The 72,089-nt window shown below is 37.2% G+C and overlaps 1 pseudogene; it reads left to right on the forward strand.

Annotated features, from left to right (window-relative positions):
- The first annotated feature begins 25,668 nt into the window (after nucleotides 1-25,668).
- On the forward strand, nucleotides 25,669-27,328 carry LOC103229458 (eukaryotic translation initiation factor 3 subunit L pseudogene; annotated as a pseudogene).
- Nucleotides 27,329-72,089: the final 44,761 nt, after the last annotated feature.

The following is a 72,089-nucleotide window of genomic DNA, read 5'->3' on the forward strand; positions in this document are numbered from 1 at the left end:
TGACAAAAGGGGCTGCACAGAATTGTACAACTAATTCCTGGCAGGATTAGCCTAAACCAAACCAAATCTTTTATTGATACAGTGCCTTGAACGTAGCCAAGATCCTTCTTTATAAAGAACTCCTGAGGATTCTAGGTTTTAAATTAGAAAATATCTAATTAGAAAAGGCAGGGACTGAATCCCACCACTTTGGGAGGCTGAGGTAGGTGAATCATCCAAGGTCAGGAGTTCTAGACCAGCGTGGCCAACATGGTGAAATCCTGTCTCTACTAAAAATTACAAAAATTAGCTGGATGTGGTGGCATGTGCCTGTAGTCCCAGCTACTCAGGAGGCTGAGGCAGGAGAATCACTTGAACCTGGGAGGCGGAGCTTGCAGTGAGCCAAGATGGTGCCACTGCATTCCAACCTGGATGACAGAGAGTGAGACTTTGTCTCAAAAAAAAAAAAACAAAAAAAATTAGAGCCTTAGTATTGAGGGGGACCCAACAGATGGTCAATTTTATGTGACATATTTGAAACATGTATGACTGTAGGGTTATTTGCATAACCTCTGGCTTATTTATGTTTTCAACATTTAAATTTATTCTATTTTTAAAATGTATTTGTACATACATACATAAATTACAATTTAACATAAATGCATAACTATTATATCAAACCCACTCTCTGTTTCTCGCCTCTTCCTTCCTTTCCTTTTCTTCCCATCCATTCAAATTACCTCTCACCCTCAGCCTTTCAATAAAAATAATTACTTTTCCTTATTCCCATGCTTATGTAACAAAATCATCAATGTCCACATAGACATTGTACACATGTACATATCCCTAAATAGCATTTTTATGTTGTTACCAAAAGTGGATCATGATATAAACACATTTTAATAATCTTGTTTTTAGCTAATGGAACTCTAATATTTTACATGGGAGTGGTCCCTTTGATTATAAATTGAAGGAGGTCTTGGATATATTAATCTTAATCATTTTCTAGTCTCTTACTAGTTGCCTATACACTCTTCCATAAACTCACCCAACTGTTTTGCACAAACTCATTTCAGTTAGGATAGAGATGAAGAGGCCATCGAATACTGTAGGTACAGAAATTAATAGTTGAAAAATTAAAGGCAGAGCTCAAGTTTTCCATGGAGACTGAGATGCACTATCAAAGGGAAATGATGAAGTGTGTTGGGAGTGGGATTTGTCAAGATTGGTATTTCAGTTTGTATATGTATTCCACAGCAAAGATTATTGCTGGAAGGCCTTAATGCTAATCAACTCCAGTACACTCATACTTAGTGAGCAGAAAAACAATTTGAAAAACTTGTCAAGAAAAATCACGGCCTTGGAGTCTCATTCAATACGATTGGATGTGACTGAGGAATCCGTATTCTTTTTTTCTTTTTTTTTTTTTCGAGATCTCGCTCTGTTACCCAGGCTGGAGTGCAGTGGCGCGATCTCTGCTCACTGCAAGCTCCGCCTTCCGGATTCCCGCCATTCTCCTGCCTCAGCCTCCCGAGTAGCTGGGACTACAGGCGCCGCCACCTCGCCCGGTTAATTTATCTATTTTTAGTAGAGACGGGATTTCACCCTGTTAGCCAGGATGGTCTCCATCTCCTGACATCGTGATCTGCCTTCTTCGGCCTCCCAAAGTGCTGGGGGAATCTGCATTCTTAAGAAGCACTCCAGGTGAGGCTGTATATGGGTGATCCTTAACTGCAGTTTGAAAAGCTTCTCTTTCAACAGACAAAGAAAGAGAGGTCCGGGGAACTGTTGACTTGCTCAAGGTCAAATAATCATATTCAGTGATAGAAATGGTACTAGAAACTAATTCTTCCTAGAAATTGAGTACTAGGGATTCCGAACATGCCTCAGGGTGTCTTATTTTCGTAATCTCTGATAAATCCTCTGGTAAATGTTCCAACTGGCTTCCTTTCTCCAAGGATTCATTTGCAAAAACCATTTTAACAAATGAGAGACAGTACTTTTAAAGTTATTATAGAATGGGGTTTTGGCGATAGAGACCGAATCTTATTAAATAGGCGATCTCAAAATAATGATACTTTTCAGATAATCAAAGAAAAGAGATTTCAGTAAATGACTTGCCTGTCCATCCAGAATATTCGGTCAAAAGAACGTTAAATAATCTTATTCCACTTGCTGCTTGGTTATTTTCACTTAGAATTTCAGGAAAAGAACTCTGTTGATATCTGTGAAACAAAATTCGAATCTTCTGATTCGAATGTGGCTTCGTGCAGGTAGAATAAAAAATCATTTGGAGAAATGGAATATGGGTTAGCATTATTAAACTTCTGGAGTTATGTTATGTATTCATGGCTCATTATAAACTATTTTTTATATCCCCTTGTGCTTAGGAGATGAATAGTATCACCCATATAAGTTAACAAAGTTTTATGTTTAACATAAAATGGTTTAAGACCTCATGGGGAATCTGGTTTACAATTAAAATATCTTGGGCAGTCAGTCCCTCATTAAAAACACAAAGTAAAACTTAACTCACACCATTAAAATACATCCATTCATTACTACAAACACGCACCATCTGGGGTTGTTTTGTGCCTCCCAATTTCTTATTAGCAGGGGAGAAATAGGGGTTGACTTCCTCCAGAAATTAGTATGTCTTTTATAATGCAAATGCTCATTGCTGATTGCAAGCACTCCTTAATTACTAATGGGAGCCTCTGACCAAGTGCTAATGCTGGAACATGTCCTTCACCAGTGCTTTAAAAATGACTCAAATTGCAAATTCCTACTGAGGTTTACTTTTCTTCTTTAATGATGTTGCGTTTTATGACTAGAAAAGAGAAAGTTTAATTATTAAAAGTTAAAAAGCAATATCCATCTTCCTTAACTTATAGTAATGGTAAAAAGAATTCCTCCTTACTGTGTGCCAACGTTTATGTGCTGGGTACTATATCGGCGTGATCTGTCTCATTCTCTAGTGTGGCAGAGTTGCAGATGTGGACATGATGCTTCTCAGAGGGACCATTAAATTGTAAAGATATTATGAGACTGCTCTTTTGGGGTCATGGATATTGGATATATAAAGGATTAATGCACAGTGACCCCAGCTGCATTGAAATACCTTGGTAATTTAAAGCAAGAATTATAGTCTACCATCTCTGCTACTTGAAGTGTGGTCTGTGAACCAGCAGCATCTGCATTATCTGGGTACTTGTTAGAAATATAGAATCTCAGATGACATCCCTTGCATGTTTATAGCAGCACAATTTGCAATTGCAAAAATAAGGAACCAGCCCAAATGCCCATCAATCAACTAGTGAATAAACAAAAAGAAAATGTGATATATATACACACCATGGAATACACACATACACACACACACACACACTCACACCGTGGAATACTACTCAGACATAAAAAGGAACAAAATAATGGCATTTGCAGCAACCTGGATGGAATTGGATACCATTATTCTAAGTGAAGTAACTCAGGAAGGGAAAACCAAACATTGTATGTTCTCACTCCAAAGTGGGAGCTAAGCAATGAGGATGCAAAGGCATAAGAATGATACAATGAACTTTGGGGACTCAGGTGAAAAGGTTGGACTGGGGTGAGGGATAAAGGACTACACATTAGGTACGGTATACACTGCTAGGGTGATGGGTGCACCAATCTCAGAAATCATCACTAAGAACTTATTCATGTAACCAAATACCACCTCTCCCCCAAAACCTATTGAAAAAAAAAAAAAAAGAATCTCTGGTGCCGTCCAAGAACTGTTGAATCTGAATCTGCATTTTAAATAGATCCCCAAGGCTGGGCGCGGTGGCTCAAGCCTGTAATCCCAGCACTTTGGGAGGCCGAGACGGGCGGATCACGAGGTCAGGAGATCGAGACCATCCTGGCTAATACGGTGAAACCCCGTTTCTACTAAAAAATACAAAAAAACTAGCCGGGCGAGGTGTCAGGCGCCTGTAGTCCCAGCTACTCGGGAGGCTGAGGCAGGAGAATGGCGTAAACCCGGGGGGCGGAGCTTACGGGTCCGGCCACTGCACTCCAGCCTGGGTGACAGAGAGAGACTCCGTCTCAAAAAAAAAAAAAAAAAAAATAGATCCCCAGGTGATATGTGTGCATTTAAACGTTTGAGAAGCATTGGATTAGATGATTTTTAATTTACATTTCACTAGTAGTCCTGTGGTTCATTCAAAGAGGGGAATTCTAAGTCTCCCTATAGAGTATATATCTCTTGAGAATAACAGCCCAGCTCCCACAGCATTTAGACCTATGATTTTTTTTTTCCATAGTTGCTTAACACATTCTTTTTTTTTTTTTTTTTTTTTTTGAGATGCAGTCTTGCTCTCTCATCCAGGTTGGAGTGCAATGGTGTGATCTTGGCTCACTGTGACCTCCGCCTCCTGGGTTCAAGTGATTCCCCTGCCTCAGCCTCCCTAGTAGCTGAGATTACAGGTGCATACCACCACACCTGGCTAATTTTTGTATTTTTAGGAGAGACGGGGTTTCACCATGTTGGCCAAGCTGGTCTTGAACTCCTGACCTCGGGTAATCCACTTGCCTTGGCCTCCAAAAGTGTTAGGATTACATGCATGAGCCACCGTGCCCAACACAACACATTCTTTTTAAAAGTGATTTTATTTTAAAAATAGTTTTAAATATTTATTTTTTTCTTAACTGACAAAAAATTGTATATATTTATTGTGTACAACATGTAGTTTTGAAATACGTATACATTGTGCAATGGCTAAATTGAGTTACTTAGCATATGCATTACATCACATACTTATCATTTTTTATAGTGAAAATACTAAAAATCTACTCTTAGCAATTGTCAATACAATATTTTGCTATATATTGTAGTCATTACTTTTTATAATAGATTTATTGAATTTATTTCTCCTGTCTAACTGAAATTTTGTATCCTTATACCAACATCTCCTAACCCCTCCCCCTGTAACCACCATTCTACTATATGCTTCTGTGAGTTCCACTGTTTTGGATTTCATATATAAATGAGATCTCGCAGTATCTGTCTTTCTGTGCATGGCTTATTTCGCTTAGCATAATATCTTGCAGGGTCATCTATGTTGCAAATGCTGGGATTTTCTTCTTTTTGAAGGATGAAGAGTGTTCTATTGTGTGTGTATGTGTATGTAGAATATCACATTTTCTTCGTTCATTAGTTGATGGGCAGACACTTAGGTTTATTTCAAATCCTGGCTATTGTGAATAATGCTGCAATAAACATGGGAGTACAGATAACTCTTTGACACACTGATTTCATGTCCTTTGGATATCTACTCATTCGTGGGATTGCTGGGTCATATGGTAGTTCTATTTTTAATTTTTTGAGAAACCTTAATACTGTTTTCTATCATAGCTGTACTCATTTACGTTCCCACAATTAATGTATAAGGATATTTTTCTTTATATCCTTACCAACTCTTGTTATTTTTTAAAAAATGTTTTTCATAGTAGTCATTCTAACAGGTGTGAGATGATATTTCATGGTGGTTTTAATTTGCATTTCTCTGATGGTTAGTGATTTTGAGCATTTTTGCATATACCTATTGGCAATTTGTATGTTGTCTTTTGAGAAATGTCTATTTAAATTCTTTGCATATTTTTAATTGAGTTATTTATTTTCTATTGAGTTGTTTGAGTTCCTTATATATTTTGGATATTAACCCTCTATCACAGCAGTCCCCAACCATTTTGGCAGCAGGGACTGATTTCATGGAAGACAATTATTCTGTGAACCAAGGGGTGGGATGGTTTGGGATGATTCAACTGCATTACATTTATTGTGCACTTTATTTCTATGATCATAACATTGTAACATATAATGAAATAATTTTTACAACTCACAGTAGTGTAGAATCAGTGAGAGCCCTGAACTTGTTTTTCTGCAACTACATGGTCCCATCTGGGGGTGATGAGAGACAGTGACAGATCATCAAGTATTAGATTCTCATAAGGAGCATGCAACCTAGATCCCTTGCATGTGCAGTTAACAGTAGGGTTCATGCTCCTGTGAGAATCTAATGTGGCAGCTGATCTGAGAGGTGGTAGAGCTCGGGTTGTAATGTCAGTGATGGGAAGTGGCTGTAAATACAAATGTAGCTTCCCTGGCTCACCTGGGCTGCTCACTTCCTGCTGTGCAGCCTGGTTCCTAACAGGCCACAGTACCCTTGCCCTGTCAGATGTATAGTGCTAGTATTTGAATGTCTCTTCCAAAACTCATGTTGAAACGTATTTACCATTGTAACAATATTAAAAGGTGGGACCTATAAAAGATGATTAGGCCATGAGAGCTCCACCCTTATGGGTGAAATTGGTATCATTATAAAAAGACAACCGTGGCTCTCTCTTGGTCCCTTTTGCCTGTGTGGCCCTTCTGTCGTCTGCTATGCAATGATGGAATAAGAAGGCCCTGGGCAGATGTCAGTCCCTTGATCTTGGACTCCCTAGACTCCAGAATTGTGAGCTAATAAATTTCTGCTCATTATAAATTACTCAGTCTTAGGTATTCTGTTATAGAGGCAAAAACAGACTAAAACATATGGTTTGCAAATATTTTCTCCCATTGTGTAGGCTCTTACTCTGTTGATTGTTTCCTTAGCTGTGCAGAAGCCTTTTTAGTCTGATTTAATATCACTTGTCTATTTTTGCTTTTGTTGCCTGTGCTTTTGGGTTCATATACAAAAAATAATTGCCCAGACCAATGTCATGGAGTTTTCCCCTGTGTTTTCTTATGGTAAGTTTATAGTTACAGGTCTTACATTTAAGTCTTTAATTCATTTTGAGTTGATTTTTATTTGTAGTGTGAGATAATGTTGTAATTTCGTTAGTTTGCATATGGATATCCAGTTGTCCCAACACCATTTACTGAAGGGACTTTCTTTTCCCCATTGGGTATTCCTGGCAACTTTGTCAAAAATGAATTGACTATAAATGTGTGGATTTGTTTCTAGGCTCTCTATTATATAACATTGATCTATGAGTTTATTCTTTATGCCAGTACCATGCTATTTTAATTACTATAGCTTTGTAGTATATTTTAAAATCAGGCAGCATAATGTCTCTGGGTTTGTTCTTTTTGCTCATGGTTGCTTTAGCACTTATGTTTTTTTGTGGTTCTATGTAAATTTTAGAATTGTTTTCTCTATTTCTGTAAAAAATGTCATTGGAATTTTGATAGGGATTGCACTGAATATATACATTGCTTTGGGCAATACATACATTTTAACCATATAAATTCTTATGATCCATGAACACAAGATATCTTTCCGTTTATTTGTCAATTTCTTAAAAAATCAATATTTAATAGTTTTCAGTGTGCAGGTCTTTTGCTTCCATGGTTAAATATACTACTAAGTATCTTATTGTTTTGTAACTATTAAAAATTCTTTGTTTTTTCTTTTTTTTTCCAGATAGTTTATTGTTAGTGTATAGAGATTCTACTAATTTTTTTCTTCTTTTCTATTTATTTATTTATTTATTTTTAGATGGGGTCCGCTTTGTTGCCCAGGCTGGAGTGCAATGGCATGATCTCGGCTCACTGTAACCTCTGCCTCCCAGATTCAAGTGATTCTCCTGCCTCAGCCTCGCAAGTAGCTGAGATTACAGGTGCTTGCCACCATGCCTGGCTAATTTTGTATTTTTAGTAGAGATGGGGTTTCACCATATTGGCCAGACTGGTCTTGAGCTCCTGACCTCAAGCAATCTGCCCATCTCAGCTTCCCAAATTTCTGGGATTACAGGGATGAGCTACTGTGCCTGGCCAAGATTCTATAAATTTTTGTATGTTAATTTTATATCCCTCAACTTTACCAAATTCATTTATTCAAACAGTGTTTTAATGGAGTCTTTAGGGTTTTCCATATAAAACATTACATTGTCCAAAAGCAGGAACAACTTAACTTTTTCCTTTCCAATTTATATGCCTTTTATTTCTTTCTCTTGTGTAAGTGTTCTGGCTAGGACTTCCAGGACTATGTGAATAGAAGTGGTGAGATTGGACATTCCTATTTTGTTCCTAATATTAGACAAAAAACTTTCCAATTTTCACCTTTGAGTATGATGTTCACTGCTGGTTTGTCATATATGGCCTTTATTGTGTTGAGGTATATTCTTTCCATACTTAGTTTGTTGAGAATTTTTTAAAAATAATTTTTGTATTTTTAATTTTTGTGGATACATAGTAGGTGTATGTATATATAGGGTACCTCAGATGTTTTGATTCAGGCATGCAATGCATAATAGTCATATCATAGAAAATGGGGTATCCATTCCATCAAGCATTTATCCCTTGTGTTACAAACCATCCAATTATACTTTATTCATTCTTTTAAAATGTACCTTTAAATTCTTTTAACAATAGTTACCCTATTGTGCTATCAAATAGTATTATTGATTCTTTCAAACTATTTTTTGTACCCATTAACCATCCCCACCTTCTGCCCAATTCTGTCTACCTTTGCCAGCCTCTGGTAACCATCTTCTACTCTCAATCTCCATGTGTTCAATTGTTTTGATTTTTACATCCCAGAAATAAATGAGAACATGCAATGTTTATCTTTCTGTGCTTGGCTTATTTCACTTAACATAATGGCCTCCAATTCCATCCATGCTGGAACAAATGACATGATCTTATTATTTCTTTTTATGATTGAATAGTACTCTGTTGAGAATATGTACCACATTTTCTTTGTCCGTTCATTTGTTTGTAGACATTTAGGTTGCTTCTAAATTTTGGCCATTGTGAACAGTGCTGCAACAAATATGAGAGTGAAGATATCTCTTTGATATACTGATTTCCCTTCTTTTGGGTATACACCCAGCAGTGGAAATGCTAGATGATATGGTAGCTCTATTTTGAAGTTTTCGAGAAACCTCCAAACTGTTCTCTATAATAAGTGTACTGATTTACATTCCCACCTACATTTTGCAAGGGTTCCCTTTTGTTGAGATAAGTTTTTTTTTTTTATCATAAAAGAATGTTGAATTTTGTCAAATGCTTTTTATTCATCTATTGAGATGAAAATATGATTTTTGTCTTCATTCTGTTAATGTGGTTTATCACATTTATAGATTTGCATATTTTGAACCATCCTTGAATTCCTAGGATGAATTTCACTTGATAATACTGAATAACCCTTTTAATATGATGTTGAATTCGGTTTGCTAATATTTTCTTGAGTGTTTTTGCATCTATGTTCATCAGGGATATTGGTCTGATATTTTCTTATCCTGTAATGTTCTTGTCTGACTTTGGTTTTAAGGTAATGCTGCCTAGTAAAATGAGTTTGGAAGTATTTTTTTCTTCAAATTTTTTGGAAGAATTCAAAAAGGATTGGCATTAGTTCTTCTTTAAATGTTTGGTAGAATTCAGCAGAGAAGACATCAGGTACTGGGCTTTTCTTTGATGGAAGACTTTCTATTAGTGATTCAATGCCCTTACTCAAAATTTCTATTTCTTCTTGATTTAGTCTAAGTAGGTTTTGTGTCATTTCTTGTAGGTTATCCAGTTTGTTGGTATATTCTATAATGCTTTGTATTATACTTCTGTGGTGTCAGTTTTAATGTCTCCTGTTCCATTTTTTCTTTTTAAAATTTGAGCCTTCTCTCTTTTTTCTTGGTCTAGCTAAAGGTTTGTTGATATTGTTTATCTTCAAACAATCGCAGTTTCATTGATTTTTTTTTATATTTTAAAATCTTTATTTCACTTATTCTTGCTTCCATTTAATGTTTTTATTCTGATATCTTTGAGCTTAGTTTGTTCTTGTTTCTTGAGTTGTAACATTAGATAGTTTATTTACAATCTTCTTTTTGATATAGACATTATGGCTATAGACTTCTCTGTTAGAACTGCCTTTGTTATATCTCATACATTATAATATGTTGTGTTTCCATTTTCGCTTGTCTCAAAACATTTTTAATTATCTTTTTAAATTTCTTCATTGACCTACTGATTGTTTGGGAGTATGTTGTTTAATTTCCATGTATTTGTGAATTTTTTGAAATTCCTCCTGTTACTGATTTTTGGTTTCATATTATGTGATTAAAAAGATACTTAATATGATTTTAATCTTACTAAATTTGTTAATAGTAGTTTTGCGGCCTAACATACATTCTATTCTGGAAAATGTTCTGTGTACACTTGAGATGAATGTGTATTCTTCTGCTGTTATATAGAAGGTTTTATATGTACCTGATAGGTTCATTTGGTCTAAAGTGTAGTTTAATTTCAATGTTTGCGTATTGATTTTCTGACTAGATGATTTGTTGCTCAAAGTGGGATATTTAAGTACTCTATTATTGTTGTATTATAGTCTGTCTCTCCAGATCCATTAATGTTTGCTTTATATATTTAGATGCTCCAGTGTTGAATGTATACTTATAATTGCTATATCTTCTTGCTGAATTGAGTACTTTATGATTATGGAATGGCCTTTTTTGTCTTTACAGTTTTTGAGTTAAAGTCTATTCTATCTAATATAAGTATAGTTTCCCCAGGTCTTTTTGTTTCCATTTCCATGAAATGTCCTTTTTCATACCTTCACTTTCAGTCTATGTGTATCTTTACAGGTGAAGTGAATCTCTTTGTAGGCAGCATATAGTTAGATCATATTTCTTTTTATCCATCCAGCCATCCTATGCCTTTTGATTGGTGCATTTAATTCATTTACATCAAAGATTATTATTGGTAGGTAAAGAATTACTACTGCCATTTAAACTGTTTCCTTGTTGTTTTGTAGAACCTTAGATTTTTCTTGTTGCTGTCTCCTTTGTGATTTTGCGATTTTTTTCTAGTGATGGTCCTTTAATTCTTTACATTTTATCTGTTGTGTATTTACTATAGGTTTTTGCTTTGTGGTTACCCTGAGGGTTACAAAAAACATAGCTATAACAGGCTATTTTAAGCTGATAACAACTTAACTTTGATTGCATAAAAAACTCTTCACTTTTACTCCACTCCCCTTTCCAGGCATTTAAAATTTTTGATGTCACAATGTACATTTTTTTCCTATTGTGTATCCCTTAACAAAGTATTCTAGCTATTATTTTTAATAATTTTATCTTTTAATATTCATATTAAAGATATAAGTGATTTACACATGACCATTATAGTATTAGAGTGTTCTGAATTTGAGTTTGTACTTACTTTTACCAGTGAGTTTTATACTTTCATATAGTTTTGTTTAACTAATTAATATCATTTTCATTCAGCTTAGAGAACTCCCTTTAGCATTTCTTGTAAGACAGGCCTGGTGGTAAAGAACTCCCTCAGCTTTTGTGTATCTGGGAAAGTCTTTATTTTCCTTCATTTCTGAAGGACAGCTTCTCTGGGTAAAGTATTCTTGGTTGATAGCTTTTTTCCTTCAACATTTTGAATATAGAATCCCACTGTCTTCTTGTCTGTAAGGCCTCTGCTGAGGAATTCTCTGCTAGCCTTGCTAGAACTACTTTTAAGTCATTTGCTTCTTTTCTCTTGCTGCTTTCAGGGTCCTCTCTTTGTCCTTGATTTTTAACCATCTGGTAATGTGCTGATATAGTCTCATTTGAGTTGAATTTGATTAGAGGCTTTGACCTTCCTTTATATGTATATTTAAATATTACTCCAAATTTGGTATATTTTCTGGTAGTATTTCTTTAAGTAAGCTTTATGCCAATGTGTCTCTCTCTTTTTCACAGACTTCTATAACTTAAACACTTATAGCTCAAATGTCTGCTGTTTTAATGCTGTCCCACCAGTCACTGTAAGCTTTCTTGTTTTCATTCTTCTTTTCTCAGTTGATTGTATATTTTCAAGTAATGTGTCTTCAAGTTCACAAATACATCATTCTGCTTGATCAATTCTACTGTCAAGCCTATTACATTTTAAAATTTATTCATTGTATATTTTAGCTCCAAAGCTTCTTTTTGATTTTCTAAAATAATTTCAATTTCTCCTTTGAATTTCTCATTTTGGTCATTTATTGTTTTCTTGTTATCACTTAATTGTTTGTATTTTCTTGAAGTTTGTTAATATTCCTTAAAACAATTATTTTGAATTATTCATCACTCATTTTATATATGTCCATTGTTTTAGGGTGAGCTAATGGGAGATTACTGTGATCTTTTCGTGGCGTTACGTTTCATTCGTTTTTCATATTTCTTGTTGCCTTATGTTGACATCTTCACATTTGAAAAAGTAAGGACTTATTTCAATTTTTTGCAGACTTGCTTAGTCTGGAAAAGCCCTTCACCAGTCACCTCATTCAGAAATTCTAGGGAGGCTGTCTTTCATGGTCCAAGAGTGGGCTTCTTTGGTATCTGGGTCTTCAGGGATATGTATGAACCTGGATCCGCCGGGGTCAACCTGTTGATTGGATCTGCATGATAAGCCTGGAACCCGGTTCCACTGGGATGATCCTGGAGCTTGAATCCATGGAAACTAGACTGACATGAGGTCAGGCCTAGTGCCTGGGACCATTGGGACAGGCCTACAGCCTGAGTTCACCCGGGCTACTCAGGACACTGGGTTTGCAGGGGTGGTCTTGTAGGCTCAGTCCATGGAGCCAAGCCTTGCACCAAAGTCTGCTGGAGTGGACTTGGATCCTGGGTCTTCCTGAGCAGGCCTAGACTCAGGGTCATTTGGCTTCTGAGACCAAAGGAACCATCCTGGATCCTGGAGCTGGCCTGTTACTGTTGCTAGTGTAGAGACTGGATTCTCAGAAGCTGGTTGGGAACCTAGGATCATAGGTGCTTGCTTGATGCCTGGAACCACTGGGGCTGGGCCTTGAGCCTGTGTTTACTGGTGCCAGACTAGAAACTGGATGTGCAGATGCTGAAATAGGGGCTAGGTATGCAACAGTGGGCCTGAATCTTGAGATCTCTGAGAGCAGCCTGGAACCTGGGTACATAGGTCAGTCCTGGGTCTGTGCAGACTGGTTCAGCACTGGGGTCTACTAACACAGGCCTGGGTTCTGAATCTGCTAAAGCTTAGGTCCACATGGGCTGGCCTGGCACTAGGAAGACTTGGAGCCTGCTTACGTGGGGACAGACCTGACACTGGGGCTTGCCCAGAGCCTGGGACTGTAGGATCCTGTTTGGCATTCAAGTGGGCATGGAGGCTTAATCCACAGTTGCTGGCCTGGAGCTTGGGGCCTCAGGTCCCTGGAGTCAGTATCTGAAGAGACTGGGACCACAGGTGCTGGCCTGATGACTAGGGTTGTGGGGGTTTGCCTCGTGCTGGGGCAGGTCTGAAGCCTGTGGCCATAGTGTGTAAACTAGTGTTGGAGGTGATTTGAAGCCTGAGGCTGCTGTCAGTCTGGTGTTGGGGCAGGCCTGATGGCTCAATTTAGGTACTTGCCACCTGGAGTATAAGGGTATGGGGGCCTTCACAGTGTTTGGTTTTACTGGAGAAGGCCTCTTTTGAGATCCAAAACAAAGTTTAGTGTTTCTTTTTCTTTTTTTTTTCCTCCTAAGTGGAGAGTATCTTTCCATGCTGTGCTGTTTGAGGTTCAAGGAGGGGTGACACAAGTGATGTAAAACTATTCTTGCTACCATCTTCAATGTGTCTTTTCTTATCTGTGCTATACCTAGGTGCTGTAATCTCTTATTTGGCTTCCTTAGCTTTTGTGAAATTATTTTTGTACATCATAGCTGTTCAAATTGATGTTTCTGTGGGGAGATGAGGGCTGGAGAGTCCTATTCTGCCATCTGGCTGACATCCCCTTAATACATTCTTACATAAATTAATTAATGACTGTCTTCCTTATGAAAATGTAGTGAATACAAAAGTTTGAATACTAAAGAAATCAACAATGGATGCCATTTAATTAAGCCTCTAGGTACAGTGCCATTTCATTTTTTCTTTTCTCTATTTTCCAGCTTTTTCAAGGCATGACAAATAATTTTTGTTTAGTATGTAAGACTAAGCATTAAGCATTTCAGGCTAAGGGTCCCAGTCAAGACAAGCCTTTTCTGCTATGCATATATCTACCTCTCCCCAGCTGAAGTTACAATTCCGCCTTTCTCATTGTCTTGTCTACATTATCGATTATAAAGCCCCTCTCATTTGTGTCACCCTCATAACCCTACCTTTTGACTAATTTCTAACAACATGAGTAAATAATTCAGATTTCTTGGAGAATTCCTCACCCCTATATTTACTGCAGAAGGAATCAACTAATAAAATTGGCAAAGATAGAATTGATTGAGTCTCCCAGTTGAACACGTATTACCTTCAGAGTATAATTGGGACTTTTAATGAAAACAAACAAAATATTTCTTAAAACCATAAAAAATAGAGTGCCCCAACATCTGGTCCGCAGGAATAGGTCTGGGAATTTCTTCTGTCTGGACTTGACTGACCATTGCACCCCGAAAGCATCCCAAAGTGCACTGCAGAAAGACAGCACAAGCAAGGAGGTAGTGGGAGTGAGGTATCCTGCAAAAAGCCCGTGCATGCATTTCTGTGCACTGGAGTGGATGACTAATTGCAGGACTGTTCAGAGGTAGCAATCAGCCTCTAGAAAAATACCGCTCTGTCTGAGGTTCAAAACTCTTGCAGTTTGAATTTACAGCCAGGAATGTGGTTATAGAAGTGTTTTCGTCCAGTTTCTATTGCTATAACCCAATACTGAAGATGAATAATTTATACAAAGAAGAGATTTATTATGCTCATGGTTCTGGAGACTGGGAAGTCCAAGATAGAGTGGCCACATTTAGTCAGCTTCTAGTGAGGGCCTCATGCTCATGCACAGTATGGTGGAGTAGTAGAAGGGTAAATTGATACATACACAAAGAGACCTAACATAAGAAGCAGGCCCACTTTAAAACAACTTACTTTCACAGTAACGAATCTAGTTCTGTACAAGGAAGAACTCAGTCCCTTGAGAAAGACATGAACCTCTCTTGATGACCTAATCATCTCTTAAAGGAACCACCTCCCGATATAATCACATTTGGGACCAAGCCTCAACATGAGCTTTTGTGGAGATAAACTGTATTACAACCATAACAGAAAGGGAAGAAGTAAATGGAGAATGCAGGAGAGGGGAGGAATATGATGACTAAAGCTGGTCTGATATATTTTAACTGTATTTTATTATCATAAAGTTAGGATTCTTGAAATTGATATGATAATTTATGCATAGTAGATAGAAATTCTTGTTTGGTGTTAATTAGTGCTATTTTTAATAGGCCTAAAAAGCAAAATGCATAAAAGTAGAAGGGACAGTGGAGATATGTATTTTTACTGCTCATTTATGGTGTGTGACTAGAGGGAAGAGGTTGGGAAGAATGAGAGTAACATTTTACATCATTTTTAGGTAGTTTCATTTCTTGCATTATATGCCTTGGAAAATCACCTTTTCCCAATTCAAGTCTTTCCTCCCTAATTTTTTCCTCCCTACTTTATTCTTAAACTCATAGAGAATATAAAGAAAAGTTAGAAATGAACCCTTTATTAATTCACATGAAAAAAATTCTGGTTCTTGTTTTCTCTCTCTCTTTTCATTTTAAAGATCATCAAAAATCAGATCATGGCAGCTCATATTCCAAAAGCTGGGCTGACAGTACATTGAACTTATAAGACCTCTAAGCTTGCCTCAGTAATTCTCTAAATAATATCCTGGTTGGCAGATTAGAGTAGTGGCTAAGAGGGTGGATTTTGCAGGTTAGCAGCATAGTTTCATATCTCATCTCTGTACTTTCTTAGGAGTGAACTTCAGAAAAGCAGTAAACCTCTCCATGCCTGTTTCCCCACTAATAAAATAGAAATATTGGTAGCACTTCCCTTCTTGTGTTCTTAAAGATGATTAAATAAAAGCACTTAGCACAATGCCTGGCACACAGCAAAAAAACATTAGCCATTATTATAATGTTAACCATGTCAATTACCATTTGGACACATTCACAGGACCAAGGATATTAGAGCAAGGAGGTTCTTATAAATCAACTCATCTATCAGCTGTTGTTTGTGGGAACTCCATGGAAGTGTACAATGTTATATACATAAAGGATGCTGAATACAGGAGGGTAAAGAACTGAATCCATGTGAAAGAAGATTAACGACATCTAAATCTTATCTAGTTTCCTATCTTTGATGGGAGACTCAAGGTGATTCAGTGACTATTTTTGTTTGGCTCCAATCATGTAGGTTCAGGCTTACTACCTGGCAACATTTAATCTTTGTCTATTTTCTATCCAGAGCCCAGAATGAACCAGCTCTGAAACATGGTTTTCCAGAGTGAGCCTATTCAAGCTCTAGTGGAGGAAGTAGAATGATCTTTCCATATTGTGTTGTTAGCCACACCAAATGTGATTACTAATTGTGTAACAGATGACCATAGGTTATACTCTTTCGTGGCTTTTTTTTTTTTTTTTTTTTACATCTGAGCTTTGGATACATGGGAAGGTGATGTTTACCTTATTTGTTAACCACCAATGGCTATGAGTTTCAGCAGATGTAGAGGGAGTTATAGTTACAGAGCTGTAAATTATCCATGGAAATGACCCTCCACCTAGTTCTCAGTTGTTAGAATTTATTAAAATTACTCTGGGATAAGTGATAAATCTATTGGCAAGCATCATAGAGAAGCGGTAAATTTTCAGAATCTGATTTAAATAGTCTGCAAATATTGTGTGCATACTTTGTGTTAGAGATTTATAATTTACCTTTTCTTTCAAACATTACAAGTATTTAAAAGATGATATTCCTCAGAAATGAAGCAAGAGATGCAACTGGAATTGGAACTTAGTTGTGTTAGTTATCACATCCTCTATTTTTTCTGATTAATTTTTTGCTGCCACAGCACATGGATATGGGAACTTGGCTTTAGTTAGCTGAAGGAAGCTTCTTTCAATAAGTGATAACATTATATTTGTCAGCATTGCTAGTAAGTGTTCACCCTATCGGTTGATTGAACAGAAAGAATGAGAGTGGGGGCTCCAAAGTTAGTTTTTGGCTCAGTAATGTTGCCTCGAGACAACATCAAATGACATGTGAGTTTCTAAGAGAGTTTTGCTGGCAATAAGGGAAAATAATTTCCTGGAATTCATTTAACATGTATCTAGTGAGTTCCTACTGTGTGCTGTACATTGTTCTAAGCAAAGGCAATAGAATGTAAAATTTATAACGATTCCTGACTTTAGAATGCTTTTTATGCATTTTTTTTACATCGTCAAATACTTTTTCTTATAGACTACTATTTGAAAACCATTTAAACTCATTACTGCTTTTTTATGCTTTTAGTGCCTGCTATAAGGAAATTTTTATTAGGCAACTTTAAATCTAGCTTGTTTACCACTTACTAATTATTGAATCAGGAACTACCAGACAGCAAGAGCTTTAGGCATTAAAGCAAGAGTAAACAGAATTTTATCTCATTAGATTGTTAGGGGAAATAGATCTTTTCTTCCTCTTCTTTAAAAAAAAAATACCATTATAAAATGAGTATCTCAAATCTTATCTGCGGTGATTTCCAGAGGCCGTTTGCTTTTGCAGTTTAATGTGTTGCAGCAGCCATTTTGCTAACTTTTCTTCATGTCACTGTTCTCCAGTTTAATCTTCAGAGGAGTTTTCTTTGTATAAGCTAAAATACTGTCTCATTAAAATTATCTTAACATGGTCAAGTACGCAGGGTGGAGAGACTTAGGTTTTAGTCCCAGAATCACAATTTAACAGAAAAGTAACATGAAACAAGCTGTTTAAGCATTCTGGGGTGTGTTTCCTCAATTTTTAGTTTTTTCCTCAATTTTAGTTTTTTTAAAATTAAAAAGAGAATAATTAATAAAAGTTGTTTTTCAGATGCTCCAAAACTAGTATGTTAACACTAGTTTAACTACTTTTATTTACACTTTCTTTGGAAATATATATTTTCTCTTCCAAACTAGATGATCAGGTCTTTTATGTCATAAATATTGTCACCCACCTTTTAAAATCTCTTATTGCATTAGTATGCTATAATACATGTTTGGTGAAATTTTGAGTGACTTAAGACAGGGATGAGTGGAAATAATGTAAGGAATTAATTCACTCATTTTAGCTGTTTGCATCCATGAGGCATTTTTCTATCTAAAAGAGGAAGGAGGAGTTTTGATTGAGGGCAAGGCTAGGAAGAAAATGCATATAAAGAATAAAATGGAGGCCGAGCATAGTGGCTCATGCCTGTAATCCCAGCACTTTGGGAGGCCAAGACGGGCAGAGCACCTGCGCTTAAAACCAGCCTGGGCAACATGGTGAAACCACGTCTCTACCAAAAAATACAAAAATTAGCCAGGCATAGTGGCACATGCCTGTAATCCCAGCTTCTTGGGAGGCTGAGATTTGACAATTGCTTGAACCTGGGATGTGGAGGTTGCAGCAAGCCGAGATCGTGCCACTGCACTCCACGCTGGGCAACAGAGAGAGACTCTGTCCGCCCCCCCCCTCAAAAAAAAAGCAATGGGAAACAGCTATCACTTGGTACCTTGACTGATTTCCAGCTTCTATGGAGAGAAAGAGCGGGAGGTTGGTCTTTAGGAGTATACTAGTTCGTTCTTGTACCCAATATATTACACCCAATATTATAATTATACCTAATATTTTAATTCTTATACCCAATATTATAATTCTTATACCTAATATTACAATTATTTAATTATAAAGAAATACCCAGTATTTGTTTCTAGAAATGCAAGAATGTACTAATACACTCTTCAAGAGTGTATTAGTTCACTCTGGGTAACTCATAAAGAAAAGAGGTTTATTTGATACAGTTCTACAGGCTGTAAAGGAGCATGATGCCGGCATCTGCTCAGCTTCTAGGGAGGTCTCAGGAAGCTTACAATCATGGCGGAAGGTGAACGGGGAGCAGGCACATCTTACATGGGAGGAGCAGCAGCAAGATGGGAGGTGGTGCCATACATGTTTAAAGTATAAGATTTTATGAGATCTTACTCAGCGATCATGAGGACGGTACCAAGAGGGATGTTGCTAAACCATTTATGAGAACCACCCCCATGATCCAAACACCTCCCACCAGGCCCCGCCTCCAACACTGGTGATTACAATTAACATGAGATTTGTGCAGGGACACAGATCCAAGCCATATCAAGGAGTAAGTGGAATTGTGTTGGGGATCATATGAAAAAGCAAGGCATATTTAGAAAGATGATGTTGTCCTCACCTTTGTAAGGAGCTCAACAGTACTCAGAAAATCTAACAATTCAAAACTTTGGAATATCTTGAGATAACACCCCAATAATGAACATTGGTTCTTTCATAATAGGTTGTAGAAGTAGTGAAGAGTCTGAGAGTAGCTTCTAGGGGCAATGTACAAGGACAAGTGTGAGAGTGTGGGGTATTTTGGGGGCACAATAACACCTTTTTGGTCATATCTTGAAGGCATTATATTAAAAAAGCTAATTTTTAGTATTCAAATATTGGTGGTATTCTGCTTTCAAAACAGGAAGCCACAAAATCAAGTGAAACTGAACTTCTGCTCAGGGAACATGGAGCAGACATACTTCTTCCTATTCCTCTTGTTAAGTACAAAAAAACAAAATCTAGAAAAAGCATTAGAGAACTCTTTAAAATGGAGAGAAGACAACGACTAGAGGCCTGAAGACCCAAGGAACAACATGGTATTGATTTGCTTGGGTTTTTGTTATGCTCATATGTTCAAAACTTGGAGCTAAAGAAGCTAGCAATCTAAACATGCCAAAAAGTACAGGATACAATAACAACAACAGCAAAATCCTGCTCTCTTTACCCACGGGATCAGAAAAATAGAAACCTAGGAAGGCAGAAAACTTACGTATTTCATTCCAGCCAAACACCACAGAAAAATCTGCACCCCCATTTCCATCACCAGCAGCAAAACCCATGTGCTGAGTTTACACCTCAACATTTCACCAAGCAGATATAAGAAACCTCCAAACCCACCACTAGTGTGGTACTAAAAGGGCAAGTAGAGAGCTGAGACTTAAAAAAAAATTGTAGGTACGTAGTAGTTGTATATATTAATGGGGCACATGAGATATTTTAATGTAGGCATACAATGCATAACAATCATGTCAGGGTAAATGGGATATCAATCAACCCCAGCATTTATTCTTTGTGTTACAAATAATACAATTATAGTCTTTTAGTAATTTTAAGATGTACAATAAATTATTATTGATTATAGTCACCCTGTTGTGCGATCAAATTCTAGATCTTATTCATTCTATCTAGTGATATTTTTGTACCATTAACCATTCTCTCTACCCCTGCCCCACTACCCTTCCCACCTCTGGTAACCATGATTCTACTCCATGAATTCAGTTGTTTAAATTTTTAGCTCCCATGAATAAGTGAGAACATGCACAGTGTGTCTTTCCATGACTGGTTTATTTCAGTTAACATGATGACTTCCAGTTTCATCTATGTTGTTGCAAATGATAAGATCTCACTCTTTTCTATTGGCTGAAGAATACTCCATTGTGTATATGTACCACATTTTCTTTATCCATTAGTCTGTTGAGGGAAACTTAGGTTACTTCAAAATCTTGGCTATTGTGAATAATGCTACAACAAACAAGGAAGTGCAGATATATCTTTGATAGGCTAGTCTCCTTTTTCGGGTGTATATTCCTAGCAATGGGATTGCTGGATCATTTGGTAGCTCTATTTTTATTTTTTTGGGGGAACCTCCAAACTTCTCTCCATAGTAGTTGAACTAATTTCCATTCACACCACCAGTGTATGGTGGTTCCCTTTTCTCCATATCCTCATTAGTATTTGCTCTTGCCTGTCTGTTTGATAAAAGGTATCTTAACTGGGGTGAGTTGATATGTCATGGCAGTTTCAATTTGTATTTCTCTGATGATCAATGGTGTTGGGCACCTTTTCATATCCCTGTTTGCCATTTCTGTTGCTCTGAGAAATGTTTATTCATATATTTTGACCATTTTAAAATTATATTATCAGATTGTTTCATATAGGGTTGTTTAAGCTACTTATGTATTCTGGTTATTAATCCCTTGCCAGATGGGTAGTTTGCAAATATTTTCTCCCATTCTGTGAGTTATCTCTTCACTTTGTTGATTGCTTTCTTTGCTGTACAGAAGCTTTTTAACTTGATGTGATCTCATTTGTCCATCTTTGCTTTGGTTGCCTGGGCTTGTGGGGTATTACTCAAGAAATCTGTACCAATTCCTATGTCCTGAAGATTTCCCTCAGTGTTTTCATGTAGTAGTTTCATAGTTTGAGGACTTATATTTAAGTTTTTAATTCATTGTGATTTGATATTTGTATACAGTGAGAGGTAGACATCTAGTTTCATTCTTCTGCATATGGATTTCCAATGTTCTCAGCACCATTTATTAAAGGGACTGTTCTTTTCTGATGTATGTTCTTGCCACCTTTGTTGAAAATGAATTTACTGTTTGATATGGTTAGGCTTTATCTCCACCTGAATCTCATCTTGAATTGTAATCCCCATAATCTCCATGGCTCAAGGGAGAGACCAGGTAGAGGTAATTGAATCATGGGAGCAGTTTCCCCCCAACTGTTCTCATGATAGTGAGTGAATTCTCGTGAGATCTGATAGTTTTATAAGGGGCTCTTCGTTTTTTGCTCAGCACTTCTCCTTCCTGCTACCTTGCAAAGATCGTGCCTTGCTTCCCCTTCACCTTCCACCATGATTGTAAGTTTCCTGAGGCTTCCCAGCCATGCAGAACTATGAGTCAAGTAAACCTCTTTCATTTATAAATTACCCAGTCTTGGGCAGTTCTTTATAGCAGTATGAAAGTGAACTAACTAATACCCTGTAGATGTATACATTTGCTTTTGGTTTCTCTATTCTGTTCCATTAGTCTATGTGTCTGTTTTTGTGCCAATACCATGCTGTTCTGGTAACTACAACTTTGGAGTATGTTGAACTCAGGTAATGTGATTCTTCCAGTTTTGATCTTTTTGCTCAGGATAGCTTTGGCTATTCTGGGTCTTTGTGGTTCCATATAAAATTTAGGATTTATTTTTTGTTTCTGTCATGAATGTCATTGTTATTTTGATAGGAATTTCATTGAATCTATACATTGCTTTGCATAGTATGGATATTTTAACAATATCAATCCATTCAATGCATAAAAATGAAGTATCTTTCCATTTTTTTGTGTCCCTTTCAACTTCTTTCATCAGTGTTTAATGGTTTTTATTATAGAGATCTTTCACTTCTTTTGTTAATTCCCAGGTATTTTATTTTATTTTATTTTATTTTATTTTATTTTATTTTATTTTATTGTGTTTGTAGCTATTGTAAATGGGGTTATTTCCTGATTTGTTTTTCAGATTGTTCACTTTTGGCATATAGAAATGTTAGTGGTGGCCAGGTGTGGTGGCTCATGCCTGTAATTCAAGCACTTTGGGAGGATGAGGCAGGTGGATACCTGAGGTCAGGTGTTTGAGACCAGCATGGCTAACATGACAAAACCCCGTCTCTGTTAAAAATACAAAATTTAGCTGGGCATGTTGGCTCATGACTGTAATCTCAGCTACTTGGGAGGCTGAGGCAGGAGAATTGCTTGAACCCAGGTGGCAGAGGTTGCAGTGAGGCAAGATTGTGCCACTGCACTCCAGGCTGGGCAACAAAGTGAGATTCCATCCTGCCCCCAAAAATCTTACTGACTTTTCTGTTGATGTTGTATCTTGCAGCTTTACTGGACTTGTTTGTCAGTTCTAATAGTTTTTTTAGGTGGAATCTTTAGGTTTTTCCAAATATAAGACCATGTGATCTGTGAATAAGGATAATTTGAATTCTTCCTTTCCAATCTGGATGTCCTTTGTTTCTTTCTCTTGTCTGATTGCTCTAGGTAGGAATTCCAGTACTATGTTGAATAACAGACGTGAAAGTGGGCATCCTTGGGGTCTTACATATCATAGAGGAAAGCCTTTTAGTTTTTTTCTCTTCAGGATGATACTAGCTGTGGGTCTGTCATATATGGCTTCCATCGTGTTGTGGTATGTTCCTTAGGTACCCAGATTTTTTAGGATTTTTAAAAATTATGAAGTTATGTTGAATTTTATCAAATGGTTTTTCACATCAATTGAAGTGATAATATGGCTTTTGCTTTTCATTCTTTTAATATAATGTAACCTATTTATTGAATTGTACATGTCAAACTATTCTTGTACCTTGGGATAAATCCCACTTGGTCATGATGAATAATCTTTTTAATGTATTCTTGAATTCAGTTTGCTAGTGTTTTGCTGAGGGTTTTTGCCTCAAAGTTCATCATGGGTATTGGTCTGTACTTTTCTTATTTTGATGCGTCTCTGTCTGGTTTTGGTATCAGGCTTCGTAGAATGAATTTGGAAGTCTTCCCTCCTCCTCTATTTTTCAGAATAGTTTGAGTAGGATTAGTATTAGTTCTTTTTTAAATGTTTGGTAGAATTCATCAGTGCAGCTATCAACTCCTGGGCTTTTTCTTGCTGGGAGACGTTTTATTATGGCTTTGATACTGTTACTTGTTATTGGTTTATTCACATTTTAGATTTCCTCATGGTTCAATTTGCTAGGTTTATGTATCTAGGAATTTATCCATTTTTTCTAAGTTTTCCAGTGTATTGGCATATAATTGTTCATGGGTCTCTAATGATCCTTTGAATTTTTGCAGTATCAGTTGTAATATCTACCTTTTAGCCTCTGATTTTATTTATTTGGGTCTTCTCTCTTTGTTTCTTAGCCTGGTCCATTTGGTCTATGGTGCAGATTAAGTCCTGTTTTTTTGTTGATTTTCTGTCTGGATAATCTATCTAATGCTGAAAGTGGGGTGTTAGTCTCCAGCTATTATCATAATTAAAAATATGTCTTTTTTTAGCTCTCATAATATTTGCTTTATATACCTGGCTTCTCTAGTGTTGGGTGAATATGTATTTGCAATTGTTGTATCTTCTTGCTGAATTGATCCAGTTATCATTATATAATGACCTTCTTTGTCTCTTACAGTTTTTGTCCTATGATATATTTTGTCTGTTATAAGTATAGCTACTCTTGTCTTTTTTGGCTTCTGTTGGCATGGAATGTATTTTTCTATCCCTTTATTTTCGGTCTATATGTGTCTTTACATGTAAAGTGTGTTTTTTGTAGGCAACAGATCATCGGGTCTTATTTTTTTTATCCATTCAGCCACTCCTCTATTTTTAAAATCCATTCAGCCACTCTATTTTTTAAATTTATACAGCCTTTCAAATGGAGAATTTAGTCCATTTACCTTCAATGTTATTTTTGATAAGTAAGGACTTAATCCTGTTATTTTGTTATTTGTTTTTTGGTGGTTTTGTGGTGTTATCTTCCTTCTTTATTTCCTTCCTGTCTTCCTGTTAGTAAACATGATTTTCTGTGGCAGTATATTTTAATTTCTTGCTTTTTATTTTTTGTGTATTCATTGATTTTTTTATTTGAAGTTTTCATAATACTTGTAAATACGATCTTATAACCCATTATTTTAAAGTGCTAATGACAACTTAACACTAATTTTATAAACAAACAAACAAGCAAAGAGAGAACTAATAAAACTCTATACTTGTCATTTTTTACATAAATAGAAAAAGTCCTAAAATTTCTATGGAAAAAAAGAGCCAGAATATACAATACAATCCCGAGCAAAATGAACAAAGCTGGATGCATCACACTGCAGACTTCAAAATATATTATAAGGCTATAGTAAACAAAACAGCATGGTATTGTTATAGTAATAGACACATAGACCAATGGGACAAAATAGAGAAACTAGAAATAAAGCCACATATTTACAACCAATTTGTTTTTAACAAATGCCCCAAGAAAATACACTGGGGAAAGAACATCATCTTCAATAAACAGTGCTGGGAAAATTGTATAGCCATATGCACGAGAATGAAACTGAATCCTTTCTCTCATCATATACAAAAATCAACAAAGATGGATCGAAGGTTTAAACATAAGTCCTGAAACTATACAACTACTAGAAGAAACACAGTGAAAAATACTTTAGAACTTTGGTCTAGACAAAGATCTTAAAAGCACAGACAACTAAAAGAAAAATGGACAAATGGGACTATATTAAACTATAAAACTTCTGCAAAGCAAAGGAAACAATTGAGTGAAAAGACAACCTGCTGAATGAGAGAAAATATTTGAAAACTATTTATCTGACAAGAGACTAATATGCAGAATATATAAGGAACTCAAGCAACTCAATAATAATAATAAAAACAGCCAGGCTGGGCGTGGTGTCTCATGCCTGTAATCCCAGCACTTTGGGAGGCCAAGGTGGGTGGATCATGAGGTCAGGAGTTCAAGACCAGTCTGGCCAAGGTAGTGAAACCCCGTCTCTACTAAAAACTACAAAAATTAGCTGGGCACACTGGCAGGTGCTAATAATCCCAGCTATTTGAATAGCTGGGATTCTCCAGGCAGGAGAATCGCTTGAACCTGGGCGGCAGAGGTTGCAGTGAGCTGAGATTGTGCCACTGCACTACAGCCTGGGTGACAGAGTGAGACTCCATCTCAAACAATAACAACAACAACAACAAATAATAATAATAATAACAATTTCATTAAAAAGTGGGCAAAGGACATGAATAGACTATTCTCAAAAGTAGACATTGAAATGGCCAACAGATATATAAAAAATGCTCAATATGACTTTCTGGCAGTGTTTGTGAGCCTGGCAGCCATGTCTTATCTCACCGATGATTAGGAGTCTGAGGAGGCTTATGACTCCTATACTTATCTGGGCGACTATGGAGATCCAAAAGCAGGACCTTGCTTATGAACATCAGTATGAATAGCAAACCTATCAGGTGATGCCTGAAGTGATCAAAAACTCCATCCAGTATTTTCACAAAACTGTCTCGGGTTTGACTGACCAGAAAGCGTGTGAGCTACAGGCCAGTTGTGTCTCCAGTGATGTCATTGACCAGAAGGTATATAGGATCCAGGACATCTATGATAACAGCTGGACCAAGCTGACTGGAAGATTCTTCAAAAATACACCTTGGCCAGAGGCTGCAGCCATTGCTCCATAGTTTGGCAACAATGCTATCTTCCTGGTTTTATACAAAATATTATATACTACAGGTACATATACACCAAAGTCAGTGGGGGACCTTCCTTGGAACAGAGATTTGAATCCTATTACAACAATTCCAGTCTCTTCAACTGTATTCTTAATGTTGATGGTCCTCCTCCCCTTGAACTACCCAACCAGGGGTCTAGGATATCATTGATGAGTTCATCTACCAGTTTCAGTGATTCAGTCAGTACTGCTGTAAGTCTACCAAGAAGTCAGAGGAGGAGATTGACTTCCTTTGTTCCAATCCCAAAATCTGGAATGTTCACAGTGTCCTCAATGTCCTTCATTCCCTGGTAGACAAATCCAACTCAACTGACAGTTGGAGGTATACACAAGTGGAGGTGACCCTGAGAGTATGGCTGGGGGGATGCTTGGTTACTTCAGCCTTGTGGGGCTTCTCCGCCTGCACTCCCTGTTAGGAGATTACTACCAGGCCATCAAGGTGCTAGAGAACATCGAGCTGAACCAGAAGATCATGTATTCCTGTGTGTTAGAGTGCCAGGTCACCACATACTATTATGTTGGGTTTGCATATTTGATGATGCATTGCTACCAGGATGCCATCCAGGTCTTTGCCAATATCTTCCTCTACATCCAGAGGACCAAGAGCATGTTCCAGAGGACCACAAATAAGTATGAGATGATTAACAAGCAGAATGATCAGATGCATGCACTACTGGCCATTGCCCTTACGATGTACCCCATGCATATCGATGAGGGCATTCACCTCCAGCTGCAGGAGAAATATGGGGACAAGTTGCTGTGCATGCAGAAAGGTGACCCACAAGTGTATGAAGAACTTTTCAGTTACTCCTGCCCCAAGTTCCTGTCCCCTGTAGTGCCCAACTATGATAATGTGCACCCCAACTACCACAAAGAGCCCTTCCTGCAGCAGCTGAAGGTGTTTTCCAACGAAGTACAGCAGCAGGCCCAGATTTCAACCATCTACAACTTCCTCAAGCTCTACACCACCATGCCTGTGGCCAAGCTTTCTGGCTTCCTGGACCTTACAGAGCAGGAGTTCCGGATCCAACTTTTGGTCTTCAAACACAAGATGCAGAACCTGGTGTGGACCAGCAGCATCTCAGCCCTGGATGGTGAATTTTAGTCGGCCTCAGCGATTGACTTCTACATCATTAAGGACATGATCCACATCACAGACACCAAGGTTGCCAAGCACTATGGGGATATCTTCATCCATCATATCCACAAATTTGAGGAGTTTAATGGAATCCTGAAGTAGATGGGAAAGAGACCCTGACGACATTCACACATGTTATTCAGGAACCTGTTTTGAGATATATATATATATATATAAAATTTTTTTTGAGATAGAGTCTCGCTTTGTCACCCAGGCTGGAGTGCAGTGGTGCGATCTTGGCTCACTGCAAGCTCCGCCTCCCAGGTTCACGCCATTCTCTTGCCTCAGCCTCCCGGGTAGCTGGGACTACAGGTGCCCACCATCATGCTCGGCTAATTTTTTTCTTTTTTCTTTTTTTTTTTGGTATTTTTAGTAGAGGGGGGGTTTCACTGTATTAGCCAAGATGGTCCCCATCTCCTGACCTCGTGGTCCGCCCACCTCGGCCTCCCAAAGTTCTGGGATTACAGGTGTGAGCCACCACACTCGACCTGTTTTGATATATTATAGGCAGGAAGTGTTTTTGCTACTGTGAGAGCTTTACCTAGATCAGCCATCAGCCTGTCGACTAAGTTGACAAATTAAGGACCGAAGTGTTTCAAGCGGATCTTAGTAAAAGATCTTTGGAGCCAGAAAAAAAAAAAAAAAGGTCAACATCACTAATCATCAGGGAAATGCAAATCAAAACCACGAGGTATCATCTTACCTTAGTTAGAATGGGTATTACTAAAAAGACAAAAATTAACAAATGCTGGCATAATGTGGAGCAAAGGGATTCTTATACACTATCGTTGGGAAAGTAAATTAGTACAATCGCTATGGAAAACAGTATGGAGATTTCCTTAAAAACTAAAAATAAAAGTACCATACCATCCAATAATACCACGGTTGGGGATCCATCTAAAGGTAAAGAAATTAGTATATAGAAGGCATACCTGTACTTACATTATTATTACAGCACTATTCACAATAGCAAAGATCTGTAATCAACCTAAGTGTACATCAGTAGATTAAAAGATAAAGAGAATGTGGTATACATCCACAATGAAATACTATTCAGCCATTAAAAAGAATAAAATGATGTCCTTTGCAGCAGCAACTGATGGAACTGGAGGTCATAATATTAAGTAAAATTACCCAGGCCCAGGGAGACAAATAGCACATGTTCTCACTCATATGTGGAAGCTAAAAAAGTTGATGTCATTAAAGATAGAGAATGTAATGATAGATATTAGAGGCTGGGAAGGGTGGTTGGTGGAAGGGGGATGAAGAGGGGTAGTTGATGGGTACAAATATACAATGAGATGAAAGGTATAAGTTCTCCCATTTGGTAGCAGAGGAGAGTGACTATAGTTAGCAAGAATGTATTGTATACTTCAAAGTAGCTAGAAGAGAGGACTTGAATTGTTTCCAACACATAGAAGTGATAGATACTACAAAGTGATGACCACCTCAACTACTCTGATTTGATCATTACACATTCTATGCCTGTAACAAAATATCACATATATCTCATAATTATGTAAAATATTATGCATCAATAAAAAAGAAATTAAAAGAAAAGGGAAACAAATAGAATAAAAAACTTAAAAATTGAATTAAAAATGAATGTATTAGTTTCCTAGGGCTGTCGTAAAAAGTACCACAAACTTGGTAGCTTAAAACAACAGAAATTCATTACTTCATAGTTCTGGAGGCCAGAAGTCCAACATCAAGATGTTTATAGGGACATGCTCCCTCTGAAACCTGTAGGGTAGAAGACTTCCTTGCCTCCTTCAGTTTCTGCTAGTGGCCTGTAATTCTTGGAGTGCCTTGGCTTGAAGCTGCATTAGTCCAGTCTCTGCCTCTGTCATCACGTCTGCCTTCCCTCATGTGTCTGTATCTCTTCTCTTCTTCTCATAAGGACACTAGTCTTATTGAATTAGGGGCACACATTACTCCAGTGTGATTTCTTCTTCACTAATTACATCTGTAATTATCCTATTTCCAAATAAAATACCATTCTGTGGTACTTCAATGGATCTTTTTGGGGGACACAATTCAACTGATAACATCGAGAGAGTGGAAGATGTAGATTTAAGAGAGCTGGGTTATTTTCCATTAAAAAGCACAAAAGCTAAATCAATAAGCAAAATTAAGTGACATATGATAGTCAATTCTTAGTACTTTACTTTGTATTTTCAACTTATTTTCTAAAATTCAGAAAATATTTTTATGTGTTTTTATTTCATTAGCTGCCATAGTAATGATATAGTTCCCCCGTCTCTATATATTTTAATTGAATTTATATAGATTTGTAATAATAAATATTGCCAGTAATGAGAAAGATTATGAGAAGTTTCCTTCGCAATATTTTTATGATTATCTCACCATAGGATAAGAAGAAATAACAGTTCAAATGCAAAAATGTAACTGAAATGATATAGAGTGTGCTTTTTGTCCACAATGGAATCAATCTAGAAATTAATAATACGAATATAATAGGAAAATTTCTTAACACTTGGAAATGAAATACCATATGCATAAATAGTTCATCAGTCAAAGATGAAGTATCATGTGAATTTTTTACAAAAGCATTACATGATAAGGAAAATACAGTATATCAAAATTGGTAGAATGCAGTGAAAGCAGTGCTGAGAGGAAAATACAAAGCACTAGGTACATATATTAGAAAAGAGGAAAAGCCTCAAATTAATAATTTAAGATTCTACCTCAAGAACATAGGAAAAAAGAACAAAATAAACCCAAAGCAAGCAGAAGGAAGGAAATAAAGAGCAGAAATCAGTTAAATTGAAAACAGTAACACAACAGAGACCATCAATGAATCAAAGACCTGGGTTTTCAAAAAGATCAATAAAATTGACAAACATGTAGCAAGATTGACAAAGACGAAAAAAGTAAATTACCAATATAAGAATAAACTCACTACAGATCCTGCAGACAAGAAATAGGTTATTAGGAAATACTGCCAACAACTCCACACATATTTGATGACCCAGTTTAAATGGACCAATTCTTCAAAAATCACAAACTACTCAGATTTATGTCTTAATTGTAGGATTTTTTTTTTTAAAAAAGAGAACAAATGGAAGAAAAAAATCTCCACAATCTAATACAAATCATTCAATATAAAATAGATAATTTGAAAGCACTATAGCTATTAAGAAAATTGAATTTGTATTTTAAAAGCTTCTCAGAAAAAGGCACAGGTGGTTTTGCTGTAGAATTCTACAAATGTTTAAAAATAACTAAGACAATTCTACACAATCTGTTCCAGAAAATAAAGGAGGAAACACTTCTTAATTCGTTTTGTGAAACTCACCAAAATCAGAAAAAAAAATATAAAAAACGAGAATGAAATCCACAGAACAACATGCCTCATAAATATAGATGCAAACATTAAAAAAAATAGCAAACATAATTCAGCAACATATAAGAATTACACATCATTACCATTTTGGTTTTATTTCAGAGGTTTAAGCCTGGTTCAACATGTGAAAATCAATAAATGTAATCCACCATATGAACAAGTTAAAGAAGAAAAACCATGTTATTGTATCAATTGATGTAGAAAAAAGCATTTGACAAAATTCAATGCACATTTATAATAAAATCACTGTGGAAAAGAAATAAATGGGAACTTCTTCAACTTGATATAAAAAAATTCTACAGCTAACATTATATAAAATGTGTATAAAAAAAGAAATGCTAATGTTTTATCTCAGATTGAAAGCAATGCAAGGATATATGCTCTCACCACTCTTTTTAAACATAGTTCTGGAAATTTTGGCAGGTTCAAGAAGGCAAAAAAAAAAAAAAAAAAAAAAAAAAGCCATACATATTGGACATCAAGAAACAAAACAATATTGTGTTTATTTACAAATGACATTATTGTCTACATAGAATGTCCCTAGGAATCTACAGAAAAACTCCCAGAAGTATAAGTGGATTCAGCAAAGTCAAATAATACAAGCTGAACATAAAAAAGCAATTACATGTCTACATTACTAGCAATGAATCTGTGAGACCCCAAAATAAAAATGCAAATTCTAATCACTCAAACAAAATACTTAGGTGCAATTCTAAAAAAGACACGTACAGGACTTTTGTGTTAAACTACAAAATGCTGATTTAATAATGAAGATCTAAATAAATGCAAAGATGAACCATGTTAAATGAGAGGAAGACTCAACATAGTAAAGATGTCAATTATCCCCAATTGCTATACAGGTTTGACACAATTTTCTTATAAAAATTCAGACAATAGTTTTTGTAGATATAGACAAGATTGATCTGAAAAATTTTATGAAAGCACAAACACATTAGAATTGCTAAAACAATTTTGAAAGAGAAAAGTGGGAGGACTGAGCCTATCCAACTTCAAAATTTATTAGATAACCAGAGTAATCAAGATTGTGTGGTACTGGTGAAGAGATAAACACACACATGCCTTAGTGGAATAGTATAGAAAGGCCAGAAACAGACCACACAAATATGCCTAACTGATTGTTTTAAAGATATTAAACAATTCAATAGAGAAATAATAGCTTTTATAACAGAAAGTTCCAGAGCAATTGAATATCCACAGGTAACAGCAACAGCAACAGCAACAAAATCCCTTGACATCAACCTCACATCTTACACAAAAAATTAACTCAAAATTTATCACAAACTGAGTTGTAAAATGTAGAATTGCAAGTTTTAGGGAAAAAACAGAAAAAAAAAAAACTTTGGGAACTAGGGCTAAAGAATTATTATACTTAACAGCAAAAGGTGATCCATAAAGAAAAAAGTTATAAAGCGATCAATTGAATTTCATCAAAATTAATAATGGTTTCTCTGCAAAAGGCATTTTTAATTTTAATCCTGTTAACAGAGGATTAAAAAATAAATCACAGACTGGGTGAAAATATTTTCAAACCACTTATCTTGCAAAGGACTAGTATATAGAATAAATAAAGAACACAAAAAACCCCAACAGTTTAAAACAAAAACAAACCAAAACTCATCCAATCAGAAAAATCCAATTATGTTTTATAGTAAAAGACATAAACAGAGAACTTATCCAAGATGATATACAAATGATATATTAACACATCAAAAGATATTTAATTAACATCATTAGCCATTAAGGAATTCCAAATTAAAACCACAATGAACTGTCACTACATATGTATCAGATATTGACAACACCAAATATTGACAAAGATTTGGAGAAACTAGGTCACTTATATGTTGCTGGTGGAAGTATAAGATAGTACAGCCACTTTGAAAACAGTTTAGTGGTTTCTTTAAAAAGTAAACATGCAACTATCATACAACCCAGTGATTATAATCCTGAGCATTTATTTCAGAGAAATGAAAACTTTTACTCACATAAAAACCTACACATGAATGCTTATAGCAGCAGTATTTGTAATAGCCGAGAACTGGAAACAACCTAGATGTCCTACAATGAGTGAACGTTTAAACAAACTGTGGCATCTATGCCATGGCATGCTATACAGCCATAGTAAGGGGGAAAAAAATGGATACATTCAGCCAGCTGGATGAATCTCCAGAGAGTTATGCTAAAAAAAATCCCAAAAGATTATATACTATATGATTCCATTTATATGACATTCTTGAAATGTCAAAATTATAATTACAGACAGCAGATTATTAGTTTCCTAGAATTAATGAGGAGATGGGGCAGAAGGAAGTGGTTGTGGCTAAAGGGAATCATTGTAATGATCTCAATACAAAGAATAGATAAGGGTTTGAGGTGATGGGTATTCCAATTACCATAATTTGATCATTACACATTGTATACATGTATTAAAATATGATGTGTATCCCCAAAATATGTGCAACTGTTATATGTCAATAAAATTTTGGGGGAAAAAGGTGCAATAGGAGAGATCCTGTGACATGGAAATGTTTTGTCTCTTGACTATCAGTGCCAATATTTTGGTTGTGATTTGTGCTATAGTTTTGTAAGATGTTACCTTTAGGGGAATCTGATAAAGACTACATGGGATTTCTATGTATTATTTCTTACAAATGCATGTGAACCTATATTTATCTCAAAATACAGTAGTCTCCCCTTATCTGCGGTTTTGCTTTCCATTTTTAGTTACTCATGGTCAACTGTGGTCCAAAAATATTACATCATTACTTTTGTGCTTTGGGGGCCATTATTAAGTAAAATAAGGGTTACTTAAATTCCAGCACTGCGATACTGTGACAGTCAGTAGTCTGATAACCAAGACAGATACTTAGTGACTAAGACAATCTGGGTGAGACAACATGGGGCAGCTTAAGATTTCGTCAGGCTACTCAGCACACAATTTAAAATTTAAAACTTGCTTATTTCCAAAATTTTCCATTTACTTTGCAATGCTTATGTCTTTCAGTCACTCCATCTCATCACGTCGACATTTTACTCACATCGTCACAAGAAGAAAAAGGGTAAGTACAGAACAATAAGGTATTTTGAACGGGGGAGATGCAGAATGGAAGAGAGACAGAGAGAATGATGACATATTCATCTAATTTTACTACAATAAATTACTATAATTGTTTATTTTATTATTAGTTATTGCTGTTAATCTCTTGCTGTGCCTAATTTATTAACCAAACTTCATCATAGATATATACATATGGGAAAACGGTGTATATAGGGCTTGGTACTACCAATGTTTTCAGGCATCCTCTGTGGGTCTTGGAATGCATCCTGAATGGATAAGGAGGGACTATAGTAAAAAGCTTAAAAACAAACAAAAAGCAAGTAGAGCTTAATTTTATAGGACCAAGGTGGAAGTCTGGATCATTTGACACAGGACTAATAGGACATCTGGATTCTATAGTCAGATTTGTTTCTTCCTCACTGAATGACTTTATTCAAATAATTTCATATCATTCATTTGCTTAATAAATGTTTCATGTGTTCCCCCTATGGGCTAGGTTCTAGGCAAAGTCTTGGGAATCATTCATTCCCCTGGCTACAGTTCCTTCTTTTTTTTTTTTTTTTTTTTTTTTTTTTTAGACAGAGTCTCGCTACGTTGCCCAGGCTGGAGTGTGCTGGCATGATCTTGGCTCACCGCAACCTTTGCCTCCCGGGTTCAAGCAATTCTTCTGTCTCAGCCTCCCAAGTCACTGGGACTACAGGCACCCACCATCATGTCTGCTAATTTTTGTATTTTTAGTAGAGATGGGGTTTCACCATATTGGTCAGGCTGGTCTCAAACTCCTGACTTCAAGTTCCTTCATTCTTAAACGAGGTGTTAGACTCTAAGGTCTCTTCTAACTTTGTAAGTCAAAAATTCAAAGGTTTTCAAGATGATCTAGTAGCCAGCAATCACGATTAAGCATTGAGCTTGGTTTGTATTTGATTTACAACTTGCTCTATAAACCCTTTGATTCAGAGATTGCCTCTATAGCTCTTCATTTACCCAATGCTACCAAAATAGCTTTTAACATAATAGACACTCACTTAAGTTTTTTTTGATGTTTTATATAATTACTTTATCACAAGGTCAATAATTCAGAACCAGCACTTCCTAAAGCAATTATCCATTCTCAGATGCACACCAAACTTAAATGCCAGTCTAAAAAAATCTTTTTCTACGCTACATAGTCCACCAAGTGTTTTAAGGCAATTACATAATGTTTAAAAGTTCCATATTAAAAACTACTATAATTCAGCTTAAATGCATTTTAAAATTGTAACATTTATAACTAATCTTATACAATTATATGACAAATATGATAAGCATCCATATTATAGAAGATAGGACTTTGTAGAGACCATCGGGCTGTAGATAATGGCTTATTGGTCTGAAAATCAAATCTGTAATGCTTAAAGAGGCCAGGAAATGCTTAAAGAGCTCTAATTTTCTCAGAAAATTTTTCTCTGATTTTCAAAGTAGAAAGTTCTTCATAGTCCTAGGTAGTTTTAATGGATATTTTTGATGACCCTCAGATACCTGGTAAAGTTGTAAAACTAGTGTCTGTTTAGGAGTTACAGACACTTTGGCTTAGTTTTGCCTAGTTTATATCTGCCCTTGTCTTCGAATTATGGATTTGTTATTTAATATAGTGGTCTTGAGCAATTAAATACAGATGCCACATGGTCTATGAGTTTAGGTTGTGGGCTTATACTCAAAAAAGTACCCCCTGCAATGCTCCTTATGCAGTGTCAACAGACTCATTCTCTATAATGCTATACAGCTTATTTACTTGTTTTTAGAGTTCATTGGCAGTCAGAGACAGAAATCACTAGAAGACATTACTCTGATAGCAGCAAGAGTGTCCAGAAAATTTCCTAGCAGTATGGGAAAAAAAGCACAAAAACTTGCAGGTGCTACCTCAGTCTCACGCAAATCTTACTTTTTGATGGAAATGTTTAATGAATAGCTCCTTCTGTCAAATGACAGAACCCCAGTCTCCACCCCCATTCTTCTCTACTTTTCCCTGGGATGCCCTGGAGATATGAGTGAGGGTGGGGTGGACTAGTCATATTTGAAATCAGCTAACTGAACCTCTTCAGATTCTCTGCTCCAAGTGCTTCCCCTGAGACTCTATTCTTAGCCAATGTCTGCTATTACTTTATTGGCCCCATTGACACTGCCTGCTATCACCCTCTGGCCTACTAACTACTCTCTGTTCACAGCTTGCAGGCCATATTATACCCCACAGTATTCCACAGTTATGACATTCTATAGGTCAAGAGATAGTCTATAGGTCAAATCCATTGTAATGAGAATTCCCAGGGCTGAGAAAAAGAGTTACAAAATTTGATTCTCTTTGTTGATTGCAGGCAGCCTTCACTTCGAATATCACAGGTCCAAATTATTTTTCAAGCAAAATATCTATTAACCTCATGAAAATAGGAGAACCAATAATGTAACTGGAGAGTGTTGAAGTAGATCATTTAATTCTACTTGCTATAATGTATAAGCCAGAGGTCTGAACTAGCCAGAACCACTAAACATATAACGGAGAAAGCATAAGATCTCAAAAATTATAAAAGCCTTAGACTCTTTAATGAAGAAGGAAATGGTCTGCCCACCTCAAATTTCCTTTCAGGTATTACGGTAATAACTGCATTAATGTTGTAAATATCATGATAAAAAAGCAATAAATAGCTAAACCATATTTGTCATTTAGTTTTGTAAATTCACAGCAGTATATAATCTTTTCAGGAATAAATTTCAATTAAAATAGTTAAAACACAAATGATTTGATTCTAAAGTGTAAGCCTCAAGTAACTTGGAAATTCACGTGGAAGTTCTTCATTCTTTGTTACTAATGCATAAATAAGATCTCATTGAAATCAGTGCTGTTAAAAGACCTATAAATGCTCAAAATTATATTAATTTTTATAATATTCTTTGATAGCCTAAATATCTGGTGCTCAGTGCTAGGTTTGGTACATACATTATCTCAAATACAACAATTCTGTAGTGTGATGAGTCAACTGAGGTTCACAATGGTGGAGTGATTTACCAAAGGTCATACTGGAGGGATAAAATTTGAACCCTATTTTTTTATGGGTTCAAAACCTTATTCTTTTTCATTTTCACCACACTGTAATACTAGATTCCTCTTGCCTAGCCAAGCTGATGAAATTTGAAGTTTATGAAAGATTATTAGAATGATTACAACAAACTGTATTCCTTCATCATTTCCTACCAGTGGGAGGAGGAAGTATGACAAACAGGTGAGAAAAATATGGGGATATATTTTCTCAATAAAGCCTTGGAGATACTCGGATACTTCTGTAGAACTTTGTTTCCTGCCTCAAAGTGTAGTTTCTTTTTGCTACAAAATTTGTCTTTAAAAAGAGTCATTGTAGGCTGGGTGTGGTGGCTCATGCCTATAATCCCAGCACTTTGGGAGGCCAAGGCGGGCGGATCACAAAGTGAGGAGTTCAAGACCAGTCTGACCAATATGGTGAAACCCCGTCTCTACTAAAAATACAACAATTAGCCCGGCATGTGGCACGCATCTGTAGTCCCAGCTACTCAGGAGGCTGAGGCAGGAGAATTGCTTGAACCCTGGTGGTGGAGGTTGCAGTGAGCCAAGGTCACGCCACTGCACTCTAGCTTGGGCGACAGAGCGAGACTCCATCTCAAAAAAAAAAAAAAGAAAAAAAAGAAAGAGTCATTGTAGTATGCCATTGCCAGACTATGTACTAGCTAGACCATGAACAAAGTGAACAGCTTAAAATATAATGAGTGATATTGCCCTTCTTTTTTCTTTGTCTTAAGAAAAATGAAAGAGCCAAAAAGGTTTGATAGTCTATTCATCCTTCTTACACTGTTCATAAAAGAACACACAGTGGGACTCAACACTCTGCAGTATATTCAGAAGAGAATGATTTGGTTGATGGAATGATCTAAAACCCTACCAAGCATCAAAGAACTAGAAATCTCCAGCAGAGGGAGTGATGTCCTTTCCATCACCTTCCAATAGTGAGAAATTCTTATGCTAAAAAGCCTTAGCCTTCCTCTCTGTGATCTGAGAGGCCAGAAATAGAATGGAAGTTAGAAGGTAGACCTCTTCTCTCCACAAGAATGAGTTTCTTTACAATTTAGCCATATAAAATGTATATCATTGTCTCATAAGGCGGTAGATTCCTTACCACTGAGGAACTCAGGTGTTTTTACTCATGTACTAGGTGAGTATTATTAACACTTGGGCAATAGTAGACCATTGGTTTCAGTGTAGATTTTTATTGAGTTTTCTGCTCCCTCTTCTTATCTCCCTTCTCCTCAGAATAAAATCTTACCTGGAATGCTAATCCTCTATATAAATCAGGTAAATGTGATATTTCTGAAGCTGGATTAGGGCTGAAGCATCAATGAGGAACCACAGAGGTCCATGAAACACAGCTTGAAAACCACTAAAAATTCCTGTAATCCCAGCACTTTGGGAGGCCGAAGTGGGCAGATGGCTTGAGTCCAAAAGTTCAAGACCATGGCAACCTGTCTCTACAAAAAATATAAAAATTAGCCAGGCATGGTGGTATGTGCCTATAGTCCCAGCTACTTGGGAGGCTGAGGTAGGAGGATCACTTAAGGCCAGGAGGTGGGGACTGCAGTGAGCCACTGCACTGCAGCGTGGGAAACAGAGAAAGACATTGTCTAAAAACAAACAAACAAAGAAACAAACAAAAAGCACTAAAAATTAAGCTTTGGATGAGAACTAGATATTTATGAGCCACCTTACTCTTCTGAGAATCTGTGTGAATGGAAACTTTAGATGTAGTGATGTTGACTTTCTAAACCTCAAACCTGAATTTGAACAAGGCAAACAATCTTAAATGTTCAGTCTGTTTCTTCTCTCTCTTTTCTCTTTGTCTTAATGGAGCTGAAGGAGGCCAACAAGAAGATAATAATGAAGATTTTATTTAACATCACCTGTCTCCCTATTTTCACCCGCATCCCCATTTTACCAAAAGAAACAAGTGCGACAAACAGGTGAAAAACAAGGAGACTTGCTTGACTATTGCAATGCTAGAGTCTGACTGCCAGGCTTCTTCAGAACTTTATTCCATGCTCCAAAGTGTTTGCTATTGCTACAAATGCTATCTTGAGAAACAATCATTTTGTATTGCCTTTATAATGGAATTTTGAAAGGTTTTCAACTGTCTTTTGAAAACTGAAGCTGGGTAAGGATTTTTGTTTGGGGTGGAAGAAACTAAGTCTTTTAAAACTTCTTTTACCTAAATAAAAGTTTCATGACTACTACATTTCATTTAAACATCCTCCCAAAGGTCTTTATTTACTTCCAAATGTCATCTCTAAATTACATATCTTCAAGGATTCTCATCAATTGTGTTCCCTGAAGCTCCATGGTGCCTGTTAAGTTGAATTATAATTTTAAAAAATTACAGGTTGGAATTGAACTTTTTTATTTTTAGCATGGGTCAACACAGAGTTCTTTCTGAAACCACCAGAGTAGGTAGAATTGAAACTTTGGCACCTACCACAACTTAAGTTGCTTTGTTAAGTCAGGTCTGGTTCCAGAGTATGATCTGCTTCCTCCTTTTCTCAAAAGTAAGGCCAGTCTACAAGTTAAGTTTTTCAGAGCCTGGATGGCCAAGGATCAGCTCCTGGATCCTCCCTCTATGAGTCCTTAAGAGTTTCTAGGTCCATTTGGCCATACTGTATGTTATTTTACTAAGAGAAACTTTACTCTGTTTCTTGACAAGTAATGAGCCATTGACCTGTATTTATTGTTGCTATTGATCTGTATTTATTGTTTAGCAAATATTTGTTGAATGCATTGATATCATACTGGCATTAGGGCATATCCCCTGACCTAATGGAGATACATTTCAAAAATATATGTTTTATTAAAATTAGAGATATATATATGTGTATATATGTGTGTGTGTGTTTGTATTAGGTTGATAATGATAATGATGATGTTTACGTGTACCTTAGACTTCCCTTTCAGTCAACCAAAAAAAAAAAAAAAAAAAAAGGACTCTTTCACTAATGAGATAGAAACTGGAAATGAGATTTCCAGGCCCAATACTGTAGAAAGAGAATTTTATCTTCCCTATATAGCAGGTGTGATAAATTGTATTCATCCAAATTTATGATGATCTAGCTGATTATCATCTAGTGGAGATTGTTCCCATAACTTGGGCACTAATGTGATAATAACTGTTACCATTTATAGAATGTTCATATTTTATTATCTGTATACATTATCTAATTTAATTACAGCAATTATAGTAAATGATTTTATTATCCCTATTTTACAGATGAATAAATAGAAATCCAAGGGTCATAGGATTTGCCCCAAATCACAAAACCACCAGTGTCAAGAGTTAGTTCTGCTTGGTTCCAGAACAAAAGTTCTTTCTGTGGTATTGCCTGGCTCCCACTGCCCTTCTCATGCCTTTGGAATCAATCATGACCTCATAACTGAGCAGGTGTGAATATTGTTCGACTAGTGACTATACTGCTGGAGGGAAATTTTTTATTTTAATTTTTAAATTTTTGTGGATTGAGGGGAAAAATTTATGAGGCATTATACTACTACTCTATTGAATCAGGAATCAACCCAGGTTCAGAGTCTCCCAGAGTACAGTTCTGTGTTGCCTCATGACCTGCAGAATAATCTGTGCTTAATGTTTACTAATGGTGATGAAAAAGCCTCCAATCACTCTATTCCTATAGTGTTATTGTGAGAAGTTTCTTGACATGCTTTGCTAGAGTTTGTTGAGAACCAAGGGAGATCCCGGACTGTAGGAAATAACATTTCCCTCCAATCAAAAGACAGAAATACTTCTAGATCATTTATAGAAGATGTCTGGTAAATTCCAAGCAGCACATCTTACCTCAAGGGCTGAGATTTAACCTGTTGGAGGGAATATCCCAAAGTAAACTTGTCAGCACCTGCTAGTTAAACCCTACATTTTGAAATGGTGGAAAACATCCATACTGACATAAGAATTTTGTCTCTGACCTGTAGAATTTATAAACTTAATTTAGTACAATTAATGCAAATCATCCCTCATGGATAGGCCTTAGTTCATGAATTATTTGGTTTGTAATGAGCTTTCTTCAAATGATGAGAGACTGCTTTGTGTTGAGCTTGTATCTTTGCCATCAATACAGCAAATTGCCTACAATTCATTAGGGCCCCATGCAACTTCCAAGTCAACAGGGAATAGAACAGAGGAAACACAGGACTGAAGTGGAAAAATATATTGAGGAGTAGGGTTTTCAAGGTTCTGGTTTTGCAAGTTAACCTTTCACAAGGATTGAAGCCAACTAAAATTATGTATAACAAAATCCAATTCTCCTCTCCCTCTATCCTCGAATTAGAGATATAATTAAAATTTCATCAGAAAAACAAAAACAAAAACAAAAGCAAAAAACTCCACTTGAGATTTTAGGATACTGTTGCTGTTATTTTTATCTCCTAACTTTAACTGAGTTTTCCCTTTGGATGATATTTATCCCTTGATATTCTTCTTAGTACTCTGAAAAACCACAGAGATGCCCACCCAGTCTAAAAGACAACAGCTCTACTTGAACAATCCAGGCAATGAAGAAAAAAAACAACAAATAATGACAAAAACATCTACCTTGGTCTAGTTTTGAATTTTGCATCAGCCTGGATATTTGTTGTTAGGTGTTTGTTCACATTTAATAGACACCGTTTGTATCCCATAGATAGATTTGCTAGGTTTGGACTCAGCATACAGATTCATTTATTTGTTTTTTCATAAACTCAATCTATGAGGTAGCTATGATGATTATTAGCCCCCTTATACAGATGAAGAAGCTGTAATTTAGTAGTAAGTGATTTCCTTAAAGTGTTGTATTAGTCCTTTCTCACACTGCTACAAAAAAACTGCCTGAGACTGGGTAATTTATTTTAAAAAAAGAGGTTTAATTGACTCACAGTTCTGCATGCCTGGGGAGACCTCAGGAAACTTACAATCATGACAGAAGGGGAAGCAGGCACATCTTACATGGCAGCAAGTGAGAGAGCATGTGAAGGAAGTGAAGGGGGAAGAACCCCTTATAAAACCATCAGATCTCATGAAAACTCTCTCACTACCATGAGAACAGCATGGGGAAAAAGACCACCATGATCCAATCACCTCCCTCTCTGGACACCTGGGGCTTACAGGTCCCTACCTCAACATGTGAGTATTACAATTTGAGATGAGATTTGGGTAGTGACACAGAACCAAACCATATCAAGCATCTTCCCCCAAAGTTTTACAGCTGGGATTTTTAATCCACTGTTTAAATTACCTAGAATTGGTTACATTTGAAAGAAGATATAGTGGCAGTATAGTCAGAAAAGGGACAATTGAAGTGTAGTCTACCACCATCGACTTGACTAGCTGTTACTGAGTGGAGGATAACTTTGTTCAAAATTAGTTAACTCTTTCAGGACATATATCCTGAGAGAGATATATATAGAGAGATATAGATATATCCTGAAAGATATAAATCCTGCATATGTGTGTGTATATATATATGTGCAAACTTCTCATGAAAAATTTTAAGCTTTGATTTTCAAGCTTAAAATTTCAAGTATTTGACCTCTGAAGATTTTTCCAGAATTAACTTTTTCCAGAATTAACTTTTTGAAAATATTCCCATACGTATTCCCACTTCAGCTTAATTGCAATGGAATTCTTATTATTATGCCATTTTTGTCACCCCTTGTGCCTTTGTTCATGGTGCCCTTATGTAAATTCTTCATATCCTTAAGTTCTAAAGTGCCACTTTCTCTGTGAATCCTTCCTTGATACTCAGTCAAAATTAAATACTCTCTCATTTAGGTGCTTTCATCGAGTTATGTATATTATTATGTCACCTCCCTGTATTTGAGTTAGTTATTATGAACTCCTTGAACGCCAGTCCTTTTTCTCATCCAACTATAGGCTTCCAAACATTCTTACTAGTTTTAAATAAGAAAGAAAAACAGGGACAAAATGTGAAATAATTGAATAGAAAGAGAGATTTTTTTTTTTCTTTTTAACTTAGGCATCAAAGGAAGAAAAAACTTCATGGAAGAGAACAAATGTAGCACACTTTTCTCTATTTTCATCATTCTTAAAAATAAAGATTTCTTCTTTTCCATTTACCTTTTGAAAATACATGTTGAGAAATTTTTTGCTTGGTGAATGAGATCTAATTATGTGCTACTAATTTATTGGAAGAGGCAAGAGTTTACTGGGTCTCCTGATATTGACTAGCATTTTGGTCTCTTGTGCAATCACACTCAGGACCCCAGTGTGAACACCACTGTGCTCCTAGATAATTGGATCTGTGTTCAGAGTTTGATATAGCTGCCCAGAGAGGATTGGCTTAAACTCAGAGGCAAAGTTTAAAATAGTAAAAGTGGAAGGAGTAAAGTAAGAGAACAGGTTTTTTTTTTTTTTTTTTTGAGTTGTTAATTGAATCATTTAAAATGCCATTTCGAAACAGGGAAGGTAGTGTGTATTAATTGCAAGCATTAAAAAGAGCAATAAATGTTACAGCACATCTTTTAGCCATGAGTATTGAGAGCTGTTAACAGAATTTCACAAGTGGAAGATCCACCCAAATGTATTTGATGAACATTTGCATTCTTGCCTTGTGCCTGGCACTGTCTTGAGTCTGAAGAAATCTTTCTTACGAAAGGTTGGGATCTGTTGTGGGAGGACAGATCATGCAGAAATTGGAGGGGTTGACATGGATGTCTGGAAGCACCGAGGAGGGAACAAATAACTCTCTCCAAAGAAATCTGATAAGGCTTCACCTCGGAGGTGACATCTGCCTCGCCAAGAAAAAAAAAGTGAAGCAGAGCATGTTATGCAGAGGGTACAGGTTATGCTCAGCTCTGGAGGTGTTAAAAGGTGGGGTGTGTTCAGGAATAGTGAATAATCCAGTGTAGTAAGATGCAGTGTTGACGGCGGCCGTGTTTCCTGAAGTGAGGCTGGAAATGTAAGGTAGGGAGGGATGATGAAGTGCCTTCTATCCTCTGACAAGAGGTTTGAACATTATCCCAGGTAATAGAGCCTTTAAAAGGGAATTTAGTGCATGAGGGGAGGGTAGTACAACCATATACCATCATACCTTATAAGGACTTTTTATTATTTCAGTCCCTTAGGCCTAAATTTACAAGCATGAAAACAACGATCTAAATTAAAAGGAAGTGTCAATGCTTTAAGGCCAGAGGAACCATCAACCAAATAACTAGCAGCATTGTTTAGGGTGAAATAAATCAGGTCCTGTCCCTGAGTGGGTTTGCCATTCTCTTCCAGTTTTTCCCGTGAGTACAGATTGTAAGCTTTCTGGAGAATTATCTCTGCAATTAAAATGCTAGAGTCAGTGCTAAATTATTTAAACCTCAATAATTGCTTGATGACTAGTAATTGTGGACTTTGGGAACTTTTGCAGAGTTAAATGCAAGGACTCTGAAAGGTCATTAAAATTCCCTAATGTTTTTCCCCATGCATGCAAGACTTTTGGGTCTTTACAACCTCAAGTCTTAAGCAGGAAAGGAGCAATGAGTACTTTTTGGAGGCTGACTAGGATGATCAAATCTCTCTAAGATGTTATAATGAAAACTGTGTGAAGCTCTTTCTTACTCTGGAAAGGGGCCACATCTCTTAACCACAATGGACTGACGAATGCGCAGCTCAATTAGCAACTCCGCCTCCAGCGGGGGATCAGCAACTTTTCAAAATATCTTTGTTCAATGTCATTTTTTCCCCAGCCCTTTGACTAAACAGATAAATATTAAAATTCATTTTCCTCTCTCTCTGTGTCTTTCTTCAAGGGTCTTTTCTTTTTTGTGTTATCTCCCTCTCATAATATGGACTGTTTATCTTGAGATTCTACTTGGAAGAACAGAAGGATTCTGGCAGGGTTAGAAGTCGTCTCTTCTGACTTCTCTATTTCAACTTCACTTAAAATGTCAAAGGTGTAAGTGCAGATTTGAGGAATAGAATTAAGTGTTTGAAACATGGGTTTTATCAGGCTTTTCTCTTTGGTTCTCCTTCTGGTCTCTAAGGAGGTAAGAAAGTGTGAATTTTGAGATTTTTTCAACCCAATCATGTATCTAATTGATACAGAAATAAAATTAGGTTAAAAAACCAGGCAAACAAACTGATCACAAAATTCTATCTATATCTCTTGAATGTAAAATGTTTAATAAACCAAAAGGATTAAACTCATTAAATGGAAAAATGAATGGAGGAAGCATTCATAAAAGGGCATTATACAAACTGCGGGGATAGACCAGAGAAGTAACTAATCCCAAAACGTTTCTTTCTTTCTTTTCTTTTCTTTTTTTTTTTTTTTTTAAACTCTGATAAGGGATATAAACAAGGAGAAAAATTCGAGCTTTTTCTATGTATCAAACTATTCCTTTAAAGAAGCCAGAAGAACATTTCTTCCTTCTCTACAGGCTGAGTTGAAGTGGGGAAGAGGCAATAGCTTGTCTCTGGGAGTGGGCTCTTCATTTTTCTACAACATGGGTAGGGTGAGGGGGGTTGTACTATTAGTGTTATTTTTGTTTCCTCTAGTTCCTACTTTTTGCACCTGGTGAATAGGGCTTAAGTTGTACTCCAATGCTATTATTTGAACACTAAATATTATTTTTGTAGTAATTACATCTTTTAGTGCATTCATAAATGGTCTAAAATGATTACTATGGAACTCATTTTACTGCCAAGATTAAATTTATAAGCAATATGCTAAGCAACTCAATTCAACAAATATTTATTGAGTACCTCCTCTTTATTAGTGCTGGAGTTAGATCAATGAGCAAGGAAATGGTCCTACCTGCAAAGAGGTCACAATCTGGTAAGATCACGGAAGAATTGTCAAAAAGAGCCAAACTAAATGCAATGAACTCTGTAAGTATGTGGTGGAATGTAGATCCTAGAAACCATTTTTAGTTTTCTTTTGAGGCTAATAATGAATGCTTTTTGGTTCAAACTTAATTATCAGATGGTATGTGGTAGCTACAAGCTAATTTTATTTTATTACTATTGTTTGGGACAGTCTCTCACTCCTATCACCCAGGCTGGAGTGCAATAGTGTGATCGTGACTCACTGCAGCCCCAACCTCTTGGGCCCAAGTGATCCTTCCAACTCAGCCTCCTGAGTGGCTAGGACTACAGGCACACACCACCATGCCTGGCTAATTTTTAAATTTTTTGTAGAGATGAGGTCTCACTGTCTTACTCAGGCTGGTCTCAAACTCCTGGGCTCAAAGGCTCCTCCTGCCTTGGCCTCCCAAAGTGCTGGGATTACAGGTGTGAGCCACTGCACCTGACCTAATTTTGATATTAGGTTAATATTAGGTTTAAAAGAAAATTTTACATTCTAAATATAGAACTTGAGATTTTCCCCCAGAAGGAAAATGAAGAGTTCAACACAAAGGTTTTGGAGGCCCAACACAAAGATGTTGGAGGTCCCAAAACATGGCAGAAGCTGAGGCTCACTTAGAAAATATGACTAGGAAAATCATTCTGGAAGCACAAATAGCTGAGGCACCTTGAGAAGAGGGACATCAACTATTGATTTCTATTGTTTAATTTTATATTGTTTGCTGAGCTACACGTGGGAAGAAGTGGCATAAGTTCCTCACCCCAACTTTCTCAATTGACTTAAACCTTTGGAGTTATATATTATATATGACATTGACTTAGTGTATTACCTAATATGGACATTCTGGCACATTGAGAAAGCATATGAGAAAGAGAGAGAGAGAGAAGTTGAATTTGGCAATATTAAAATTTAATAAGAAGCCTTTTTATTTCAGCATGTATGTAAATTGTGACATTTCAAAAATAAATTTTATTTTTATTTTTTGATTTAAATGTAGGGAGATTGTGGGTACCATTCTTTTTTTAAAACTTATGTCCTTTAAATGACTTAATACAGCCTGCTCAGTGTTATGTTATAGAGTGACAGGACTGAGGTAGTGCCCACCGGGTCACACTAAGAGAGAAGGGAGAACACACCAGAAGGTAACATGAAGGACAGATTATAAACTCAGTAGATGCAGGTACTTGGAACCTGAGATACTGAAGAAAAAAGTAAGTCCTCTAAGAATCTCAAGGGCTAGTGCTGAGATACAAATGTAAGCCAATTCTTAGCTTCCATCTCAAGGGACAAGGAAATTCAGCAAGCTGAATGACTTGAGAGAATTCAAGGCTGACAGCCAGGTTACATATGCCACTGAAGTGTAATGCATATTTAGTCATGGTGCTTTCCCTAAGCAGTCCTGGAAGGGAAGGGTAATGTTTGCAAATGGGATTCTGAAAATAGCTTTGTGAGATCTTTATTAATTGCTTCTCTTTACTGAGCATTTTTAAAAAGATAACTCTGACTTCTGAGTAGAGAATAGACTGTACGAAGTGAGAGTAAGTCAGGGACCTATTAGGAGACAATCACAAGTTGTATCAGACTATAGCACATTAGAAGTTTGTAGAAAACCTTCCTTGCATAGCATACCTGAAAACACTGGATAAAAAAAGAAAGCTCATTATCTTTAATGTATAATGGAATTTAAGGAAAAGTAATGGAACTCCTCCAAAGTCAGAAAGTAAATATTGAATGCACAGGGTTAAACATGCTCTGGTGCAGGAGTTGGCCCTGGTGTTCTGTTATCTACCATCCTTGACAGCCAACAATTTCAATTTTAATGGGGCCAAAGCATGGTAGGATATCATATCTGCAAGTCCTGTAAAAAGCTGGGTGCCCCATGGAATAGTGACATCATTGGGTAAACTAGGAAAAATCTGTCCCTCCTCCCAAAGGAGCATGGCTGTAGGGATACTTATCTATATTGACTTTGGCTCTGAACGTTGCAGAAAATAAAAAAGTCCCCTCTGAGAACTGCTGACCATAGCCCACACTTGTGCAGATTTAGTTTCTGAATTAACAATCTCTGGAAGCCCTGAAACTCTAAAGCCTAAAATTTAGTGTTAATTAGACTCTTAAGATACTGAAAAATGCATATATAAACCTTCCCTGGAGGGATGAAGTCAAAAATTCCACAACATTCTACTATGAGCCCACAATCCTAAAGATATGAGAAATCAGCAAAACTAACAAACCACAGTCATATCACAAAATTACAGCTATTGAAAAGATCAAATACAGATTATAAAATAAATATATTTAATTAAATTAAAAAAATAAAAGACTAGAAAGAAACAATCAACATTGACCTGGTAGATCTGAAAAAGAACCAACTATAACTTACAAGGTGAAGAAGGTAATTGACATTAGAACCAATGTACAGTATGAACAAGTTAGACACAACTGAAAGAAAGATTACTGAACTGAAAGATGGAGCTAGAAAAGTTGCATGCAATGCAGCAAGGAGGTGGACAATATGTACACGATTTTAAGAGACACGAAGGATAATATGAGGACACCCAACATGAATCCAGTCATTGTTCTAGGAGATCATAGAAAAACATGGAATAAAGCACACGTTGAAAATTTGATTGAGATTTGATTGAAGAAATGCTTGAGATTTTCCAAGAAATGATGAAACACTCCAATTCTCTCATTCCAGAATGTCAATGAGTCTCAAGCATAATAAATAAAAATAACTCCCTGTGTAGACATATAGGGAAACTGGAAGACTGCCAAGGCAAAATTAGGTTATATTAAACTTCAGGGGAGGTAGGTTACAGGAGTAATTATCAAAGTGAAAAGATGTGGGCAGATTCAGGCAATGTTTCAGTGCTTAAATTAGTACAATTTGCTGATGGGATAGGTTTAGGGCATGAGGAGAAGTGGGTATCAAGGATGACTGCTACACCTGGGCTGATGACTGGTGGTGTATGCACCAGGAAAGGAAAGCTGTGTTTTTCCCCTTCATCTGTGGGCATGGTACCCACACTGAATACATGGGAGGGAGGAAAATGTAGCCAGCATTCCACATTTATCCAGGTCCAGCTTACCCGTTTCTGCCCACAGAGCTCCCCCAGCCAGTCCGTTGACGGATGGACGTGAAAGGCCATAAAATAACCTGGGGGCTCAGCCCCCAGAGGGTTGTCTGGAGCTGTGGGGCTTCAAAGAGGAAAAATGGGTGGTTGTCAGGAAACTCAGTCAATGTGACTTGGAGAGAGCCTGAAGCCAATGCCTTGAGTGAAAAGGTGACATTTCTGCCCAGGCTCTTTTCTGAGACAGCAAGCAATTTTAGTTCAATTCCCACCAGGGTTTTCCTGCCACTTTATCTGCAGGCACAATCTTAATCTTGCATTGTTCAAGCCAGTCAGTCACTGTCACTTCTCCTTGTTTCAGCAAGATATTTTTTCAGAGCTTTCTGGTTTTCCTCAAAATGTTTTCAAGGGCAATGTGTGCTATTATAAGCATGGCTAAAAGAAGAAAGGCTTGGTTCTGAAGCTACAGCTTGTCCTGGGCTTCTGAATGGGAAATAGAGTTTTCTGGACATTTGGATTGCTTTCTGCATGACACTTTCGATAAAAAAGGACCAATCATTTTGCAAAACCCTGTAATAATGTTTTATACTTCTTAAAAAAAATTTAAATCACATTTTGAAACAGGCTCAAAGGATGTGTTTTCTGTTTTCTAGTGACTGACTCTCCAGCTTCCTCCTTATCCCCAAGTGAATCCTCTGTCCCCTTTGAAGTGTCTGGGAATTGCATTCCCTGACTTCTCCAAACCCATCTTCTGTTTTCCCTCTGAAGTTTCTTTGCTTACCTTCAAATTCAGAACACCTCCTGGGCTCAAGCGATCCTCCTGCCTCAGCCTCCCGAGTAGCTGAGGCCACAGGTGTGTACCACCATGCCTGGATAATTTTTATTTCTATTTTTTGTAGATATGGGGCCTGGCTCTGTTGCCTAGACTGGTCTCAAATTCCTGGACTCAAATGATCCTCCTGACTCAGCATCCCCAACTGTTGGGATTACAGGCATGATTCACTGTGCCAGGCTCATTTTGATTTTTAAGGCTGTTTTGCTTTGGGTGCTGACTGTTTCAGTTGTGAATTCTCCAGACCTTGCCTTTCTCTTTGAGTAGAAAGAGAACAACGGACGGAACAGAGTAGATAAACAAGAAATGGAAGTGTGGGGTAAACAGATGTAGAGGGAAGAGAGTAGGACTGGATTTAAGGTAAGCGAGGAATGAAAAATGGAGCAGCTGGAGGTCATTAGAGCAAGAGGTGACTGAAAACATGTTCCCAGGGAACCTCCAGAAAACATGGAGAGAGCGCTGGGATTTCCACATTTTAAGGTAAGGAGTGATTCTGGAAAGATTCTGTGGGCATCTGGGTGGCAGATGTCCAGGTTACACTTAAAGATAAGGAGGTGGGATCATTGAGGCCTTAGTGATAAACCCATAAACTTCCTAAAGATGAGGAATTTGGGGACTTAAGGGTTTTTGTGGATTGCCTAAGGTCCAAGTTGTTACTAGCAGAGCCAGAATTAGAAGTGAGGTTTCCTGATTCCCCATCTAATTTTCATTCTAGGATGCTGCAGCTTGTAAGCTGATTCTGGTACTAATAGACTGGGGTTTTCCATTCCCCTGGGAAGTTTGAGGCTATTATTAGATAGCCTCAATGGGATAGAAACAACTCAGAGGGGCCCAGTTCCCTTCGTGGTGATTTAAATGTTAATACCTTGGCACTTCTCCAGGCAAGTAGGAGATCAGAAGGCAGCTGAGGAACTTGGCCTATTCTAGGAAGCCCCAGTCTGTGTTGCTGGTTAAGTCATGCTTTGTAGTCCTTGAAGACAGGATTAGAGGCTTGCAAGAGATTCCTAACAGAACCCAACCATCCTTTCATCTTGTGTCAATGGTAATATTTCTCCCTTTCTCTCTAGACTAGTAGAGGCATCCAGGAAGCTACTGAATCAGACATGCTTATATTACAAATCTGGACCTTTCTTTGGGAGCAATTGGTTGCTCTAGCACAGACGTAGTGCAGACAGGTGCTTGGTAAACTTGTATCTGTGTGTTTCTCTGCCAGGGCAACCTGCTCCATTTTCTCAGACATTTTAGCTGACTTTGTTGTTTCAACATCCAGCTACTTGGAAGCAAAACATCCAAGTGGAAAATAAAACTAGGCACTTAAAGATGTGGTGACTTGGTTTACTCTCCAACAAACATCTAGAAATTTGGAACATCTGGGTTGTTTGCTTTGAAACTTTCAGTTTTCATCTAGTTTATCTTTCTGTATATTAATTATACCTTATTTATCCTGGTCCAGTTTTAGGCAATGACTGAGAGAAAGCCACTGATCAACAAGTGTGGCAATGACCTTGGGTTTACGAGCTCATAAACTTTTGTAAAAGAACAGTTGGAAAGTACTGAAAAATATCAAGAAGAAAGAAAAAATGGTCCATTTTCCTACTACCAAATATGGTCACTGTTTTGATATTTTAGCAATATTTTTATCTTGTCATTTTTTTCTATATGTTGTTTTGTCAAAGTATAATTCTTACAAGCACATTATACATCTCTTGTCCATATTTTATTTCCTTATATAACAAATTAGCATTTTCCATGCTAACAAAATATTAGAATACTATTTTAATTACTGTATTAATTCTATGGCCACACCATAATCTACTTAAGAGATTATCTCTCATCGTCTATTATTTAGATGATTTCCAATATTTGGTGGTACAAATAGATTTTCAGCTTAAGCCTTTTCTGGATTTGGAATTTTTTTATTTGGACAGCTACCTAAAGTTGGAATTAAAGGTTATTTTTTAAAAGGTTTGAGTTGACCAGGTCTTAAAGAGACTCACATCTTCTAGATTTTTTTCCCTTGAGGCCAAAATCAATACCTAGATTATAATAGTGATTCTCACATTCTTTATCAATGAGAATCTTTAAAAAATGCTTATGTATTTTTATCTTTTAAACTACTTTTGTCTGCCACAACTAATTGTGCAACATGTGATTTCTATTTTCATTTATTTGCTATCAAAAGCATACATAATGAAGTATATCTTTATCTTCTGTCTTCTCTCAAATGACTAAGATGGGCCAGTTGACTCAAAGTAAGAGTTTGTGTCCATCAGCTTGAGCTGTATGTTTTCTTGGTATTATTAGATTGGAAGGGAGTCCAGAAGGAGTGGGAGGTAAGGATGGTGAGTTGGAGCTAAATTATTTAGGGAGAACCAAAGTTTAAGGTAAGGAAATAGGAATGTTGTCAGATTAAAAGGGCAGGAAGACAATGGTGATTCTATACTTTCCATATAAAGAATGATTAAACTAGAAGGAAATTTTATATTTTAATTTAAAAAAGTTCAGAGACAGAGCAGTTCCAAGGTTACACAATGGATCAGTGATGTCACCTAGAATCTAGGCTCTTTCTTACTTCTTATTCTTCCACACCCAGGATGCTAGCTTTGTCTTGATGCTTGTTTACTTAGGGTCACACTATGGCATCACGTTCTTGATCAAAGGAATCCAAAGGCATCCCAGAACTTTCAAAGACGTTCAGAGGCAGAAATAAAGAATAGTGTTTTTCAGATATCTGTCTCTTTATCATAAGGAAAATATTTTCCAGGAGCCCCTCACTGACTTGCTCTCAGATGTCATTGGACAGAATTAGATCTTCCATCCATATCGGAGTCAACCACTGGCATGGTAGTCTTAAATTAATCAGAGTTCAATCTTCGGGAAAAAATTGGCCCATCTTCTCCGAGCGTTTTGCTGCCCATGTCTGAAGAAATAATGTTATCACTATAATTTTTTTTTGAAAGCGTGGAGAAATGGGTTTGTTAGGGATATTGCATACAGCATCTGCTATAGCCAGCATCCTTATTTGAGGAGGATGCTAGGTGATTTCTTTATGCTATTTTTGTGTAAACAACATTTAAAATTTTTTGAAGGTGGTTTTTTCTTAGAAAAATTTGTGTGTATGGTGGGGGAAGGGGTGATTAAAATTATGGGCTAAAGCTTCCAAAGCCACCTGATGTTTCCTGCATAGAAGGATGGGTGATCAAGCCCAACATTCAGAAGCAGTTTAAGTGAAGCAAGAGAGAGATAGACTTTGAAGCAAGATAGAGAGATTTGGGTAATTTTTATGAACAATGTTGGAGATTACATGAATTGTCAGAAGACTGTCTTCTCTGATGCATTCTGGGTCACACTAGTATAAAAGTTCTGAGTCAGGGCAGCCAGTAAGTAACAGACAAGAATAAAGAATGGTAATTTGATTTCTACTAGGTTGTTTGAAATATTGGAACTTGTTTATGGAACTTAGTTGTTTGGGACCCCAGGACAGAAATCATAAAACCGGAGGTCTCCAAAGTTTTGTGCTTGTTTCACACTGCCCTTAATTCACTGCGAAGGCTTTGAAGTTCATAAAACAGCTAGAGAAATTGGATTTTCTGTAAGCATGTGTTATGATATGAATGCTTTTGTCCCATCAAAAAATGGGAAATGTAATCCCAAGGCAACAGTATTGGGAGTTAGGGCCTAATGGGAGGTATTTAGGCCATGAATGGATTCATGCCACCAAAAAAGTGCTTGTGGGAGTGGGTTCTCATTCTTCCTCATTTCTGCCATGTGAAGAACAGCATCCTCCCCCTAAAGAGGATGCAGCCTTCATTGTGGGAGTGGAGACTGGGCCCTTTCCAGACAACAAACCTGCTGACAACCTTGATTTTGGACTTCCGAACCTTTAGAACTATAAGAAACACAGTTCTGTTCTTTGTTAATTACCCAGTCTTGGGTATTCTGTTATGGCAGCACAAAATGGACTAAGACAGGGTGTTCTTATTGTTTTCCCAGGATTAGATATCACCTCTTTTGGCAAGCTTGCCTTGACTTTCAAGGTGGTGATTGGTTCTTGTTTTGTGGGACCTCTGTGCTCACTCCTGAGGTTATACTTCCCACCCCTACTACTATAGCCTACGGTCTGATACAAGAATACAAGAAACACATGGTAGTTACTGTATGAATAGTGGTGAATGAATCCACAAGTGAATGGAATTAAATAAGCTATAGCATGCAAAAAAGGAATTAATTCCCTTTGTTCTTTTAGAAGAGTCACGATAACCAGAGTAGAACATTTAAAAACCTACTTACACATATACAGTAAAATTTCTTAAACATTCTTCTTTCATTTCTTATAATCCTATTTAAACAAATACTTGAAAGCAGTGGAATTTCACCCAGCCTTGAAATTAACAGCTAAGTATTCAAAAAATAAAAGGGACAGATTGTGTTATCAGATTTGTGCCCTGAAACCAACCATCCCCTGCCTCTTTTGTACAGTCATAAAGACCTAAATATGTTTCCAAAAAGCCTGTTTACTCAATCTGTATGCTAATAAAGATGGAAGTCTGGAATTTGACCTTTCTTGTTTAAATACATTCTAGTGGAATATGTTTGGCTTTTGAAATCAGTAACGAGTTAATTTTTGAAACTGAATTGCCAAAAACAAAAACAAAAACAAACCCTACCTCAAATAAGATTGTATTCAATGTACTAGATGCTACTAGAATCCTAGCACATGGTAATATTTATTAATAGTATTACCTTGCAATTCTTGTCTTTATAATCTATATAATAGAATGCTTAAGCCAAGTATGAAAGGTGATTTAAGAACCTATGAAGATGGCTAATGTTGTAAGTTTAATTTTTGGTAAGAATACAAGTTTTTCATAAAATAAATATTATTTTAGCCACATAGAGAGCCTTTTCATTATTAGACAATTATCTTAGAAAGAACACTAGCCAAGGAGTCAGATAAGTCTAAATTGGGTCCTGGGTGTACCTTGAGTCATCCGTTAATTCTTTCTGGGCTTCAGTTTCTTTTTCAAGAAGCGGAAGAGAGTGCTACAGGTCTTACCTATCTTACTATTTTTGAGAGAAAATTAAGTGATTATGTCAACAGACATTGAAGTCTGTAAAGGTCATAAAATTGCAAAGTCTTCCAGTTAGTCACAAGAGCCCATAGGCAGACTTCATGGAGAAGATTATCTATTCCTTATCAAGAGAAACACAAGCAACAGGCCAGTGAAATCACATCCTCATATGAGAACAGTGCTTGCATTTTCATAAGGAAAATTTCATTGATTGAATGTGGTATTTTCGCCATCTTGTCTTGTCTTAGACGTTATTTCCATTGTGACTTAATCAGAGATATGAAGTTAAGCAGTCCTCAAGGAAGACAATATCTAAAGTTTCCTATGTATTTAAAAGTAGTGAGAAAAAAACAAAACCTGGAGATATAAATGGAAAGTGGAAGAGGGAAATCTATTTTCTGTTAAATAGTACACATAATCTCTGAAATATGAGTGTCTGGGGGGCGGTGAGGGTAGGGAGGACGAAGACAAAGAAAGAAGAAATCAGAACACACTGTTTTGATCGCTAAGGATGAAGTGGAGCTATTTAATAGCCAGATTGCTCCCATACTGTGCGCATCTATTGTGTTGTGGCTGAACTCTAAGAGGCAGTTCTGTTGTGCCTGTTAATTTCAGCACAGTGTGAAACCCTTACCCCCTCCCCTTTACTGAAAGGGAATAGTTCGTTCAGTTGATGCACATTTCACTGAATCCACAAATCAATAAACCACTTGGAAAGAAGTAAAATGTGAATCTTCCTGCATGGTCTCCTGATAGAAGACACAAAGCACAGCAATAAGATCTGAAATCCCCAACTGGGAGTTAAGCCTGCTTTTACTTGTCTGGCTTAGCAGATGACGTCAATTGGTGATGGCTTATGAATGTTATCTCTGTTACCCTCTTTCTGTGGGCCTCTCACTCTTTCAGCTCAGTGTCTAAGGGCTGGCTCACGATTTCATGTGGTATCTTGAGAATCAGTGGAGCATAGCTTTTTACCAGTGGAACTGGCAATGAGACAGAAGCCAGTGGAACCAATCCAGCTGCAGGTTCAGAAATATGAAGTAGTCTGCTGGGTAAGGTACAAGATCACAGGGTATGGCAAACTTTGGGCATAGTCCAAATCATGGACAAAAACTAGTCTGTATCTGGTCTCAGGGCACAGCACTGGACTGGGGTTAAAAGGCAGGGCTCCAGGAATGGGAGCCAAGGCAGTAGTCCATTTTATCAGCCAGGGCTCTTGATTGAAAGCAACAGAAACTTATACTGGCTATCTGAAGCAAAACGAGAATTTATTATAAGGTGACTGGGGACTTTCAAAATTGATTGGAGGCTTGAAAACCTGGCTTAGAACAAAAGCAAGGACATTCACACAAAATCAATTCCCAGTGGATTAAAGACCTACAGGTGAAAGATAAAATTATAAAGCTTTAGAAGGTAAAGCAGGAAAATATCTTCATGGAGTCAGTAAGAAAGGATTTTCCTGTGAGACACAAAAAATGCTATCTATGAAGGAAAAGATTGTTTTTTCTTAATATGTTAAAATTAAGAACTAGATACATTAAAGACTCCTTAAAAGAGTAAAACAGCAGAGTAGAAGATAATATTTGTGATACTTAACAACCAAAGATCTGGATCCAAAATTAATAAAGATTTCCCACAAATATGATATAAGAAAAAGCGATACAGCTCAATAGAAATTTGTACACATGAACTGGATAGGCATTTAGCAAAATAGAAAATTGAAATGGCTAAAAAATTTATGAAAAGATCCTCAGCCTCATTGATAATAAGGCAAAAAAAACCCACAATGAGTTATTAGTACACACTCACCAGATAGGCAAACATTAAAAAAATTGATGATACCAAGGGGAGGTGAGGATGCACTACCAGGCTGACTATCCTAAAGGACATAGAACAGAAAGATTTGCAGAACATTTATTCAATCCAATGAAGTGAAAACAAACAGAGAAGCAAGGGGAAAGGGATGGGGTAACTTAACTGTCTTAGAATAAGTGCATGTGGGATAGAAGGACAACACAATCCGAAGTTTAGAACATGCAATGTTCATATATCCTGTCACATCAGTCTTTCAAAAGTGTGGTTAAGGCCAGGCATGGTGGCTCACACCTGTAATCCCAGCACTTTGGGAGGTTGAGGCCTGAAGGTTGTGGATTACCTGAGGTCAGAAGTTTGAGACCAGCCTGGCCAACATGGTGAAATCCTGTCTATACTAAAAATACAAACTTTATCTGGGTGTGGTGGCACATGCTTGTAATCCCAGCTACTTGGGAGGCTGAGGCAAGAAAATCACATGAACCTGAGAGGCAGAGGTTGCAGTGAGCTGAGATCGCACCACTGCACTCCAGCCTGGGCGACAAAGGGAGACAAAGTGAGAGAGACAAAGCAACAATGTATCGTTATGAGGACCAGAGCTGAGGTTTGAGTAAAGGAATCCACAGAAGGATGACACTGTGGGCCAGTGGCACACACTTGTGCTTGCTGGTCACAGCTGGAGCTTACCAATTAACTTGATGAGCAGCCATGGGTTTTATTTGTTTTTTGTGGGGCAGAGGACACAAGGAGCCAGAATGAGTGTCACTATTGAGTGATTATTTAAAGCCTCATGAATGTTGTGTTCATATATAATGTATCCTGAATATTTAGTGCCTTCTGTATAGCCTCATGTGTGCTTAGTATCCATTGCCTTCTATATAGCCTCATGTGTGCTTAGTGTCCAGGTGCCTCATGAACATTCAACATTTGTTGCTCCTTTCATTCCTCTCTGAAGCATATATTCTCTCTTTGTTAACTTCCTATTACTATGCCCCGTAAGTTCTACTTCCACCTAACAAACTTTTTGCTTACCAGCTACTTACCTATACTTAAAATACCTTAAAGGATTTTGCCTATGTTTTATAAACTACAAACTTATTTATCTAGTAGAATTGAATATTCTCAAATGCAAATGCACATGACATATGGTTGACTGAGACTAAGTAACGTACTCACCTCACTGGCTATGCCAGGGCAGGAAGAAAAAAAGTGCAATTCCTTTGGGTTAGGAAGCACGAGGTGAGCACTGCCTTCTATCAAGAATACTTGTAAGGGAGAATTTCCTCTTTAAGAAGATCACGATGTAAATAGGGAGGAGGAGATTGAATACTAGATGACCCCTAATGAACAAATGCCCACAACATGTATACAAAAAGAATATTTGCAAGGCAGTGGGGTTTGGAAGTAAGGTTAAAACATAGTTATTGGAAAGAAGACATTGCAACTGTGTTGCCTAAGCAGCGGGAAGGATTTGAGTCTGAATAGAGGCATGGTGAACTGGAATAGTTTAGAAATCTCTTTAGGTCGGGATAGCTGCATGACTGCTATTCTGAAGGTAGAGCTGAGCTTCCAGATAGTGATTAAATGGCAAGTATGGAGAGTAGAAGGAATGCAGAAACTATGATTAGCCTGTGTATGACAATGTCTCTCAGATTTCCTGGAGTCCTGGCCAGTCATGAATTTCTGCATGTCCATTGATAATTGTTAGAGAAGCTACTTAGTAAAAAGTCCAACAATTGCTACCAATCTTTCTCTGGAATGTTAACTTACATAATAGAGTAATGGAGGATCTCTCTCTCTCTTTCTTTCTCTCTCTCTCTCTTTTACATATACGCAGGCATACTTACTCTGTAAGTAGTGTCTGAACTATTGCATGTAAGACTTGGCAAACATGACTTCCCGTTTCTCATGTGCCTCCCATAGAGCACAGTAAAATTAAGGCCCTGGAAACCGCTCTAAAGGTTCCGGGTTAAATATTTTATTTTACTCATATATGAATTGAAGAGGATCAGAATTTGCCACCCCAAAATATGCCACTTTGGTATAAGGATTATTTTGAGCTGAAGGGCATTGGGAAAGGAAGGGCAGAGAACTCTTCCATTAGCTGCTTAAAAGCAGGGCATGCATTTCCCTTTGTGAAATTATCCTCTCGTGTACCAGGAAGAGAATAGCACTCTTATTCCCTGAGATGGAGAGCTGACACCAAGATGAGTTTGCATAAGCAAACCTTACTAAAATAAACTTTATCTTCTATTAGTTCCCCCATATATTTCCTGGCCATTTTCCCATGATTTATCATTCCTTGAAGCCCAACTCTCTCTTCCTTTCTTAAAATGATATGTAAGTCCCTGAGTCTAACTATTTCTTTGAGTTTCACTTCTTTTCTATGAACTCTCATGCACATAAATTTTAATAAAATTGTGTACCATTTCTCCTGTTAACCTTTCTTTTTTAGTTTAATTTTCAGGGCCCCAGGAGAAAACTAACAGGGTAATAGAAAAGTTTGTCCTTCTTAACAGTGGAAACCAGGCAGATGTTATAATTGGTTTGAAGAAAAAGTTGAAAAAAGCACAAACTTATCTGGCAAGCAAAAACATGTTAAAATGAATTGCCAGTGGAGGCAAAAACTATTTTTGCCCCGCATGATAGGGGAGTCAATTAAATCTCTATCAGATCAGACAAAATTTACATGTCTATTTGTTACTTACAACTCAAAAGTGTTACAAAATAGCTCAAAACCAATGAAAGGATAGAATTTGATAACCTGGAAGGATGTGCTATATGTACAAAAGACACAGTTTTTACTGAAACACTTTTTTAAATCATATGCAAAATAGCGAGTACTGGTTTTTGTTGACTTCTTAACTGTTAGTATAGTTTTTTTGACTCAAGCCTTTAACAGGCTCATTATACATAAGGGATTTAGTCCTAGAAGACTTTTAATATTCTCAAGGTTAATGTGTTGAAGATTTCAAGATTTTGGAGGGGCACTTCAAGAAACCCTTAGGGCTGCTTGAGATTGGATTTTAGGTATTAGTTTTTGAGAACTGGGAAATCAATTACTCTGCTAGCTTTCTGGATGTCAAGAATCGCCACTGTTTCACACAATGCCTGCCAAGTAATGAAGCAGTCAACGTTTTCCTGGTTCAATAATCTTTCATACCATTGTCCAGCTTGACATTCTCCTTAAAGAAACCACTGTATTTGATACCTGTCCCTGAGGTATTTAGAATTAAAAAATGTTTATCTTATATATTTTGGCAATGCTGATCTGTTTGTATTATCCCAAAGGTGTTATTTGCTGCATATGCTGTTTCTAAGGAAAATATGATACAGTCAATCCTCATTATTTGTGAATTCCATATTTGCACATACATCTACATCTTAGTCTATTTGTGCTGCTACAACAAAATGCACAGACTGGGTAATTTATAAAATATGGAAATTTATTTCTCACAGTTCTGGAGGCTGAGAAGTCCAAGGTCAGTGTGCTGGCAGGTTCGGTGTCTGGCGAGGGCTGTTCCCTGTTTCCAAGATGATGCCTTGTGGTAGCATCCTCCAGAGGACAGAAATGCTGTGTCCTTCCGTGGAGGAAAAACAGCAAATAGTGAACCTCCTCCCTCAAGCCCAAATCCCATACAAGCCCTAATGCCATCTGTGAGGGCTCCATCATCATGACTTAATCACCTCCTACATGTTCCTGTTAATACTATCATGTTGGCCATAAAGTTTCAACATGTAAACTTTGGGGCATGCATTCAGACCATAGCATTCTCTCTCCGACCCCATGAATTCATATTCTTTTTACACACAAAATGCTTTCATTCTATTCTAGTAGCCCCAAAAGTCTAAATTTGTTCCAACATCAACTCAAAAGTCTTAAGTTCAGAGTCATCCAAATCAGATATGGATGAGACACAAAGTAAGATTCATCTTAAGGAAAACTGCTTTCCATCTGCAAATGTGTGACAGCAAACGTTATATATTTCCAAGATCCAGTGGTGGGACAGGCATAGGATAGACATTGGAAAAGACAGCAACAGGAAATAAGAAAGGACCAACAGGTCCCAAGTAAGTCCTAAACCTAGCAAGGCAAACAGCATTAAATCCTGAGGCTTGAGAATAACCTTTGACTCCATGTATCACCCTCTAGAAATACTGGGGCAGAAGCTGGGCACTGAGGGGGCCTGCCCTACCAGCTTTGTTGGACACCACTCACAGCAGCTCTTATAGGTTGGATGTAGGTACCTGCAGGTCTCCCAGGCTAGTGATGCTTGCAGTTGGCTCTACAGTTATGAGGTCTTGTGGGGCAGCATTGCTTCCAAGACTCCTCTAGACATTGTCCTAGTGGACACCTTCTTCAGCAGCCCTGATCATGTGGCTCCACTGGGCATTATGCTAGTAGAAAATCCCAGTGGTAGCCTCAACTCTGTGGCAGTTCTCTGCCTGGGCCCTGGGGTTCTTTGAGATGTCCTTTGAAATCTAGGTGAAGTCAGCCATGTCCCCACAGGTCTTGCACTCTGTACTCCTACAGAGTTAGTACTGCATGGATGCCATCAGGGCTTACTGCCTGTGGACCCTGAAGCAGCAGCCCAAGTTATACCTGGGTCTGCTTGAGCCATAGCTGGGGTGGCTAAGAAGCTTCATGCCAGAATGCAGACAGCAGACTTGAAGTAGTGCTGGACAGTGAGCCTTAAGTTCTCCAGGCACCTTGAGCCCCTCCATTGAAACTGTTCTGCCCCCAAGGCCTTGATACTCTGGGCCTGTGATGGGAGTGGCAGCCTCAAAGATTTCTGAAATGTCTTCAGTGATACTCTTCCATTGTCTTGATGAATAGCATCCAGCTTCCTTCTCTCTTCACTAATCTCCTGATCAAAGGAGACTAGAGATTACATTACACAAATCTCGTTAGTGGCCTAATCTCACTTGGCCACACCTTTGATATGCTCTCCCAAACATGCTTTTTAAAAATTCTTTACATTGCCCGGGTGAGAATTTCCCAAATCATTTAAGTTCTACTTCTTTTTTGATTATAAATTACCACCTTTAATTTGTTCCTCTTTCTCATATTTCACTAGAAGTAGAGAAGCCCTGCAGGACCCTGAACTCTTTGCTTGGACATTTCTTCTGCCAAATATCCTAGTTCATTGCTCTTAAATCCTGTCTTCCACAGAGTGGGAGGACGTGGACACAATTTAGCCAGCTTCTTTGCCACTTTGTAATAAAGATGACCTTTCCTCCAGTTTTCAAAAAGGTATTTCTCATTTTCATCTAAGACCTCACCAGCATGGCCTTTGCTGTTCATGTTTCTACAATCATTCTGGTCACCAACACTGAAGTAATTTCTAAGAAGATTTAGGCTGTCTATAGCTCTTGTATTCTAAAATATCAACAGAATTATCTTTAACACTCTTTTCACAGTAGACTAGGCTTTTTCTAATATGCAGTTCCAAATTCTTCTTGCTTCTCTACCTGTCACGCAGTTCCAAAGCCACTTCCACATTTTTAAGTTTTTGTTACAGCAGCGTCCTACTACTCCAGTACCAATTTCTGGTCTTAGTCAGTTTTTGATGCTACAATAAAACATCACAGAGTGAGTAATTTATAAACAATAGATACTTGTTTCACATAGGTCTGGAGGCTGAGAAGTCCAAGATCAAGGCACTAGCAGATTCAGTGTTTGGTAAAGGCTGCTTTCTGCTTCCAAGACAGCACCTCATTTCTACACCCTTCAGAAGTGATGGATGCTGTGTTCACACAGTAGAAAGAAGGGAAAGGCAAAAGAGGATAAGCACTATGTCCTCACACGATAAAAGAGCAGAAGAGAGTGGAACTATTCCTCCAAGCCGTTTCATAAGGTCCCTAATACCATTCATGAGGGCTCTACCTTCATCACTTAATTACTTCCTAAAGGCCCCACCTCTTAATATTATACTATCCCATTGGCCATGAAGTTTCAACACATAAATTTTGAGGGACATAGTAGACCATAGCCATCTACTTGCTAAAAGTTATTTGCAACCCCACAATCAATACTTGAGGTGCTTTTGCAGTAATTCTTGAACATGTGTATGGGCAGGGTGACAAAAAATTTGCAGCTGAGGTCCAGCAAAGATGTGTTCTACCTTTCTGTTTCAGTTTTCAAACTGTAACAAAGTGTTCTTTTCATGGTTTATTTTGTGTCACTGTGTTTTTGCATTTTTGTGCCTTTTATTGTTGACTTTGCTGTTTAAAATGGCTCCCATATGAAGTACTATCTAGTGTTCTAAGGGTGAGAAGGCTCTGATGTGCCTTAGGAGAAAATATGTGTGTTAGATAAGCTTTGTTCCATCACGATTTATAGTGCTGATGGCTGTGAGTCCAATGTTAATGAATAGACAATATATATTAAATAAGGTATCTTTAAACAGAAGCACATAAAACAAGGTTTGGTATTATCATTTGACAAAAAATACTTACAGAAACCTACCTCTGTATTTCCCCTAGGAGCAATGATTCAGTATTTGCTAAGTCAGCGTTTGCGGTGACTTTATAGAACCTAAGTACTATGAACAATGAGAGCCAACTGTATCTATCTCAGAGAATGTTGGTGTGTATAAAAGGATGAGTTTTCTTACTGGTCACCATGCGATCCTAATTCTTAGCTATCCTTCTGCTACTGTAATTTACATCATTTTTTTTTGAACAGATTTTTCTGTGTCCTCAAGACAAGATACAGACAAATTGAGGTAAGGAGAGGAAATTGTTCTTTGGTAGAATTTTTGCCTCAAGTTTTTGGAAGGAATAAAAACAACATCAAAAAACTGTAGCCATCTCATTCAATTAATAGTGCTGAATTGCTGGCGAATTAACCGTGAGTACATTTTTAGTTGGAAACCTCTCTATATGACTTTCATTGCCCTGTAAATTCTGATTATCCTTTTCGTTGACACCCTGGCCTTTTCGCTTATTTGTAGTTTTTGGAAAATCATAATGAAGACATGAGAGCTGAGCAGACCTCACTTATTTTACAGTTCTAAGCAATTGTTTTTTTGAAGGAAATTATGTCCACCCCCAATCCCTGACACACACTAATTGGGGTCATATGGGATCAGGGAGCAAGAGATAGGAGGAGGGTGGGATGACAATATTCCAAAAGGAAACTTGTTAAACATCACAGAACAGCTTTAGATATAACAATTGCTCTCTTGCCGTTTCCATCCAGACTCTCAGAGGCTGACGCAGGCTGATAAGAGGTTACTATTGTAGCAACACATTTTACCTTCGCTTTTGACAACAAAACACAAAGCAGATTGGGGGTGGTAAGGAAGAGTAAACCATGGAGGTGTATTAAGTTAGATGCCTGACTGCCCTTAGGCAACCTCATTTTTGTTTTTTTGCCAACCTCCCTTTGAACCATCATTCCTTGTTTTCTCTCCAGGTGTACATAAATGACTTGACCTCTTTCTCTACTCAGGGAATGGAGTCTATTCCCAGTCATTCCCACCTTCACACAAATTTAACTGCTTATATATATTTTTCTTTCAGGCATGTTTCATTTTAAGCCTTATCTTTCACTGTTGCATGAAAGAATTATCCCTTCCTCAAGAAATCTCAAACGTAAGAAAATGCAAATGGTGGCAGGAGGGGCTTGTCTTTAAAAAACTCAAAATCATGTCATTTAGAAGCAAATCTGGTTTTGGACAAGTAGAACCAGGATCACTGACCTCTGAGGATATATAGGAAGGGGATAATGAGTTTGGGCTTTGGCACTTACTAACAGTGTGAATTTGGGTAATTTTTATAAATTTTCAAAACCTATTCTTCTCATCTCTACAGGCCAGTCATCTATTTCTTTAGAGGGACAAATAATAAATATTTTAGGCTTCGTGGGCTATACTGTCTCTGTTACAACTAGTCAGTCCTGCTGTTGTATGGCAAAAAGAGCCATAGGTTATATATAAACTACTGGATATTCTGTGTTCCCAGTAACAGTTTGTAGGCAACATCAGGCTGCAGGAAAACATTGACAGGCCTGACTTCACCCACGGGGCTGTCATTTGTTGGCCCTAATTTACAAAATGGAAATAACAGTAGCACCCAACTCTTCGGGTATTGGGAAGATGATGTGAGGTGCTACATATAAAAAGTTTAGTGTAATGTTTGGCTTACAACAAGCATTTTTGTTTAAAAAAAATTAAAAATAGATAAAATGATTTTCATACAGATATAAAATAAACATATGCTAAAGATTTTCCTTAACTCATTATTAGTGAGGGAGAAAAGCAGATATTTTAGTTGGCTCAAAGAAGATATAAAAGAAACAAAGGTTTGTAGATCAGAAATTACAAAATTAATTTGCAATTTGACACAAAATGGCTTGGGGGAGAGAAGTTGTTCCTCCCCCAGATGATTCATTTGCATGTTCATTGTCTAGAGTCTTTTGCATTGCACTGTAATTTTCTACAACTTACAGAGTTGAAAAATAGCTCAAAGATGATGAAAAGCCAGAATTAGATGACCCCAAATAATATGCTCTGCAAAGTGCATAACTTTCCACTGGAAAGTAATCTTACTTGCTTATTCCAAGTTTTTTACACACTCAAATCTTAGCTATTATCATTACGGTTTAGATATTAACTAGGGTACCCTGTCCTTTCAGATTAAAATGTAATTGACTAAAATCTCCATCTGTGTATTGTAGGGGATTCAGGGGCTAGCTCAGATTTTCTTCAAATTGAGATTGACTTAAAGTTCTTGCTTCTTCTGAGTTCAATGTGTGAATTTTCTCACTGAAATGACCCTACATGAGGCGCCTTCTCAATGACTCCATTCTAAGATACCACCAATCCAAAGCTCTATGAATGCATAGGGCAGCAGAACATTTACATCTCAACAATACAAACAGCTTAAAATTATGACAGTTCCATTGGTTCCCCTGTTAGGGATTTCTCAGTGGCTGACTGTCTTAGTTTGTTTAGGCTGTGAAAACAGAATACCATAGACTGCGTGGTATATAAACAGCAGAAATTGATTTCTCACAGTTCTGGAGGCTGGGAGTCCAAGATCATGGCACAGGCAGATTTGGAGTCTGTTGAGGACTTGCTTTTTCATTCCTGCATAGCTATCATTCCACTGTGTCCTCACATGGCAGAGGAGCAATGGAGTTCTCTGAGGTCTCCTTTACAAGGACACTAATTCCATACCTATTCATTTCCCAAAGGTTTCATCTTCACATACCATCCTATTGGGGATGAGGTTTCAATATATGATTGTTGGGAGGACACAAACCTTCATTTATAGCACTGACATTTCTCTGTAAGCTTCAGCCAACCTGGTATCTAAGCTCTTTCTTTCTCCCTATCTACCTTTTTTTTCTCTCAGGATCTTAAATTCTTGTTCACTTATTATGTTAAATAGTTTAATGATCTTTTTGTTTTACTGTCTCCTTAGAAATGATTTTGCAGTCTACCTTTAATATTTCAAAGTAACTCATCAAGTTATTGAGTAAAAGGAAAGGGCAAAATGCATAGCAGAGTAATTCCTAGTTCCTTTGCTGAGGCAAACTTACTGTGATTATTAGCTTTTGTTTTAAATGGAAGTCCTTTCTTTCATCGTCATCATCATCATCATCATCATCAGGAGGATGTAAATCAATGATCCAAATAGGATTTTTGTGGATAAACAATTACTTCTGTTGGCTGCTATTTGGCTTTCCATGTTTATTACTTAGTTACTATTTCTCTATTTTCTACTTTTTTTTTCTTTTAAAAAACCTCTTTATACAGAATTTAGGTATATTTTTAAACTGTAAATTAACATCCTCTCTCTTTGACTGGGGAATCACAAGACACACAGAACTTTCCCTTGATTTGTTACTATATTAACTAGATTTTTATTTTCATCTTGTGCAGTTGGTCCTAATTTATGAGATTATATTAGCTGAGATGAACTAAATTTTGCTGTAGAAATAAATAATTTCCAGATCTTAGTGGCTTAACCCAATGATGTGGTTTGGCTGTGTCCCCAGCCAAATCTCATCTTGAATTGTAGGTCCCATAATCCCCATGTGTGGTAGGAGGGACCCAGTGGGAGGTAATTGGATCATGGGGGTGGTTCCCCAATGCTGTTCTTGTGAGAGTGAGTTAGTTCTCACCAGATCTGATTATTTTATAAAGGGCTTTTCTTCCCTTCACTCATTCTTCTCCTTCCTGCTGCCATGTGAAGAAAGACGTAATTGCTTCCCCTTCCACCATGATTGTAAGTTTCCTGAGGCTCCCGGTAACCGCGGAACTGTGAGTCAATGAAACCTCTTTCCTTTATAAATTCCCCAGGCTTGCGTATTTCTTCATAGCAGCATGAGAACTGGGACTAGTATACTCAACAAAAGTTTATTTCTCATTTAAATTAAATTTCCATGGTGGGTTCACCTAGGCCTGAAGGCAGGGTGGGGATAAAGTGAGTTTCCACTCAGTTTTTCTTGGATCCAAGTTGGTTGAGTGGCCAGAATCTTGAATACTGCTGTTCCTGGTGCCAGGGGGAAGTGAAAGCTCTAAAGCAGTACTTGTCTAACTATCTGTGGTGAAGGACCAATTTTTATTTATCTATTTTAGTTTCACTCTGTTATGGACAAATACTTTTGTGAAATATAATAAAAATAAATTACAGAAAACATGTTTGGATGTTGCAACAAAGTTAAACTACTATAAAGGTTTCTAAATAATCATTTCCATCTCTGTAGTAATCTTGTCAAGGACTAGGAAAAATTAGTGGGTGGACTAGCACCCAGTTTGTTGCCCACACTTGGAATAGCATTAATCTAGAGGGCCTAACACTGGTAATTTAATATTCTTGCCTGAGAATGACATATAGTTTCCTTTAAAAATGAATTGGCCAAAAATAATAATATGTTTCCTCCCTCAATCATGAAGGAGTCAGGGAGTTGAATCGTACTGAGTGCCTTCATGCAGGGAAGCATTAATGGGGGGAAGACGGGCCAGTGGCGGCTGTAAAGGAAATATTGAACATCTCTAATAGGTACCATACTGACTGCAGGAGCTCGCTCACCCCTCAAACCCCCAAAATTAAAAAAAAAAACATGCAGAATTTTAGGTCTAAGCTTTCGGGGACTTTAATATAGTAGGCCTGGGAGGGGTAATTGGACTGAATACTTTTTTTTTTTTTTTTTCTAGTTGATTCAGTTCTTTAAGGAGACTGTTACCCTAGATGAAAAGCATAAAATCATTTCCTAGATTATGAAAAAAACTTTATACCAACTCATATTATTAGTCTAGGTCCTCTGAGAAGCAAATATGAAGATAAGATTAAATATGCAAGGAATTTATTAGGGGCAATGCTTGTGTGAACGGAAACGATGGGGAGTAAAGAAAGACTGAGAGATCAATTGGACTATCATGTAAGTCTGATTACCACGTGAAGAAGAGGGGGAGAAAGTTAAATAAAAGCTTCGTAGACTGCCATGCAGTCTAAGAAAAATGCAACAAAGTCGTTGGGGAGAGTCAAGGTTGGAAGACATTGGGGGTACTGTGAAGTATTATGTTGCCAGGAATGGGTGTTCCAGTTCCATTCCCCCTATACTCAATCATTGTCTAAGAGCAGCCTTGACAACATTAGGCAATGGGTTTCAAGGGGCACAAGCTTAGCCCTTGGTCAAGTTTGCTCCTTGTGGAGGAGGTTTGCAAGGTCCATGCCCATGGCTGCCACATCCCTGGTCTAGTCTCCTGCCTTCAGTGACTTAAATTATTTATTCCCATTTTATGAATTAGTTACTGAGGTCAAGGGAGTTTAATGGATTAAGATAGTGGCACAAGGTCTCAGAGCTATTAAATTTGGAAACAGAGACCAGCCCCACTTATACACAACTGAATCTTGTGATATATTCGTAGTTCCCCTAATTGAAAATGTTTTCAGTAGATAATTAAATTATTTTTAATTTTTAATCTTCCAAGCACTTTTCTTTTCTGCTGAAAGCAGCACTTCCTTTTTGCAGTTGTGAAAAAAGTATAGTATCCCAGCCTGCCTGACCACTATCGAGTTGTCTAGGAAGGAGCATCTACCCAAGCTGGGCCAATTATGTTCTTCCCTGGGACTTTCAAAGCTTGAACACCCTCTGAGTGCTGAGAGTATAAGGCAGGGAAGCTGTTGGCAGTCATGCTCCCTACTGTGTTCTAAGTTAGTCTCAGAGAATGAAATCAAAGTGCACAAAGAAGCAGAGATGAGAGACGGTGACAGTAGTTCTAGTTGTCCTTGAGGCTCAGCTGTACTCCCTTTCCTTCTAGTTTTTATATAAGATACATCAGTATCCCTCCAATAATTTCCCTATTTTGCCTAAACTGCAAGCGAGTTTCTGTCATTTGTAACCAAGAGACCATGACTAATGCAGTTCCTCAGAAATGCAGAGTTTGAGATCTGTTCTTGTAGTGCTAATATGATGTGGGGATTACTCTTCTCTTTTTCTATTTTCTGCTTTTTTTCTGTGTGTGTGTGTGTGTTTTTTTTTGTTTTTTTTTTTAAATGCCCTTGCTTAGCTATTAGGAACACTATGAACCCCTGGATAGAAAGCAGACTGTTTAACCTAGCATTGCACAGGCAAGGAAGTTTGGTATACCAAGGAACAACTAGAAACTAATTATTTCCATAATAAAGGGATTAATCCTTTTCTTAAAGCCTCCACCTAGCTTCACAATTAACCCATGTGCAATTAAATGCTGATAACACTGAGTGTTCATTGGTAAATCAACACTGTATTTCTGAAGGGAAAAAAGAGATAATAACAATCCAAGCATATCAAACGAATTTAAGTTTAAAAAACTGTAAAACAAGTAGATTATCATTTTGATTAAGTTTAGAAATGATATTTAGAATTGGTGTGTCATTGGTCCATGCTCCAGCCTGTCCCCAAATAACTAAAACCTTATATATATATATATATATATATATAAAAAATATATTATATATCTATCTATCTATCTTTATACTTAATTAATTTTTTTTTTTTTTTTGAGACAGATTCTTGCTCTGTTACTCAGGCTGGAGTACAGCGGCATGATCTCGGGTCACTGCAACCTCTGCCTCCTGGGTTCTTCTCCTGCCTCAGCCTCCAGACTAGCTGGGACTACAGTGCCACCACACCCAGCTAATTTTTGTACTTTTAGTAGAGACGGGGTTTCAGCATGTTGGCCAGGCTGATCTCAAACTCCTGACCTCAGGTGATCCACTTGCCTCTGCATCCCAAAGTGCTGGGATTACAGGTGTGACTCACTGTGCCTGGCCATGATAAATATTTTTAGCATCCCAAACTCAGGTAAGTAGATTACATTTTAGAAATGAGAATAGCCAAGGTCAGGAGAGCTGGATTGGTTTCCAACTTGGCCTCAAACAGGGGTATGATTTTCTTCACCTGACCATTAGGTTCTTTGGGTCTCGGTTTTCCTTATTTTTGAAATGGGCTAGTAGAACAAATGATCTCTAAAGATACTTATAATTCTATAATTCTTTATTTAAAAGGAAGTTCTATTTTTGAGGAGGATATTGCTTCTGACTTTCATCTTTTGGTCTCATTTCATATATAGAAAGTTGAGTCCTGGGTAAGCAGATTGATATGTGAGGTAGAACTTTCATATGGCTCTTCCTGGGATGGCAATATAGCCAGGTTTTCCTTCCAGTGGCTTATAAAGTAGTTTAACTAGCTGTATTCTTGTTTCAGGACTTGATTCAATGGCAGGAAAAAGAAAGTTCAGAATAACTCTAGAGGTAGCAGAAATACCACAACTCTATTTTATGCATATACATTTTATGATACTTTGGTATCACATTTTGATTTTTAAAAAGGTTTTACAATAGTTTTTCTCTTAATTTTTACAAGTTTTCTAATGCAAAACCTGCTACTGGGAAAAATGTTTTTTTGTTTTGTTTTGTTTCATTTTTTTGTTTTCTTTTTTTGAGACAAGTTCTCACTCAATCACCCAGGCTGGAGTACAGTGGAGCAAATATGGCTCACTGCAACCTCTGCCTCCTGGGCTTAAGCAATTCTCCCACTTCAGCCTCCTAAGTAGCTGGGACCACAGGTGTGCCACTACTCCCAGCTACATTTTGTATTTTTTTTTTTTGTAGAGATGGAGTTTTGCCATGTTGGTCAGTCTGGTCTGGTCTCCAACCCCTGGGCTCAAGTGATTCTCTCTTCTCGCTTCCCAAAGTGCTGGGATTGCAGGCGTGAGCCACTGCACGCAGACAGGAAAAGCTTTTTATACTCCAAAAGACTGCCTGTTGGTTAGCTGGGGAAGAACCCAGATGAATAAATTCTTTTTTGAGTGAGAATTATTTTTAAAATGCCCAAAGAGACACAAAATGTAGCCTTAGGAAGAATATCCTTATTTATACCTCATAAGAAATACCTTAGGCTATTTTCTATTTGGGACCAATTTAGCTAAAAAGAAAAAGATTAAAACTTAGTGCAAATTAAAATAAAGATTAAAATATACGCAGCAAAGTATGATGAATTTTTACCACTGTCAATTGGTTTAAGAAAGGGTGTAGCAACCTTAAAGAGGAAATGGGAGGAAGGTTTTAGAGATGAGGTCCCAGGATGGAAAAAGCTTGGGTCCTAAGAACATTCATAGCCTAAGGAGGAGTACTTCCTGGGCAGGACATGTTTGATAAATTTTGAAATACAGTGATACCTGATATCGCATTCAAAATAATATTTGGCCCAGCACTGTGCCAAACTCTTCTTTAATTAGGAAAATATTCAGTAAAAACCCGCTGCAAAAAAATATCGTTGTCTAAATGTTCTTTTAGAAAATGAAGAGGCTCTATATCCTAGGCAGATAGGGAGGAGGGAGGACTCCAGTTGCCAGAGGTGAGGTATCAGTTGGACAATCAAGAATTCAGGGCAGCAGTAATTTGGAGTCAGAGGGGGCTGTGAGGTGTAGGGCCTCTGGGAAATCTCAGTAAGTAGGGTAAGTTGGGTATGGGCCTTGTGACATTTTCTGTGGAGAGTAAAGATGAGAATTGTCCTAGAAGTCAACTCATTTTCAGTATGAGGAAACTAGAGCATAGATAAATCATCTGAATTCTTCTTGTTTAGAAGATCATTACAGACAAGGATCCAACTGGAAAGCAGCTTTTCTGATGTCTATCTTTGGATAGCTGTCTGCTAGATGCCAGTCTACTCTAAGTGATGGTTTTAGGGGCAATTGTATAACTTGCATTTCTGGGCGGATGGCAATTGTCATACTACCTGTGACATATGCTCTTCCTAACTCTGAGACACTCCCCTTACGTTCCATCCCATTTAGTGCCTGCTTTGGGTATATGGTGTTAGAATTTACATTGAACTTAGAATTTACGTTGTTGTATATGAAGCCAACTGGTAGAACACTGTGGACTCTAAAGCTTATACAATTTGAGTGGAGGCTTCTTTAAGAAAAAGAATCACATTTTATGAATATGTTATTAGACATGAAAGTGAATATTTATCTGGAAACAAACCACAACCACATATACATTTTTTTAAAAGATGATAAATGCCACAAACACAAAGAAATCCACAACGATAATGATTTCTATATTATTTAGTAGCCTGCCACTTGTCTATCATACATCTTTTCTGCATGCTATTTCTTCACATAACAGCATTTTGTAATACTATTTTTTTATTGGGAGAATATAAAGATAATTCTGTTTTCCTCTGGAAGGGCTGATTGATTTTTTTTTGTGTTTTTGATAATAATAATGTAGATGTAC

This window comes from Chlorocebus sabaeus, chromosome 24 (genome assembly GCF_047675955.1).
Source record: "Chlorocebus sabaeus isolate Y175 chromosome 24, mChlSab1.0.hap1, whole genome shotgun sequence".
In the NCBI taxonomy this organism is placed as follows: Eukaryota; Metazoa; Chordata; class Mammalia; order Primates; family Cercopithecidae; genus Chlorocebus; species Chlorocebus sabaeus.